General features: G+C 35.5%; 3 protein-coding genes and 1 long non-coding RNA gene across 6 annotated transcripts; 1 reads left to right on the top strand and 3 right to left on the bottom strand.

Annotated features, from left to right (window-relative positions):
* Nucleotides 1-8,218: 8,218 nt before the first annotated feature.
* On the bottom strand, nt 8,219-9,829 carry LOC110453654. The gene is made up of 3 exons (XR_002463301.1): nt 9,747-9,829; nt 9,040-9,174; nt 8,219-8,305 (listed from the first exon to the last, which is right to left on the bottom strand). It is a non-coding gene; the product is annotated as an uncharacterized LOC110453654 (long non-coding RNA).
* Nucleotides 9,830-37,586: 27,757 nt separating this feature from the next.
* On the bottom strand, nt 37,587-47,798 carry LOC110453651 (flavin-containing monooxygenase FMO GS-OX5-like). 3 transcript variants are annotated; one of them, XM_021502694.1, is made up of 6 exons: nt 47,759-47,798; nt 44,365-44,595; nt 43,793-43,931; nt 42,450-42,586; nt 41,086-41,263; nt 37,587-40,694 (listed from the first exon to the last, which is right to left on the bottom strand). In XM_021502694.1, the coding sequence occupies exons 2-6, from the start codon at nt 44,562-44,564 to the stop codon at nt 40,053-40,055; spliced, it is 1,296 nt and encodes a 431-aa protein (XP_021358369.1). In that variant the 5' UTR covers nt 44,565-44,595; nt 47,759-47,798; the 3' UTR covers nt 37,587-40,052. The 3 variants fall into 3 exon arrangements, with proteins under 3 accessions (XP_021358369.1, XP_021358366.1, XP_021358367.1); XM_021502691.1 differs by lacking the exon at nt 47,759-47,798 and adding an exon at nt 46,942-46,990; XM_021502692.1 differs by lacking the exon at nt 47,759-47,798 and adding an exon at nt 46,947-46,981.
* Nucleotides 47,799-49,966: 2,168 nt separating this feature from the next.
* Nucleotides 49,967-54,699, bottom strand: LOC110453653 (flavin-containing monooxygenase FMO GS-OX5-like). Its single transcript, XM_021502695.1, has 5 exons — nt 54,472-54,699; nt 53,553-53,691; nt 52,363-52,499; nt 51,301-51,478; nt 49,967-50,894 (listed from the first exon to the last, which is right to left on the bottom strand). Exons 1-5 carry the CDS (start codon nt 54,669-54,671, stop codon nt 50,256-50,258), a joined length of 1,293 nt encoding a protein of 430 aa, XP_021358370.1. The 5' UTR covers nt 54,672-54,699; the 3' UTR covers nt 49,967-50,255.
* A 1,620-nt stretch (nt 54,700-56,319) lies between these two features.
* LOC110453642 (proteasome assembly chaperone 2-like) lies at nt 56,320-69,463 on the top strand. Its single transcript, XM_021502681.1, has 7 exons — nt 56,320-56,492; nt 58,637-58,808; nt 59,734-59,792; nt 60,802-60,920; nt 62,446-62,637; nt 63,545-63,662; nt 68,491-69,463. Exons 1-7 carry the CDS (start codon nt 56,430-56,432, stop codon nt 68,599-68,601), a joined length of 834 nt encoding a protein of 277 aa, XP_021358356.1. The 5' UTR covers nt 56,320-56,429; the 3' UTR covers nt 68,602-69,463.
* Nucleotides 69,464-72,089: the final 2,626 nt, after the last annotated feature.

Below are 72,089 nucleotides of genomic sequence, written 5' to 3'. Positions count from 1 at the left end.
TGGGACGCCCTTAAACGCCATGTTCTTGACTATGACGTCATACATAGGTATAACTACCTTGAGTACAATTTCATAGAATTCTAATTATGTAGACGGGTTTTTTTTCTCTCAAATTAATCGTTATATTTCATTTCATCCTCTGTACGTCTTACTTCAGCAATTAGCATTGATAAACAACTTGAGACTGATGACGTACACATTGTCTGTGTACCATTTAACTAACAAAGGTATCACCAATGACAGGACCTCCAAACCTCAAACGTGGTTTTCTGGTCAATAGTTTATTACACTGAATTTCGTTTGTTTGCTAACGGACACAATTATTTCGAGTGGACGAATGATGAATGATGAATTTATACCAGATTTCGATTGCTTTCGATACTGTATTTTGTTATAAATCTATATTTAAATTTTGTCAAGAAACACGATTACTTATCTAAGACCGCCCATTAGTAACCTGACAACCAACTTTGTTGACATCAGTAACGTGCACGTGAGTTTGTGTTCTGTTAGACGTATTAGAAATATTTCTGATGGAAAGTTACCTATCGGGCCGGCTTAGATACTTAAGTTATTCGTGACAACTGCCAGGCGCCTTCCGTTTGATGACTCGCCGACAAGATGTAAGCAAGTACTTTGATATTCAAATAAATAATTCAAGTAGATATCTTCAAAATGTTTGAAAGTCTCTTAGACCAGAATATGCCATCCTGAACTATTCGTCATTGTGAACATCTATGTAGTCTTTAAAGTAGATCCACCCTCTTGTAACGTCACGTTCCGGAACACGACTGTTTTACCGCATCCGATTTGAATTGTATTGTGCTTGGTCATAATTATGGTGTTATTGAATGTATCATTCATTTATATACATATAATGATTAATAGGTTTGAGAACTTTTTTTTTTCTTTTTTTTTGTGTGTGGTTTTTTTGTGTGTTTGTTTGGTTTCCTTGTTTTTCAGAACATAACTCCACATTAACGTTCTGTTTAAATTGATGATGTGCATTATATATAAATTGGTTTAACAATAATTTCTTTACTTGTGTTAAATATATAAATAAGGTCGTTCTTCATCACAGTGACATCTTTGATGGTGTTAAGTTTACTGTATATATATCTGAGGGAAAAGTCAAACTTTAAACTGGTTATAACAAGGACATCTCTGCTGATGTAAAGAATATATCTAAGGGAAAACTCAAGCTTTAAACTTATAACATGGACATCTATCTTGGGTTTAAAGATATATTTAAGTGTAAACTCTAACTTTAAACTGATCAATACACTGATGTACCTACTCAGATTAAATATATATCTACAGTGTTCCCCAATATTAGATCGATTTCTACCAACTGGTGTTCATACAACTGTGACAAATAAGATCAATGTTTCATTCTAACAAATGATAAGTTCTTAAATGAAGTCAAATTAGAAACTAACTAAATTATAACGAATGACATACAGTAATTTGCCCAACTAAGAATACAAAAAAAGCAATTATGAGATTTATGTCGGATGATTTTATTTAAACTCAAATTCAGATTCAATTTTGTTATGAAACATGTCTTAATTCTGTTATGAAAGACCAATCTAACACATCCATTAGTAGCCCAGCAACCAACAGTGTTGACATCAGTAACGTGCACGTGAGCTTTTGTTCTGGTAACTTGACGATAATTACCTGTCAGGTTGTTCAGATAGTGTGTGTTGACAATCCCTTTCGTCAAGTGATATGTCTTTTAGAACATATTTGTATCGAGCAAAGAATGTTTCCCAGCATTCACCGCTAGTTCTCCATACATTATTGTATTGGGAGCGATGGCCGGCTACAACGTAAGGGAGATAACTACGATTGAAAACAAAAATATTATAAAAAAATAATAATGTTTTCTTGGATTTATGAGAATAACAAGTAGCATGTTCTGCATATGCATGCACATACAGGGATACGCCCAATTTGTATTTTCTAAACAGATTACCTTGTCTATTTAATGTTTATTTAATTTAAACTAATGTTCAGATGTACATTCTATATCATTTCCCTTTATTCCAACATATCATTAATGAATGGTTAAATGACTCTCAAAATTCTCGTAAGTGTGGAATAAATTAGTGAAGATAAAAGACGATATCTAGACGTCATTAAAGTTGAAGAATTGCTTCGATTAAAATGACGATTGCCGCATCAGCTTTTGCTTTTAACATTTCTTTTAATTACGTTAAAACAATTAATAAACATTTCTGATTTGCTCGTTTTATATTAAAGAAAATCAAAACGGCAAATGTTAAGTCCCAAACAGCTGTACACCCGGATACTTTCGACCGATTCGCTAGCTTTACGGTTATCGAAAATCAAATTCAAGCTGCGAGATGTTTAGTGTTACGAATAGACACTGAATTATCGATATCATAACTTGTATGCCACTTAAAACTAATGAAGTTTGGAGTAACCAGTGAGAACATAGTGTAGATATCAGTTCGTAATATAGAGCTGTTCCTCGAACATTGGGCAGTTAATATCATGACACTTGGTATAGTTCATGTAAATCTGTTTTTTTCCCCACAACATTTATAAACAAGTTACTTCAACTTGTATAAATCACTCTTGTTCACCCAGATGAAGAAGACATGGGCCTTTATATGGGACGAAACCGGAGAACCCACGTGGTCGGGCAGGTGAAATTCTATTAAAAATAAACCACTCTTTCACGACCATGTGCTGTATCGTGATCTACTTACATATTTACTATACCATGATTATTTCAAAAATCATCAGAATCGTAACAGTTTCAAACACAACGAAAAATATCAGATCCATTTGAATCAGGGCGTCTGACCATATCAGATTCTGAATATCATCTGCACGGAACATTCAGCTTCTTTTGTTATAATGTCTTCACCTGTTCCATTTAGCTGACAGTCGCTTACTTGTCGCACTTTCCCTTTAGACATACCTCTTATACGTGAAATGCATGCAGGTATTGGGCGATGCACTGGCCATACACCTAACCTAATCTTAATCGCACTTGTACATCATTGCAGGCCAACAAACTAAAACATAATCAGAGAGTGCAAAGTAACAAGTTCGTCATATGCAATAGGCAAGTGATTTGCTATAGTTCCCAACAATAACGAAAAACTCAAAAACCTAGTCATCGCGAATGAGAGTCTCTCTCCGGACGCACAAGGAATGAGGAATATAAAGGGTTCATGTTAGCCAGTAGAAAGACGATAGTATCATGTATAGATATAAACAATTATGAAACAATTGATCTCAACTTATATTCGTCACTCTTGTTGGCCCGGTTTTTAGCGCGTGGGTGGTCTTATTGTGGGAGGAAACGGGAGTAACCGGAGAAAACTCACATGGTCGGGCAGGTGACCCCAACCTATTCACGTCCGATCGGGGAATCGAACCCCGGCCGCCTTGGTCAAAGGCAAGTGCGCTATCCACTGCACCACCCGACCACCCGACCACCCTATTATCATGTAGTCCGTGGACCTTCTGGTAACCGTTATACTGCCGTTACAAATAGATACCTGATCTTAATAACCAAATATGTCAGAAGTGCTGATTGACCACTCGGAACTTTCACGATAAAAGTTCAGGTGTATTTTGTCATGGACAGGATTACTAATCTTCAAGATTGGAAGCCAAAATGTAGGGCCAGTATTGAATATGCATGTCTGTGTATCAAATGGGAATTTCCTGATCGATATATCACACAATATGGAGAAAAGTGATCATGGAGATCACTTCCAGTGTTCATAACTCGTATCTTAGTATCGCTGTTGTGTGATAACTCAACACTGTCCATGGAGTTGTACAGTCCATGATCGGGGAGCCATATATCTGATGAGTGCAACAGCGCCATATCTGTATTATTGTAACTATTGGGGTTCTATACCAGAGATTGATCGGTCAACACAAACGTAAAATACCCTTTTGTGTAAAACACTTGATCCTTTTCGGACGTGCGACAGAAGAAAAAAATGCTTAATGACCATTATGTAAATGGTATAGAATGGACTTGGAAATTTGTATTAATGTACAAAACCAATGTATTGATTTCTTTGTCATCCATTCTCACCTGTCTAATCAAAGTATATTGTCTCATAGGATTCAGATATGAAGCTTCTATAGAAGCGTGTGTCAATACAGATGCTAGTTCAATAGTACATACCGTTTTATCAATATTTGAGTTTTCTCATCTGGTATAAATATAAACGACCCAGTTTAATAGGTATCCTTTTATGTAAAGCTTTTACATCTCTCGATTACATAAAGGACAACTTGATGATGTTTCATCTACTATAAAATATAAAAATGGATATATTAGAATATGTCAATATAGAAAATACGAGTGGGACTGCTATTAGTTAAGCAAACATGAACTGATATCAAACAAGGAAAACTCCATGGTATACTTATAAATAGGTTTGAATTCGTCATTGTCTTCCTGCTAGCAGTGGTATCACATACGGCAGGGATCTTCAACAAGTAGACAACTTCTATGTCATCAACCAAGATGTCATCTAAGTCAAATTTCATGTTTTGGTGGATTATCCCGTTATTTATATCAGTTGTTTATTATTCAAACATGACGTTTGGGAGTGACACTATCGAAGCAGCTTTATTGAAGAACCTTTTTAGTGACCACAATATATACATCAGACCTGTCAAAGATTATAATTCATTAGTTTTTGTGAGTGTAACGTTTTGTCTTTCGTCATTCGAAATAGGAGAAGAAAATCAGGAAATGCGAACAAGGGGATGGTTTGTTTTTTCCTGGAAGAATGAACTTTTATCGTGGAATGTGAGTGAATATCCTATCTCAAACGTTGTAGTAAGTAAATCGATGATATGGCTGCCGGATTCGAATATGTTGAATTCGAAGGGAGACCGGAATATTATCAGGAAGAGTAGTGCAAGCGTTGCTGTACATTCAGACGGCACTACATGGTGGGTACCTGACGTAACCTTGACGACCTCCTGTAAAATTTCCGTCTCTAAATACCCATTTGACGAGCAAAATTGCACATTAAATATGATGACATGGGGTGCCAATAATCAGAAATATATAGCAAGCAACAAAGATATCTTCGTTGGTGAACTTGAAACGAACACAGAATGGGAATATCTGGAGTCGTCAGTCAATGTGGAATCCATCGGGCCCACCAATTTATCGTCTATTAAATTTAGACTGCATGTTAGAAGACGGCCATTTTATCAGATAGTTCATACATTCATACCAATCGTACTTTTGTCATACATGAACAGTTTTGTTTTCATCCTTCCTATCAATTCAGGAGAGAACACTTCCTTTGGGGTAGCAATATTCCTAGCATTTGCTGTCTTCATTGGACCAGTGAAGGATTCCCTTCCTGTAACCTCGACTGAAACTTGCTTATTCACGGTTTTCCTGATAGTCCAATTCTGCCTCGGTGGTTTTGAGACTTGTTTGTCTAATATCACTTTACGTCTGGCGTCCCGAAAAGGAAGAGTTAGTGTGAAAAGTTGGTGGCTAAAACTGCATCTATCTAGGAAAACAAGTGTCGCCATGAAAAACGATGAGCACGTGGATAAAAATTGTGGAAGTGACGACAAAACCATCGGTTCAAATATATCAACCGATGGCAAAGTTGACCTAGACTGGATGGCTCTGGGATCGCATATTAACATGATATTCTTTTGTTTATTTATTTTCATCAAAAGTGTATTTCTAGTTATGTTTTTGAGAACAGTTATGTCGTAAGGTTACGAAAACGATTAAAGCGTTGTTGACGGTAGAAATATTTTCGTAAACCTGTACCAATGATTAAATATTAGCGATACCATTTGAACTAATAGATGTAAGATTAAAAAAGTCCACAAAACAACTTGGACAGTTTTTCATATTTAGATTATACATTAGTTAATTATATGTGTTTATTGTATTATTTACTTAATTAATGTTATTCGATGTTGAAACATGTTCCTTAGAATGACACATTTGTTGATTTTTTTAGGATGCATTGCTGCAAGTATGTGTTAAACTACAACTTTATAATACACACGACGACTTCATGCTCACGATCATGTGTTCTGAATAGACACTGAATTATCGATACTTGTATGTCATTATAGATCAATAAAAGTTTGAGTCAACCAGTTATTGCATTGTTCGAAGTGTGCGTTTGTTGCTCGAACAGTGGGCAGTTAATAGCAAGCACCTTGTTGTAGTTCACAAAAGTCTGATTGTAAACTATTTATTTTACAACAATTATAAAACTGGTTATTTCAGCTTATATTCAAAAAAAATATAAATTAGCAAACAATTCAATTGCCTCATATGAGCCTGTTCTTAATATTGGGAGAGAATTGATCAAAAGTACATTTGGTTCATAGTTTTGTTAAACTGGGCGAATTCGTTTTGCCACAATTCAAATGTGCATTTCGTGTTAACTACATCAAATACAAATCTGTCTTGATGAACCTAGAAATAGAATGTTTATTTGTTTTTTCTTTGAGATCCTCCGCCTTCGTCTTTTGTGAATTGAGACTACGAATTAATGTACACAGACAACAAATAAAGGACAATGCACTAAGAGTTTTAAAAGTTAGCAAACATATATATCAATGTTCTTAAGATGATTTTTATATGTTACCTATTTACAAACTGAATAGGGACGATATAGTTGCAAGATAATTTAAAGAAAACATGTTTATAACAGCCCTCAACCCCAGCTTGAATGCACAATGATTTTACAATGTATTGTATGCAGATGATTTCTTTATCCTGGTAATTTTTGTGACGTCACTATGCTTGTTTATTGATGACGTCACTAAAATTGTTGACTATGGAAATATTGATGACGTCATGTAACCAACGGTGATAAATATACATCAATCCGCCTGAAGAAGCCCGAGAAGGCAGAAAGGCCTAGCGGAATATCTGACAAATATAAAATTTTAAATTTTCAGGAAATTTCGAGCACCTCTTATAAGTCTTAAAGTTACAGGAAATTTCGAGCACCTCTTGTAAATTTTGAATTTACAAATTACGTATGTTAATATGTTCGGATGAACTAAGTATTGTGCTTTGAAATTCATTTTTACCATCAGATGTTTTAACTTTTACTATTGAACAATGTATTCATTTGAGTATTTGTAACATGCTCCGTTTCTTTTTCCATATATTTCATTGACGCATTTGATGCAAATACATTCATGTAATCTTTCTAAGACGTTGCAATTTCTAGACGTCCGTATAATGTTTACTTTTTATGACGTCATTATTTTTGACGTCTTAAGTATGTGTAATCCATTTATGACGTCAAAAATAAATTTAAATCGCCTGAAGAGCCCGAAGATGGGCTGACATGCTTGTCGATTACACAAGTCTTCGTGTTTTGTTTTATTTAAATTTTTGCCNCCGTTTTTATCTGTTGCGCTAGGGAAGTCGAAGAAACTCTTGTCTATTATTATTATTATATATATATATGGGTCAAAGAAGTAATATAGACGGCAAAATCCCATATAACACTGGATCCTAATGGAGGTATGTCCGTAGGATACGAATTACTTAAAATAGTATATGGGGCAAGGAAGTAATTTCAACAGTGTGGACAAGTTAAGGTTGTCAAATTTTCGGAGCAATCCGCTCCTTTATCAAGACACAGTGAAACAGAACACTTACATTTACATATACATCAAATTACAAGAAGATGGAACTGATATACTATAATTGAAAATATAGCTAGTATATAAAACCAATAGTCCCCTCGGCTAAAGACAGCCGAAGGCAGCAACTAAGCTGAGAGCATCGCGGACAAGGAACGCTGATGTAGAGGACATATTCTTACGCCAGATGTACTATCACATAAAGTGAGTCAACGAGAGATAAGCACCAGAAAGATGGGACGAGATATCAAAAACGTGGAACATGTGCATGTGGGAATCTGGCCCGGTAAATATGAAATTACTTCTTTGTCCCATATATATATATATATAGCGATACATAGTTTTAAATATCCTTTCCCGGATGCTTCCATGAGGGAGAGTGTCTTAAACAATACATGTAGCCGAGATAAACGTATGGTTTATTCAAAAATCAATACACGTAGTTATGATTACAGTATGATGTTGTCTTGTTACTTGGTTTCTCAATGTTAATCGATAATAATAGTTGGTTTGTTAGTGGTTCCTTCGGCACTTGTAGCTGGAATGCCGAGACACAAAAGGTCCCCGTCCCTACAGAAACATTGTGCATGTTCCTCATCATGTTCCTCTCCATTTTTAAGACACTCTCCCTCATGGAAGCATGCTGGAAAGGACAGTGTGAAATAGGTTTAATCACATATTGTCAATGGTATTAATTTTCATCATATAGAAGGAACTACATTCAATGCCTCAAAACATTGAAATTTATTTTAAACATAAAAAAAACAAAAATATGCATAAGTGTAAACAAAGTTGTATTTTGAACTCAAGTTCTGATTCGAGAAAAGGAAATATTTATTAGGTGACAATTAAAGATTTGCAACGAAAAAAATATAAGGTTTTGCACACCAATGAGCATTGTTAAAAACATAAATCTTCATATCACAAAAATAAATAGCATAATTCTCAATGATATCACAGTTCATAGTCAAACTGCATCTTCGGAAAGCTTGTGTTGTAAGTTTGCCCGTTAGCAATCGACATTTATCACAGAAATCATATCTGGAGCATGCTTTTGAATAACAAATCAACTATGATACGTGGTTGGGGAAGATGGGGAATTACTATCAATGAAGGGAAAGACCACGATTTGACCATCGAAATCGTCCTGTTCACAGCTTAGTATCAAACCGTACAGAATTTACAAGCGGCCTTAACAATACCTTCCAGATACATTTATTTTATCGAACAACATTTTATGGGTATTTTATCATTTAATGTTGATTTGTTATTCTTTTTGTCAGTTAATAGCCAAAATAATGTTGTTGAAATATACTGATGACCTATCTATACATACAATCTAGATTAAAATAAGTTACGATTTAAGATTATAATTACCTCCTTTTGGAACCTGTACAGTCGGTCCTTTCGTCGTACATGTGTACTGCAAACAAGTCCTGTCCATACGGGAAAACTCCAACCAAGTGTCGCCCACCTCATGACAAGTCTTAGGGTTGTTTATTCCCGCACACCCTACAATGCGTGCATATCATATAGATCGTATATTGTGATATTGTATAACGACACCACTAACAGAAACCAACGTATCAATAGAAAAAATTATAAACGAATGCACAGACATCAAAATGTCCACATCAAAATGTCAACATCAAAATATGAAAAACGAAATATTATTAAAGAAAACAAAAGAAATAATAGGTATGCGTTAACGTGTCATGTAATCTCATAAACTAACAATACTAAATTCACTCTACCAGTTTATATAGTGGGTGAAAATGATATTGGTAAAGCTAAAGTACTAGTGCATAGTCAATTGAATTATTCCAAAAACCACAAATACAAGTAATTTCTCTTTTGGTAATTCACGCACCGAAATTCAGAATTAATATCACTTTTTATTATCAGTATTATTCATTTCTCTGCCAAACACCGGCTTATCCCTGGTATATCTTTTTCTTATCGTTCCAAAATGAAAAGATTGTTTCACTACAGCGTTACGCAGAAAAGGAATAACATTTTAAATTATTTTGAACCATAAAAATCCGCTTTATTTTATTGATACATGATCTTTTATACAAACTGACCTTGCTCGTCCTGAGTCTGTGTTCCGACAACGTTTCCACTGTCGTCCGTTGATAAAACACAGGTGAAATGACGACATGTCTCGATATCCCACCACTGTTTCTTAGGCTTCACACATAACCGTGAGCCAATCTTATTACATCCTTAAATGGACATACAATACGTAAATTAGAACAAACATTGCGTCAACACAAAACGACATAATCCAAACTCAAAGTCGATACGAAACATCAATTACAGGAACACCATCATTACAAAGGAGTTGGAAGTAGAAGCCCCAGAAGAGTAGGCGTTTCCTGTGCCACTTGAGGTACACGATATGATGTATCCTGTCAAATCTAGGAAAGTAGTATAACGTCCTCAGCTCCACAATCATGGATGACAACATCCTCGAAATCCAAGAGTTTTACTCTTGATCTTCTCTGCACTCCTGGAATATGTCATGACTAAATCGAAGGCATGCGTTTCGGGTATAAAAACCTGAACAATCGCTTGGCTGATATCTGCTTATTTTACCGTTACCTTGCCGCACGATTATAAAATCTTCATCAAACACATCATATAAGTCTCCTTATGATAAATATCGTAAACTTTCTTCAAGGAGAGATGGAAGCTTTCCACATAGAAACATTCTAAGGAATTCCAAGGAAGATTTTGGTCAACAGGACTATTCAGAAAACACTTTAATTAGAAAAGGCTATGGAGAAATGATTTAGCCTTGACATGTAAAACCTTAGGCAGTGGAGACTCTTTGTATTTGAGTTTGATCAAGTAAGCTGATGGTTATTATTATACATTAAGCAAATCACATGATATTAAACTGGATAAGTGACTATATTCTATATAGTATCAAGTATTGAATGATAAATGGCCATGTATCGCATCGTTCACAATACTTTTAGTCAGTAAACAAACTGCTCCGTGAACAATCAGGCTTACGAGTGAAATGTCAACATCGCTCACAGACATACATTTATAAAATGTTGAATGGGATCTGATAGTATTAAAAACGATGGAATCGACTACATGAGGACTCATAAGGGGAAAAGGTGTGAGAATACATATGTAGGATTAAGTTTAGACAGTATGAAGGTGACAATATCAACGAAAGTATTCAATCTTAGCTACAAAAAGACAATGATAGTAGTTATGATGTGATAGTTAAAGGCGGGGTCCAGCCATGGATAATTCAAGCATTACTTCCATGCTGTTTGCAGTGGTTAATGAAACATTGATTATAGAAATACAGAGAACACTTACAAAGGGGAATTTACCACCAGTATTGTATCCAAATTGGTTCATATGTCGATGCGTGTATACAAGATTAGCAGACTTCAGAGTGTTGGTTACGTTTGTGCCGTAATGTGTTACATAAATACACATCTTATTGCTTCATGCTCTATATAAGTTAATCAAATCGACAATATTTATCGGATTACATTAAAATATGTGTGACTATATGTTAACTTAGCAATGCGCTCACAAACAGAGTGTAATTATGTTAGATTATGCACTTTACTTTTTTTCTATTCTATTTTTTTCCGTTTGGTGTTAATATAGAAATTCAGTAGCTCGCTAATTGCAAAATTAATCAAGACTCATTTTTAAAATTGTGACTATTTCCGAAGATCAGTGGAAATTCGTTATTGAAAAACCCAACTTAACAATTTGACATTTTGTTGAGCATTCATTGGGTAATAATAAAAAAAACGTGTGTCTACATGGCTATGGGAATAAATAATTTCTCTCAGGACAAGCCTACCTACTTACAAACGGATATCTGATCCCAGTAATACGTGCTTACCTTATTTAAAAGTAACTGACCTCAGAAATACGACCACAGTGATACAGTTTTTACCTTACATACAGATATCTGACCCCAGTAATACAGTTTTTACCTTACATACCGATATCTGACCCAAGTAATACAGTTTTTACCTGACATACGGATATCTGACCCCAGTAATACAGATTTTACCTTAAATACGGATATCAGACACCAGTAATACAGTGCTTAACTTATATAGATTTATCTGACCTCAGAAATACGACCACAGTAATACGTAATACAGTTTTTTTACCGTACATACGAACATCTGACCCAAGTAATACAGTGATTACCTTGTATAGAAGTATCTGACCTCAGAAATACGACCACAGTAATACGTAATACAGTTTTTTACCTTACATACGGATATCTGACCCAAGTTATATACTGATTACCTTATATAGAAGTATCTGACCTCAGAAATACGACCGCAGTAATACAGTTTTTACCTTACATACGGATATCTGACCCCAGTAATACAGTTTTTATCTTACATACGGATATCTGACCCCAGTAATACAGTTTTTACCTTACATACGGATATCTGACCCCAGTAATACAGTTTTTACCTTACATACGGATATCTGACCCCAGTTATATACTGATTACCTTATATAGAAGTATCTGACCTCGGAAATACGACCACAGTGATCCGCAATACAGTTTTCACCTTACATACGGATATCTGACCCCAGTAATATAGTGATGACCTTGTATAGATGTATCTGACCCCAGCACTACGACTACAGTAATACAGTTTTTACCTTACATACGGATATCTGACCCCAGTAATACAGTTTTTACCTTACATACGGATATCTGACCCCAGTTATACAGTGCTTAACCCATAGAAATATGTCAGACCCTGAACTAAGTGCTATCTAACATGCAAATAACTTACTTCATTAACACAGTGCTAACCTTACATACGGATATCTGACCCTGAACTGTGTGCTATCAAACATACAGATAACTTACCTCATTAACACAGTGCTAACCTTACATACGGATATCTGACCCTAAGCTAAGTGCTATCTAACATACAAATGACAGTAACACAGTGCTAACCTTACATACGGATATCTGACCCTAAGCTAAGTGCTATCTAACATACAGATGACAGTTACACAGTGCTAATCTTACATACGGATATCTGTCTAGCAGTACCTTGCTTACCTGGACTTACTCACACGAATCCTATGGCTCCGTTTGGATCTTCTTTACATTGGTACAGCATACACGATGCAGTCTTTTTGGTACCCAACTTGTAGCATTTATTGTCACCCAGCCATTCGCACCCTACAAAAGGGAATACACAACTAAAGCTGAATATCTTGATATTCAATATACAACTAAATCTACAATATCTTATACTGCTATAGAAACCTGAAGCAGCGTCATTGTTTATACCAGAGAAACTTCCATACTATGTAGGTGTATTAAGCCATAATAGAGAATAGACAACTGAAGCTTCACTGTTGTAAAGCTTGATGTAACGTAATATTGTATGCGTAAATGAAGAATTATAAAGTGTATATTGAATGTTGATTGCATTATGAATACGAAGTTTCACAAGCTATTCACAACAATCAGCCTTTTCTGATAAAGTTCTTCAATTTACGTTTGTAGCTGGCCTATCAAGCTGTTAGAATTATACATTGATATGTAAATGTGCATGCATGCATATCATTTTTGGTTTCTTGTTCAATATTTTTGCAGTGATGTTATACTGATAGTTGTTTTTCAATTACTTAAATTCAATGTTATGGTATTTAACTTATAATTGTGGTGTCATTCATACTGGTTTGCACAAGTTGAGTCAAGATAAGTTTGTGTTTCTATTCCGGTTTCTTAATTATTCGAAAATATGCATGCATAATGATGCATTTGTATGTCTGTCTCAATGTATTTGTGTATGTATGTCTGTCTGTCGGTCTCTCTCAATGTATATATGTATGGGTGTACGAGTATATATGTAGATGTATTTATATTTTGTATTAGGTTATTGTGTATACTAGTACTCTAGAGTTATTTACCTAGCTTATCCTTGTTTGTAATATTATGTTGTATATGGAGTTTGTTAGGGTGTGAAAGAAGTATGTTTTGTGTTCTTGTCCTGTACTCTATTTGTATTTTTTTTAATTTCCCATCACCCTCTCTAGTTTTTTACTCAATACAAATAAATTGAACGGAGAAAGAATGACTGATGAATGTTGAATAAGAGTCCTCCTGCGATAGGACACCATATTGCTCAGCGGCTGACCCAGGGCTCCCCAACCCATTGCAGCCTCTGTCAAAATATGTGTATATGTGTATATATATCTGTGCTTGCAAGCAGTATATATATAAATATACATATTTATGGCTGGGATAATAAAAATATTGGGGAAAAAAATAAAATGAATATGTCGTTTTATCAACGTTTAAAATACCGTAGTCGCTTTAAGAGTGTGAACAGATTTTCTGAACGTATTGTTACATCATTTAATGTATTTAATATACACCAATGACATGTTTTCACGTTTTCTTACATCATTTAGGTCACATAATATAGATCAATGTTATGTTTTGTAACATTTTATCTCTTATAAAATATTGATAAATATAATGTATTGATATATATGGTAGCAGTTTTTATAGATAAATGTGACGTTTTGTTACATCAGTTAGCCTATATAATCGATATATGTAATGTTTTTCTCCCTTTTTAGCCTAGTATCACAAGTATTTGTGGAATTGACATTTGTGTATACGGTGATACTCAGTACGTGTGCATACCGTAAATACTTTTGACTTACCCTTCTTTGCGACCATGACCTTCGCTGTGTCCTGTTTTACTCTACACCGGTATTTGATGCAGCCAATCATCCATGTCTCCCTGTTCTTCATACATTCACCTTTCCACGGGCAATCTTCAAGGAGTGACATGAAACCAACGTAATGTATCGATCAATTGTATAATTGACAATGTCTTTTAGTTACAGTGACTTACTCTTGGTAAAACAAAAATACAAAAGAAAAAATGAAAAAACACCCTGCGGAAACTTAAAGTTTTACCTGTTATTAACTAAGTTTTATTGTTGTGGTAGTTGTGTATCCGATTTTGAGTTCGAGCACTTGTTGTCGTATGTTAAGGTTATTTGCTTTAACTTCATGCTGAATGTTTGTTTATATTTTGCTGTACAGTAACCAACAACCAACCTTCTGTTTATTAGTTATACAGTTCCTGATTACATCGACATCGACATATAACTCCTCTGCAGAATGTTTTTAGTCTAAAATTAATGATATTGTAATTACATGATTATTGGTATATTTTTATCAGTCTTTTTCTGATAACAATTATGTGACTTTAGTAATATTCATACAAATTTTGATTATAAGCATATTAACGATCAATTATAAGCTCAAGAGCATAGATATATGGTTACGAGAATATGTTATAGGTTAATGATTGTTTAAGTACGTGTATGTCATTATAGATAAATTATTATCAGTACATTATTACAGGTTTAAGATCTTTAGTTCGTGATTACTATTTAATGAATAAAAGTAGATGATTAGAGCTTGATGATTATTAGTTCGTGATTACGATTAAGTAACTATAAGTATGTGTTTATAAGGACTTGAATATGGGCAAATGATTGTAAACAAATCAATATAAGTGTATGTCTATAAATATAGTATTTCTAAATCCTGAATACGTATTGATTATATGTAGATTATCAAAAATATATGATTATAAGTATTTGGATATCAATATCTGGGAAATAAATTAGTGAAATGTTCCAGATTAGCAGACACCGATTTGATGAGGGTTTACCCTTACTTTACATGAACACGCATATTAAAATGATCAAATAATTGATTATTATATAAACAAAAATGTAATCTACTCCTCAGATAGGCGGTACAGATCGATATAGTCGGCAAACAATTCGAGGAAAGAAAAAACAAGTATTACCCAGTTTATAAAGAAGTTTGCTTTTTGTCATCCTTTTGTTCACCCTGCACTGAACGGATTGACACTCTCCGGAAGAGACCGTTTGTCCGTTCTTCAGACACGTATCCCGGAATGGACATCCTGTAATCGAAGTCAGTCATAAGTAGATATGAAGATGGCTCGCGTACCCGAACTTCATAATTCTTAAAGATATTCAAAAAGGGTATTTCGCAACCATTCTTGTAATTTTATTTTATTTTAATCGCTTAATGCGAGGAAAAAATCAAACGTTAGTGAGTGTTTTGAATATATAATCATCTGAAATCCGTACGAAAGAATATACTATACAAAGCAGCTTTTACTATTTTCCATTTTCTCTCACGGAAACACCTGGCCGTGGCACATTTATACGTTACAGTTTCCCCGTGATGGTAGTACGATCCCTCATGTTCACACATTGGTGGGTCTGTAAAGTCAATCAGAATTGCAGTTAAATAGTCTTTTTGATCGTAATGCCAAGTCATGCATGATTTGAGTTTGGTTTTAACTTGTTTAACGTCCTATTAACAGCTAAGATCGTTTAAGGACGTTACAATACGTAAAGGTTTGGTTTGAGTTTGGTTTTATCTTGTTTGGTTTAAATATATTGTTAGTGCCTTGAAAATGACAAAAAAAGGATTGGGAACAACTTAAATACATTTTATATACATCTTAGCTGTCTTAACATGTACATTTCATTTTATTTTATTTTATTTTAATTTAAGTTGAATTAACAAAATAGGTTGTTGACGACTGTTTCTCTGTACCCCGACCTACTCATAGAGAATTAACCGAGGTTTTCACACAGATAAAGAAAAAATATTCTTCGAACATGATGTAATAGTTGTAATTAAGATTACAAGAAGCGGTTTTGCGCGTTCCCAGAGCAAGACACTGAAATACGGATCAATAACAAGCATAACACATAAACAACTTTCAGCATACATGGAAATATCGCCAACACAGTCAAATTATTACCCAGGTTTTCGGGATTGGATGGAGTTTACTCTGTTCTCCGATTAATGTTGAATAATGGTTTAGTTTATATTTCAATAGTAACACTGGTCAGTATATGTATATTCAACGAATATTCTGAAATTCTGCGAAACCATGTAAATGTAACAGAGGTCATTTGAAATATGATATGCATCGGTTCCTCAACTAGTGATTCCAATTTCAAAAGACATACATACATGTTATAAGACTTTGTATCAGTGATAGTTGCACTGTTGTGGTATTACTCCTTAACGTATACTGTACGTCACTTTAAAATTACTTACTGCAGGCAAACTATATAATGATATTTGAAAATATTAAAATTCACATGAAGATAATGATAATAGGTATCTTAATAATAAAGTATAAACATTCTTGAGTGTCAAAATGTATGTAGTATATAGAATATTTCTATGTCGTGAAATAGGTGACTAGCAATGTATATATCATGTCCACCCTAAAATAACATGTGTTGTTTACCTACAGACAAGCTGTATCTTCTTTACCTTTTTCATATTCCAATTCAGTTTATATACAATTCCATCCTATTGTTTAAAAATCCGATTACTTATTGTAATTCTGTCCGCCTTTATTTCTATGTTAACACGTGTGCGCTGGACATTCGAATGAGTGCTGGGACAGATGTTCAGCCTAAAAGCGGCGATAAATAATTATAGGTTATATTCATTGAACGTCACCAAACATTTTATTTACCCAAAGGCAGGTTTTAATCAGGTCGGTGATACGTCCATTGACGCAATGACCGAAACTTCCTTGTAACCAGCATAGCCACGGCTTTCTATCTGAGATTGGCCAGGGAATTCCTTTTGCGATTCATAATGTAACAAATAGGCGATGAATTTCCTTTGTAATTCATGGTTAATTAATTTGAAAGGGAATTCTTTTTGACATTCGTGGTAAAGAAATTGGTCAGGGAGTTTGTTTTGAGATTCATAGTTAATAAATTGCCCAGGGAGTTCGTTTTGAGATGCATGGTAAATAAATTGCCTAGAGAGTTTGTTTTGAGATTCATAGTTAATAAATTGCCCAGGGAGTTCGTTTTGAGATGCATGGTAAATAAATTGCCTAGAGAGTTCGTTTTGAGATTCATAGTTAATAAATTGCCCAGGGAGTTCGTTTTGAGATGCATGGTAAATAAATTGCCTAGAGAGTTCGTTTTGAGATTCATGGTAAATAAATTGCCCTAGGAGTTCGTTGTAATATTCATGGTAAATAAATTGCCCACAGAGTTCGTTTTGAGATGCATGGTAAATAAATTGCCCAGATAGTTCGTTTTGAGATTCATGGTATATAAATTGCCCACAGAGATCGTTTTGAGATTCATGTTAAATAAATTGCCAAGAGAGTTCGTTTTGAGATTCATGGTAAATAATTTGGCCAGTGAGTTCGTTTTGAGATGCATGGTAAATAAATTGCCCAGAGAGTTCGTTTTGAGATTCATGATAAATAGTTTGGCCAGTGAGCTCGTTTTGAGATTCACAAATAATACAATTAGGATATAAAATTTTGGAGGAATGTGCAGGAGCTGCCTGGTCAGGCGCTAACTACTAGTCCTCTGCCACCTGGATAATATCTCCCTTTGTGTGTATGCCTGCGTGTGTGCTGTAGATGTATTGTGTTCTGTTTGTAGTGGGACCGTGCTTCCAACGGCATCTTTTATAGTGCCACCTCACTTGAATGCTTCATCACAGATACCGTAAGATCACCCAAGACCATTTTATACTTCACCTGGGTTGTTGGAGTTGTGTGGGCAGGAGCGAACATCTTTAATGGTAACACATGCGTGCGTAAACAGAGTTGCTTCCCCTTTCTACGCCTTGCCTTTACATGTTTTTGTCCAGACGTAGACGTCCAGTGGGGAAACAGGAAGTCTATCCTTGAAGCAAAGACAATTATGTATGTTTTATTATTTATTTATTTAGGTAAAAACTAATATACATTCTGAGAGAAAAAAATCTATCACATAAATTTTGATACTAGCAGGCATGAAACGTCGTTCAGAAATTATTATACTATGACGTCACAAGGCCGTCACACTCCATTGGCCTTCATCGGTTATTTCCGGAAGGATGAATAATAACCGGAAAATCTTGGAACTGATAGCCGTTGCATTTATCTCTTTGTCGGTGCTTCATGACTTTTTAATTTCAGTTTTTGCCACAGGCACAAAAAGTAAAAACGCGGATGTTTCTGAAGATCCTTTTTGTCATGAACCATGTTCTGTTAAAATTTATACCGGGAGATATTTTCAAAAAGAGACGCATTAAACCAATAGGTCAATGTGTACATTCATTTTTCATCCTCTAAAATTTCATCAGCTTTTGATTTCGATTTGATGTGTATATGAACGAAATAATTATCATTTTTGAAAGCCTGGTTATAGTCTTTACATAATTTTTGCATGCACCACCACTCATAAAAGAAACAATGGATAACTCATTTATGTCGAAATCAACAATAATTGTCCAGACAACGAACCCGAGTCCAACGCCAATTTTCAGCAACGTATCACTTTTTCACAACACATGCCGATTAATAACTAGTTACAGACAGAAACTGTTTAATTTTATTTGGCCTCATTACCTGTCAAACCTCAGTGACAGTTACAAAACTTGAAATTCAATCCGGTGTTTCAGGATGGAACAGGAATTCAGACTATATTTCGATGTTACATCAAAGTATTACAATGTTTTCTTTTTTCAATTTCATTTTTTTAACTAAAATCTCTATACATTTACTTTTATAGACTAATCGTCAAATATGTAATATGCGCTTTTTTCTATAGCAATTACAAAACAGTTTTCCCCAACTTATTTCAATCATTATTTTTGTGACCTGACGGAAGCACGCAGATGATTTAATTCTTAATGTGGGAGGAAGCCGGAGTATCCGGAGAAAACCCGTGTGGTAGGGCAGGTAACCGGGATTGAATCCGGCCATCTTAGTGAAGACGAGCGCGCTATCCACTGCGCTACCCGACCCATCATATACGTTACGCACAACAACAAATATCTACTTTAGCCTTGAAAATCGCGTCATTGATGCAAAAATTATATTGCGAATACATTTTTACCAATCATCAACGATACAAAAAATCTACATACGGGAAACCGGGGCAAGTCCGGCCACCCCTGATATTTTTGTTTTTGAGCTAATATTTACAACTTTAAAGATCTTAGCAGATTAGTTGGCTTGGCAATCACACGAAAAAATGGCGAGGAAAACTCTAATTAAAATTGCTATTTGGTTACGGTCAAATGTGTAACACACTGACAGCTTCAAATGATATACATAAAAGCCAAGCCAAGCACTCACGACCATATTGCTGTACGATACAAATTTATTGAAATATCAATTTGGGCCCGGACCAATGATGCCGTGGCAAGTTCGGCTCATGTAACAAATAAAAAGTCGTAAAATTGGCGGAAAAACCTGACGTTGCATGCTTTATTCCGTCTTTGCGTTTTGCAGAGTTATCTTCTCTTGTGAGCAGGTATTGATTGTTACGTCATTGGTTTGTGTGAGAAAATTACGTCGTTTTCTCAAATATTGATGACATTACTCTCACAAACAAATGACGTAACAATCAATCCCTGCTCAAAAGAGCAGATAACTCTGCAATACGCAAAGACGAAATATAAGCTAAAGGTCTTCAATGAGAACGATTCAATGAAACTTAAATTGTTATATTCGTGAATCAGCGGAGTTTCATAAGCATTGTATATAGACAGTAAATATCAAAACCTTATGAAACATATTTCTTCTATACAGGCATTTGATGACTCATTTAAATATTGACCAAAACGATGTTGCATATCTCAGTTTTATATTTATTTGTAAGTTTTATAATAGCCTCAAATGATAATTTGATTATCGGAATAATGTGTACGTCATCAGGTTTTTTGGGGGAAATTCTATAACATACTTTTGCAGGATCTTTTAAAGAAATTTCCAAACCATATCTGTATCATTTGGTTTTGCACATCACATGCATATCGATAAATAATGATACAAAAAGCAGGAAAATTAAGAACTGCGCACGTTTTAAATAGAATGGGACGCGCTAAAACAACGCCATGTTCTTGACTATGACGTCATACATAGGTATAACTACCTTGAGTACAATTTCATAGAATTCTAATTCTGTAGACGTTTTTTTTTCTCTCAAATTAATCGTTATATTTCATTTCATCCTCTGTACGTCTTACTTCAGCAATTAATATTGATAAACATTGATGACGTCCACATTGTCTGTGTACCATTTAACTATCAAAGGTATCATCAATGACAGGACCTCCAAACCTCAAACGTGGTTTTCTGGTCAATAGTTTATTACACCAAATTTCTTTTGTTTGCTGACGATCACAATAATTTTCGAGTGGACGAATTGTGAACAAATGAAGCAGTTCTTTTATACTTCAAGTCTTTTGAATTTATACCAGATTTCGATTGCATTCAATACTGTATTTTGTTATAAATCTATATTTTGTCAAGAAACACGATTACTTATCTAAGACCGCCCATTAGTAACCTGGCAACCAACTTTGTTGACATCAGTACGTGCACGTGAGTTTATGTTCTGTTAGACGTATTGGAAATATTTCTGATGGAAAGTTACATGCACGTGAGCTTTTGTTCTCATAGCTTAACAATAAACGATAATTACCTGTCAGGTTGTTCAGATAGTGTGTGTTGACAATCCCTTTCGTCAAGTGATATGTCTTTTAGAACATATTTGTATCAAACAAAGAATGTTTCCCAGCATTGACCGCTAGTCCTCCATACATTACGATTGGAAACAAAAATATTATAAAAAAAAAAAAAAATGTTTTCTTGGATTTATGAGAATAACAAGTAGCATTTTCTGCATATACATGCACATACAGGGATACGCCCAATATGTAATTTCTAACCAGACTATCCTGTCTATTTAATGTTTATTAAACTTAAACTAATGTTCAGATGTACATTCTATAGCATTTCCCTTTATTCTAACATATCCTTAATGAATGGTTAAATGACTCTCAAAATTCTCGTAAGTGTGGAATAAATTAGGTCATTGGATAAAAGACGATATCTAGACGTCATTATGGTTGCAGAATTGCTTCGATTAAAATGACGATTTGCTTTTAACATTTCTTTTTATTACGTTAAAACAATTAATAAACTTTTCTGATTTGCTCGTTTTATATTATAGAAAATCAAAACGGTAAATGTTAAGTCCCAAACAGCTGCATCACTCGGATACTTTCGACCGATTCGCTAGCTTTACGGTAATCTTAAATCAGATTCAAGCTGCAAGATGTTTAGTGTTACGAATAAACACTGAATTATCGATATCATAACTTGTATGCCACTTAAAACTAATGAAGTTTGGAGTAACCAGTAAGAACATAGTGTAGGTATTAGTTCGTAATATACGTCTGTTCCTCGAACATTGGGCAGTTAATATCATGCCACTTGGTATAGTTCATGTAAATCTGGGGTTTTCCCCACAACATTTATAAACAAGTTACTTCAACTTGTATAAATCACTCTTGTTGACCCAGATGAAGAAGACAAGTCTGTTTGTATGGTGTAGGTGTGTGTGATGTGTACAAGTGTGTGTGAGGTGTATGTTTATCAGAATATATGGTGGGATGAGTATTTGTGTATGGTTGTCGATATCTATTTTTAAATATATAAGAACATATATATATTAATGGTAGCATGTGATTGATGTATTGATGATTATTGAGGATGCATCTGTTGACGATGATGATGATGATGATAGATTGATAGATTGATAGAATGATGATGATGATGATGATGATGATGATGATGAAGATGATGATAGATTGACGATGTTGATGATAATGATGCTAAGATGATGTTTCTGATGATGATGATAGATTGATAGACTGATTATGTTGTTGATGATGATGATGGTGATGAATTGTATGTATGTGGGTGAATGTGGTGTTTATGTATTTATGTAATAAAAATGTCTTTAAAAATAAACAAATTATAAAATAATAAAAAATAAAGAAGAAAAAAAAAAGAAGACATGGGCCTTTATATGGGTCCAAACCGGAGAACCCACGCGGTCGGGCAGCTGAAATTCTATTAAAAATAAACCTTTCTTACACGACCATGTGCTGTATCGTGATCTACTTTCATATTTACTATACTATGATTAATAAGGATATTTCCAATATCATCAGAATTGTAACAGTTTCAAACACATTATTCCTTTTGTATCTACATACAATCCACATATATTTGCTATGTACCCTATTGTAAAAATCAAAATCGATGACTTGCAGAGAACTAGCGTGCGTATGAAAAATGTTTTAGCTAAACATAGAATTATCAATAGTAAAAGACAACCCAAAAATCTCAAAAGGCTATTGAGTTTTTCCAAGTCTGAAACGAATCAAGCTGAACTTATTGTGTCTAAATGTAATTCGCCCAGATGTGGAACATGTAAAATAATTATTGAAGGTTCTACTTTTGTTTTCAAAAATGGATTTAAATTCACTGTACGTTCTAGTATGAATTGTAAGTCGAAGAATGTTATATATGCTATAGTGTGTGTTAAATGTTTGGAATTTTATATTGGCCAAACTTGGCGTGAACTACGTCAAAGAATGACTCTTCACAAGCAACAAACAATCCATGATGACCTTAGATTTTTACAAGTGAACAAACATCTTCATAACTGTGCTAACAATAACTTCAAAGTGTTCCCTATTTACCAAATGCATTCATTTGATGTGATAAAGAGGGAAGTTAAGGAGTCGGAGTTAATGAAACTGTTGAAACTCAGTCTGAATAGTTCACATTAAATTCAACGTGTCATGCTTTAAGCAATTGCTGTGCTTTAAATAGTATTGTTCATATTTTATTGTTGCCGTAAATGAAACAATTTGTATCTCCCGTATTTTTTATTGTTGGTAAGATCATAAAGTTATGCATTTGTCTAAGTAATGTAACGTGACAATTTAGCTTGTATTGTTGTTGACGTCATGGATTTATGTGTATGCCTTCTGTGACGTCATAATGACTTTGCATTATTGATGACGTCATACTTTCTTGTAAATGTCCATGTGAAGGAAGTAAATATAGAAAAAATAAGATTAACGACCCGGTCGTTAATCTTATTTTTTCTATATATATATACATATATATTTTAAAATGAAAAATTCTCAACAACGATATATTGCATATATATATATATATGTATAATAGTAGGACAGTATCGTGAGGAATTGTCCTTACATATGGATTCAGACAAAATGTTGCATTGATAATTTTGATGGCTTATTACAATTTATGCTTGATGAAAAGTTAGCCGCTATTATTTAGATTACAATTTGAAAATTCGCCATCATGGATGTTGATTTGACAGGGCAAAGTTTGAATTGAGTATTTTTCAAAGAAGATGTATTAGATATTAGAGTGATGTATCATTTATGTTTCAAATATATTTGCGCAACCTTCTGGCAAATTTCTAATGATAACAAGATGGAAAACAAAGGTCATGAAACTGACTCATCTGATTATATTTAAGTAATAAGTACGTATCTTAAGTTTTGACTAGTTTCTCAACACTTCCATTATAAAATATATTTATGCAAGAATGAATACGCATATCCGCTGATATAACTGTATGAATTATCGGACGTCATGATTATTTATCTGTCACCCAGATTGCATTCATATTGGCTGTAACTGCAATCTGACAGACGTGCAATCGTTATATTTACATCTTCATACGACCTGTCTTTTATAAATTAGTCGGAGGAGCTTAATTTATATTTCCTGCTGCCGCGAAACCTCACTGGTCCAATTCTTTGAACAGCCGCAGACAGCCATTATCGGACCGAAAGCTTTTCAAACAACGGTCGCCATTAAAAAATGCAACCAGGCGACAACTGTTAAATGCAGTTAAATGCAAAACATTCTAAAAACTAAGAACTTCTCTTCCTATTCGGGATGTCTTTTTGTCTGCAAAACCCGTCAAAATATTACTTGTATGAACCAAACGACAACAACAAGATGGCGGCTATCGTATCGGTGGGAGTGGTTGCTAACATTGACGTCACGGATTTTTCGAAACATTTTCTTCAGGTTGGTAAATATGGATAATGAGAAGTTCTTTTTACACAACCAATAAAATGTTCTATGTGACGTTTCGATGACTAGTAAGATATGTACACTGTCACCTTCATCAGACAAATGACCAATGAAGCGTATGCACACAAAGGTGATACGTTTCCAGCGTAGCCGAAATCGACATCGTTTTTATAGACAACTCGTGCACATTCTACAGCTTTGTGTGCATACACTTCGTTGGTCATTTGTCTGATGAAGGTGACAGTGTACATATCGTACTAGTCATCGAAACGTCACATACATTTTTTTTTTTTGGTTGTGTAAAAAGAACTTCTCATAATACTGACGTCACGGAATCCATGGTCATGTGACCAGATAATGCAGACTGTAGTTACTGTCCGGTAACTACAGGCTGACTTTCCATAGAGTTAATGGAAAATGGGAAGGGTATATGTAAATATATACCATACAATGTTTGTTTATAGACCAGAAGGCCTCAAGTGATAGAATAATTTGCATATAATGAAATTAAAGTAAATGCGAGTGATCAAGATTACATTCAATATTGAATACAAACATTCTAGACATTTCTTCTTTAATTTATCAATTAATGTATATTCTATATTCAATAACAATACATGAAGCCGAGATAAACGTATGGTTTATTCAATAATCAATACACGTAGTTATGATTGCAGTATAGTATCTTATCCTCTACATGTAGTCCAATAAATATTTATTATGTTTATGATGTTGTCTTGTTACTTGGTTTCTCAATGTTAATCGATAATAATAGTTGGTTTGTTAGTGGTTCCTTCGGCACCTGTAACTGGAATGCCGAGACACAAAAGGTCCCCGTCCCTACAGAAACATTGTGCCTCATCCTCATGTTCCTCTCCATTTTTAAGACACTCTCCCTCATGGAAGCATGCTGAAAAGGACAGTGTGAAACAGGTTTAATCACATATTGTCAATGGTATTAATTTTCATCATATAGAAGGAACTACATTCAATGCCTCAAAACATTGAAATTTATTTTGAACAGAAAAAGCAGAAATATGCATAAGTGTAAACAAAGTTGTATTTTGAACTCAAGGACTGATTCGAGAAAAGGAAATATTTATTAGGTGACAATAAAGGATGTTCAACGAAAAAAATATAAGGTTTTGCACACCAATGAGCATTGTTAAAAACATAAATCTTCATATCACAAAAAATAAATAGCATATTTCTCAATGACATCACAGTTCATTGTCAAACTGCATCTTCGGAAAGCTTGTGTTGTAAGTTTGCCCGTAAGCAATCGACATTTATCTCAGAACTCATATCTGGAGCATGCTTTTGAATAACAAATCAACTATGATAAGTAAACACAGTAGTTGGGGAAGATGGGGAATTACTATCAAGGAAGGGAAAGACCACGATTTGACGATCGAAATCGTCCTGCTCACAGCTTAGTATCAAACCGTACACAATTTACAAGCGGCCTTAACAATACCTTCCAGATACATTTACTTTATCGAACAACATTTTATGGATATTTCATCATTTAATGTTGATTTGTTATTCTTGTTGTCAGTAAATAGCCAAAATAATATTATTGCAATATGCTGATGACCTATCTATACATAATATCTATATTAAAATAAGTTACGATTTAAGTTTATAATTACCTCCTTTTGGAACCTGTACAGTTGATCCTGTCGTCGTACATGTGTACTGCAAACAAGTCCTGTCCTTACGGGAAAACTCCAACCAAGTGTCGCCTACCTCATGACAAGTCTTAGGGTTGTTTATTCCCGCACAACCTACAATGCGTGCAGATCATATAGATAATGTACTACGACCACACTAACAGAAAACACGTAACCAACGTACCAATAGAAAAAATATAAAAGAAAACACAGACATCAAAATGTCCACATCAAAATATGAAAAACGAAATATTATTAAAGAAAACAAAAGTAATAATCGGTATGCAATAAAGTGTCATGTAATTATCACATTTATACGAAATACACTTCCTTGTTTCTTGAAAATAACTAAATAAAAATACTAAACCCCAATCTACTAGTTAATAGAGTGGGTGAAAATGATATTGGGAAAGCTGAAATTCTAGTGCATAGTCAATTGAATTTTTCCAAAATACCAAAAAACAAGGAATTTCTGTTTTGGTAATTCAAGCACCAAAATTCAGAATTAAAATCACTTTTTATTATCAACATTATTCATTTCTCTGCCAAACACCGACTTATCCCTGATATATATTTTTCTTATCGTTCCAAAATGAAATACGGAATACCATTTTGCATTCTTTTTTAATCATAAAAATCCGCTTTGTTTTATTGATACATGATCTTTTATACAAACTGACCTTGCTCGTCCTGAGTCTTTGTTCCGACAACGTTTCCACTGTCGTCCATTGATACAACACAGGTGAAATGACGACACGTCTTGATATCCCACCACTGCTCCTTAGGCTTCGCACATCCCCGTGAGCCGATCTTCTCACATCCTTAAATGGACATACAATACGTAAATTAGTACAAACATTGCGTTAACACAAAACGACATAATCCGAACTAAAAGTCGATACGAAACATCAATTACAGGAACACCATCATTACAAAGAAGCCGGAAGTAGAAGCCCCAGAAGAGTAGGCGTTTCCTGTGCGACTTGAGGTACACGATATGATGTATCCTGTCAAATCTAGGAAAGTAGTATGATGTCCACAACTCAACAATCATGGATGACAACATCCTCGAAATCCAGGAGTTTTACTCTCGATCTTCTCTGCACTCCTGGAATATGTCATGACTAAATCGAAGGCATGCGTTTCGGGTATAAATACCTGAGCAATCGCTTGGCTGATATCTGCGAATTTTACCGTTACCTTGCCGCGCGATTCTAAAATCTTCATCAAAGACATTATATAAGTCTCCTTGTATCATCAGCTAGGTGCCTAATTATGAGCCTTCGATGTTGTCAGGACTTACTCTCGGGTTATCGAGAACGGAACCACTGGATTTCGAGATAACATACTTAAAGGGTCATGATAAATATCGTAAACTTTCTTCAAGGAGAGATTAAAGCTTTCCACATAGAAACATTCTAAGGAATTCCAAGGAAGATTTTGGTCAACAGGACTATTCAGAAAACACTTTAATTAGAAAAGGCTATGGAGAAATGATTTAGCCTTGACATGTAAATCTTAAGCAGTGGAGACTCTTTGTGTTTGAGTTTGATCAAGTAAGCTGATGGTTATTATCATACATTAAGCAAATCACATGGTATTAAACTGGAGAAGACACTATATTATATATAGTATCAAGTATTGAATGATAAATGGCCATGTATCGCATGGTTCACAATACTTTTAGTCAGTAAATAAACTGCTCCGTCAACAATCAGGCTTACGAGTGAAATGTAAACATCGCTCATACACATACATTTATAAAGTATTGAATGGGATCTGAAAGTATTAAAAACGATGGAATCGACTATATGAGGACTCATAAGGGAAAAGGTATTAGGATACATATGTAGGATTAAGTTAAGACAGTATGAAGGTGACAATATTAATGAAAGTATTCAATCTTAGCTACAAAATGACAATGAAACGGTAATTATGATGTGATAGTTAAAGGCGGGTTCCAGCCATGGATATTTCAAGCATTATTTCCATGCTGTTTGCAGTGGTTAATGAAACATTGATTATAGAAATACAGAGAACACTTACAAAGGGGAATTTACCACCAGTATTGCATCCAAATTGGTTCATATGTCGATACGTGAATACAAGATTAGCAGACTTCAGAGTGTTGGTTACGTTTGTGCCGTAATGTGTTACATAAATACACATTTAATTGCTTCATGCTCTATATAAGTTAATCAAATCGCGATATTTATCGGATTACATTAAAATGTGTGTGACTATATGTTAACTTAACAACGCGCTTACAAACAGTGTGTAATTATGTTAGATTATGCACTTTACTTTTTTTCTATTCTATTTTTTTCAATTTGGTGTTAATATAGAAATTCAGTACCTCGCTAATTGTAAAATTAATCAAGACTCATTTTTAAAATTGTGAATATTTCCGAAGATCAGTGGAAATTGTTATTGAAAAACCAAGCTTAACAATATGACATTTTGTTGATTATTCATTCAGTAATAATAAAAAAAAGTGTGTCTACATGGCTATGGGAATAAATAATTTCTCTTAGGACAAGACTACCTACTGACAAACGGATATCTGACCCCAGTAATACAGTGCTTACCTTATATAGAAGTATCTGACCTCAGAAATACAACCACAGTAATACGTAATACAGTGTTTTACCTTACATACGGATATCTGACCCCAATAATATAGTGATTACCTTATATAGAATTATCTGACCTCAGAAATACAACCACAGTAATACGTAATACAGTGTTTTACCTTACATACGGATATCTGACCCCAATAATATAGTGATTACCTTATATAGAATTATCTGACCTCAGAAATACAACCACAGTAATACGTAATACCGTTTTTTACCCTATATACGGATATCTGACCCCAGTTATACAGTGCTTACCTTATATAGAAGTATATGACCTCAGAAATACGACCACAGTAATACGTAATACAGTGTTTTACCTTACATACGGATATCTGACCCCAGTAATATAGTGATTACCTTATATAGAAGTATCTGACCTCAGAAATACAACCACAGTAATACGTAATACAGTGTTTTACCTTACATACGGATATCTGACCCCAATAATATACTGACTACCTTATATAGAAGTATCTGACCTAAGAAATACAACCACAGTAATACAGTGTTTTACCTTACATACGGATATCAGACTCCAGTAATACAGTGCTTACCTTATATAGAAGTATCTGACCTCAGAAATACAACCACAGTAATACGTAATACAGTGTTTTACCTTACATACGGATATCTAACCCCAGTAATATTGTGATTACCTTATATAGAATTATCTGACCTCAGAAATACGACTACAGTAATACGTAGTACATTTTTTTTACCATACATACGGATATCTAACCCCAGTAATATAGTGATGACCTTATATAGAATTATCTGACCCCACCACTACGACTACAGTAATACAGTTTTTACCTTACATACGGATATCTGACCCCAATAATATACTGACTTCCTTATATAGAAGTATCTGACCTAAGAAATACAACCACAGTAATACAGTGTTTTACCTTACATACGGATATCAGACCCCAGTAATACAGTGCTTACCTTATATAGAAGTATCTGACCTAAGAAATACAACCACAGTAATACAGTATTTTACCTTACATACGGATATCAGACTCCAGTAATACAGTGCTTACCTTATATAGAAATATCTGACCTCAGAAATACAACCACAGTAATACGTAATACAGTGTTTTACCTTACATACGGATATCTGACCCAAGTAATATAGTGATTACCTTATATAGAATTATCTGACCTCAGAAATACGACTACAGTAATACGTAGTACATTTTTTTTACCTTACATACGGATATCTAACCCCAGTAATATAGTGATTACCTTATATAGAATTATCTGACCTCAGAAATACGACCACAGTAATACGTTATACAGTTTTTACCCTACATACGGATATCTAACTCCAGTAATATAGCGATTACCTTATATAGAATTATCTGACCTCAGAAATACGACAACAGTAATACGTAATACAGTTTTTTACCTTACATACGGATATCAGACCCCAGTAATACAGTGCTTACCTTATATAGAAGTATCTGACCTCAGAAATACGACCACAGTAATACGTAATACAGTGTTTTATCTTACATACGGATATCAGACCCCAGTAATACAGTGCTTACCTTATATAGAAGTATCTGACCTCATAAATACGACCACAGTAATACGTAATACAGTTTTTCACCTTACATACTGATATCTTACCGCAGTAATATAGTGATTACCTTAGTGATTACCTTATATAGAGATATTTGACCTCAAAAATACTATGCTAACTTTACATACTAGTCCAAGTACATGTGTCTTACCCCTGTGATTAACTGACATACATGTATCTGACACCTGTAATACAGTGCTTAACATATAGAGAGATATCTGACCCTGAACTAAGTGATACCAGAGACCTAAAGTTAATTTAGGTCTATGGTGATACATAACAAACAGATAACAGTAACACAGTGCTAACCTTACATACGGATATCAGACCCTGAACTAGGTGCTATCAAACAAACAGATAACTTACCTCATTAAGACAGTACTAACCTTGCATACGGATATCTGACCCTGAACTAGGTGCTATCAAACATACAGATAACTCACCTCATGAACACAGTGCTAACCATGCATACGGATATCTGACCCTGAACTAAGTGCTATCTAACATGCAGATAACTTACCTCATTAACACAGTGCTATTCTTACATACGGGTATCTGACCGTGAACTAAGTGCTATCTAACATACAGATGACAGTTACACAGTGCTAACCTTACATACGGATATCTGTCTAGCAGTACCTTGCTTACCTGGACTCACTAACACGAATCCTAAGGCTCCGTTGGAATCTTCTTTACATTGGTACTGCATACACGATGCAGTCTTTTTGGTACCCAACTTGTAGCATTTATTGTCACCCAGCCATTCGCACCCTACAAAAGGGAATACACAACTAAAGCTGAATATCTTGATATTCAATATACACCTAAATCAACAATATCATATACTGCTGAATACAACTATTATAGAAACCTGAAGCAGCGTCATTGTTTATACCACAGAAACTACAATACTATGTTGGCGTTTAAAGCCAAAATAGCGAATAGGCAACTGAAGCTTCAATGTTGTAAAGCAAAACGTTACCTTAATATTGTATGAGAAAATGAAGATTTAGAAAGTGTATATTGAATGTTGATTGCATTATGGATACGACGTTTCACAAGCCATCCACAACAATCATCCTTTTCTGATAAAGTTCTTCAATCAATTTACGTTTGTAGCTGGCCTATCAAACTGTTAGAATTATACATTGATATATAAATGTGCATGCATGCATATCATTTTTGGTTTCTTGTTCCAAGATTTTTAGAGTGATGTTATACTGAAAGCTGTTTTTCAATTAATTAAATCCAATATTATGATATTAAACTTATAATTAAGGTGTCATTCAGACTGGTTTGCACAAGTTGAGTCAAGATAAGTTTGTGTTTCTATTCCGGTTTCTTAACATTTCGAAAATATGCATGCATAATGATGCGTTTGTCTGTCTGTCTCAATGTATTTATGTATGTCTCAATGTATCCTGTCTCAGTGTATGTATGTATGTCTGTCGGTCGGTCTCTCTCAATGTATATATGTACGGGTGTACGAGTATATATGTAGATGTATTTATATTTTGTATTAGTTTATTGTGTATACTAGTACTCTAGAGTTTATTTACCTAGCTTATCCTTGTTTGTAATATTATGTTGTATATGGAGTGTGTTAGGGTGTGAAAGAAGTATGTTTTGTGTTCTTGTCCTGTACTTTATTTGCAAATATTTCATTTCCCATCTTCCTCCGTAAATTTTTACTCAATACAAATACACTGAATGACTGATGAATGTTGAATGAGAGCCATCCTGCGAGAGGAAACCATATTGTTCAGGGGCTGACCCCAGGGCTCCCCAAACCTGGCAGCCCCTATCAAAATATTTATATATATGTATATATACCTATGCTTGCAAGCAGTATATATAAATAAACATTCATGGCTGGGATAATAAAATATTTGTGAGAGAAAAAAATGAAAAAATATGAATATGACGTTTTATCAACGTTTACAATAACGTAGTCGCTTTAGGAGTGTGAACAGATTTTCTGAAAGTGTTGTTACATCATATAATGTATTTTATATACACCAATGACATGTTTTCATGTTTTCTTACATCATATAGGTCACATAATATAGATCAATGTTTAGTTTTGTAACATTTTATCTCTTATAAAATATTGATAAATATAATGTATTGATATATATGGTAGCAGATTTCATAGCGTAATTGACCTTTGTGTATACGGTGATTCTCAGTACGTGTACATACCGTAATAATATTGACTTACCCTTCTTTGCGACCATGACCTTCGCTGTGTCCTGTTTTACTCTACACTGGTATTTGATGCAGCTAACCATCCATGTCTCCCTGTTCTTCATACATTCACCTTTCCACGGGCAATCTTCAAGGAGTGACATGAAACCAACGTAATGTATCGATCAATTGTATAATTGGCAATGTCTTTTATTTACAGTGACGTACTCTTGGGGGAGGGGGGGGGGGGGGGGGGGGGGGGGGGGGGAATACAAAAAAAAATGGAAAAACACCCTGCGGAAACTTAAAGTTTTACCTGTTGTTAACTAAGTTTTATTGTTGTGGTAGTGTGTATCCGATTTTGAGTTCGAGCACTTGTTGTCGTATGTTAAGGTTATTTGCTTTAACTTCATGCTGAATGTTTGTTTATATTTTGCTGTACAGTATCCAAGAATCAACCTTCTGTTTATTAGTTATACAGTTCCTGATTACATCGACATCAACATATAACTCCTCTGCAGAATGTTTTCAGTCTAAAATTAATAATATTGTAGTTACATGATTATTGGTATATTTTCATCAGTCTTTTTCTGATAACAATCATGTGACTTTAGTAATATTCTTATAAATTTTGATTATAAGTATATTAACGATTAATTATAAGCTCAAGATCCTAGATATATTATTATGAGAATTAGTTATAGGTTAATGATTGTTTAAGTCGGTGTATGTTATTACAGATAAATTATTATAAGTACATTATTACAGGTTTAAAATCTTTAGTTCGTGATTACTATTTAATGAATAAAAGTATATGATTAGAGCTTGATGATTATTAGTTCGTGATTATTATTAAATAACTATAAGTGTCTGTTTATAAGGACTTAAATATGGGCAAACGATTGTAAACGAATCAATATAAGTGTATGTCTATAAATATAGTATTTCTAAATCCTGAATACGTATTAATTATATGTAGATTATCAAAAATATATGATTATAAGTATTGGGATATCAATATCTGGGAAATAAATGAGTGAAATGTTCCAGATTAGCAGACACCGATTTGATGAGGGTTTACCCTTACTTTACATGAACACGCATATTAAAATGATCAAATAATTGATTATTAAATAAACAAAAATGTAATCTACTCCTCAGATAGGCGGTACAGATCGATATAATCGGCAAACAATTCGAGGAAAGAAAAAACAAATATTACCCAGTTTATAAAGAAGTTTGCTTCTTGTCATCCTTTTGTTCACCCTGCACTGAACGGATTGACACTCTCCGGAAGAGACCGTTTGTCCGTTCTCCAGACACGTATCCCGGAATGGACATCCTGTAATCGAAGTATAAGTAGATATGAAGATGGCTCTCGTACCCGAACTTCATTATTCTTAAAGATATTCAGTAAAGGTATTTCGCAACGTTCTTGTGATTTGATTTGATTTCAATCGCTTAATGCGAGGAAAAATTCAAACGTTAGTGAGTGTTTTAAATGATATAATCATCTGAAATCCGTACGAAAGAATATACTATACAAACCAGCTTTTACTATTTTCCATTTCCTCCCACGGAAACACATGGCCGTGACACATTTATACGTAACAGTTTCTCCGTGATGGTAGTACGATTCCTGATGTTCACACATTGGTGGGGCTGTAAAGTCAATCAGAATTGCAGTTAGATAGTCTTTTTGCTCGTAATGCCAAGTCATACAGAGTACAATGCGTAAAGGTTTGGTTTTAGTTTGGTTTTATCTTGTTTAACGTCCTATTAACAGCTAAGATTACAATACGTAAAGATATATGGATACCAAGTTAAGGACGTTACTATACGTAAAGATATATGGATACCAGCCGGTAATGGTTTTGCGCGTTCCTAGAGCAAGACACTGAAATACGGATCAATAACAAGCATAACACATAAACAACTTTCAGCATACATGGAAATATCGCCAACACAGTCAAATTATAACCCAGGTTTTCGGGATTGGATGGAGGTTACTCTGTTTTCCGATTAATATTGAATGATGGTTTGGTTTATATTTCAATAGTAACACTGGTCAGTATATGTATATTCAACGAATATTCCAAAATTCTGCGAACCATGTAATTTATTTATTTCAGTGCTAGCCCTCGAATCAGGGACCTTTGGTTTAGTAGTCCTATGCACTACCGAATTAGCTAAAAAGAACTTCTCCAAAGCCGTGTCGGTAGAAAGTGGCTAGTGTATATATATTACCATGGTTACATAGTTGCACAGCATTGATAAAATTCTTGTCACCTGTCTTTACATCCAGAAAAAAAATCACATTTAACTGATACCACAGTAAAAGCACTGCATGGAACAATACATTGTACGAAACAAATGAAATTGTGAATGAAACCGTCCTTCACAAATAATTAAAACTAAGTAATAAAGGTTATAAAGCTACTTACTGCGACCATCTGACGTGGGCACCAGACACATAAGAGCGACAAAGGGTAAAACTGTGTACCACTCCATGATCGAAAGGGTTGAACTAAACGAAAACATTGTTAATTGATATTAATGGTAACAAATAAAGAACCATCAGGCAACATGTAAAAGAAATAAGGACGACTTTGCTCGGCCAGACATTATGATCTCCCTTGAAGACTACAGTAAATCATATCTGCAATAACCTTCTTCTTTTTTTAAAGAATATGAAAAATATGATATACATCGGTTCCTCAACTCGTGATTCCAATTTCAAAAGACATACATACATGTTATAAGACTTTGTATCAGTGATAGTTGCACTGTTGTGGTATTACTCGTTAACGTATACTGTAAGTCACTTTAAAATTACTTACTACAGGCAAACTATATAATGATATATGAAAATATTAAAATTCACATAAAGATAATGATAATAGGTATCTTAATAATAAAGTATTAACATTCTCGAGATATCAAAATGTATGTAGTATATAGAATATTTCTATGTCGTGAAATAGGTGACGAACAATGTATATATCATGTCCACCCTAAAATAACACGTGTTGTTTACTTACAGACAAACTGTATCTTCTTTACCTTTCTCATATTCCTCTTCAGTTTATATACTATTCCATCCTATTGTTTAAACATCCGATTATTATTGTAAGTCTGTCCGCCTTTCTTTCTATGGTAACACGTGTGCGCTGGACATTCAAATGGGTGCTGAGACAGATGTTCAGCCTAAAAGCGGCGATAAAAAATTACAGATTACATTCATTGATCGTCACCAAACGTTTTATTCATCCTAGGGCACGTTTTAATCAGGTCGGTGATACGTCCATTGACGCAATGACTGAAACTTCCTTGTTACCAGCATAGCCACGGCTTTCTATCTGAGATTCAATGTAAACAACTTTGAAATGATATTCTTTTCGGGATTCACTGTAAACAACTTAGCCTTGAATATCTTTTGAGAGTAATGGTAAACCAAATGATCAGGGAATTCATTTTGGGATTCATGGTAAACAAATTGGACAGAGTTATTTGTTAGATATATGATAAACAAATTGGCCATGGAATTGGTTTTTGACATTCATGATAAACAAACTGGTAAGGGATTCCTTTTGACATTCATGGTAAACAAATTGGACACAGAATTCTTTTTGATATTCATGATAAACAAACTTGCAAAGGCTTTCCTTTTGTCATTCATGGTAACAAATTTGACAGAGAATTCTTTTTGACATTCATGGTTAACAAACTGGCCAGGGAATTCCTTTTGAGATTTATAATATAACAAATGGGCGATGAATTTCCTTTCAAATTCATGGTTAACAAATATGAAAAGGAGTTCATTTTGAGATGCAACTTAAATAATTTGGCCAGTGAGTTCGTTTTGAGATGCATGGGAAATAAATTGCCCATGGAGTTCTTTTTGAGATATTTGGTAAATAAATTGCCCAAAGAGTTCTTTTTGAGATTCATGGTAAATAAATTGCCCAGTGAGTTCGTTTTGAGACGCATGGTAAATAAATTGCCCACAGTGTTCGTTTTGACATTCATGGTAAACAAACTGGCCAGGGAATTCCTTTTGAGATTTATAATATAACAAATGGGCGATGAATTTCCTTTCAAATTCATGGTTAACAAATATGAAAGGGAGCTCATTTTGAGATGCATCGTAAATAATTTGGCCAGTGAGTTCGTTTTGAGATGCATGGTAAATAAATTGCCCAGGGAGTTCTTTTTGAGATATTTGGTAAATAAATTGCCCAGAGAGTTCTTTTTGAGATTCATGGTAAAAACAATGCCCAGTGAGTTCGTTTTGAGATGCATGGTAAATAAATTGCCTACAGTGTTCGTTTTGAGATTCATGGTAAACAAATTGCCCACAGTGTTCGTTTTGAGATTCATGGTAAACAAATTACCCACAGTGTTCGTTTTGATATTCATGGTAAATAAATTGCACAGAGAGTTCGTTTTGAGATTCATGGTAAATAAATTGCCCAGAGATTTCATTTTGAGATTCATGGTAAATAATTTGGCCAGTAAGTTCGTTTTGAGATGCATGGTAAATAATTTGGCCAGGGAGTGTGTTTTGAGATTCAGGGTAAATAAATTGCCCAGAGAGTTCGTTTTGAGTTTCATGGTAAATAAATTGCCCAGAGGGTTCGTTTTGAGATACATGGTAAATAAAGTGCCCAGAGAGTTCGTTTTGAGATGTATGGTAAGTAATTTGGCCAGAGAGTTCGTTTTGAGATTCATGGTAAATAATTTGGCCAAAGAGTTCGTTTTGAGATTCATTGTAAATTAATTGCCCAGAGAGTTCGTTTTGAGATTCATTGTAAATAATTTGGCCAGTGAATACTGTTTGAGATTTTTTAACCTTCACTGAGGAGTCGTTATTGTAAATGACAAAATCAAACAAAATACACATTTGTTCTTTTATGATTTCGTCATATATATTCATATTTTTATTTAATACCAAATCCTTCTTCACTTTTTCTGACCAGTGTTACAAGAACTAGTAATAGATCAAAGGCAACTAATTACATTTCTTTCTGACAATTGATTTCCAATTGTATTCCCTCAACTGGGTAATGTCTGTAGAGAATCGCCCAGAATATATGAAAAGAGGCTTATAGTTATGACCATGAATACATTTAAATGTATCATGTTGAAATTGATATTACTTTCTTATTTGAACCCTAAACCCAATAATTCACTGGCTGTTTTGAGCCGTTTCGTCTTATAGCATCAAAATGACAAGATCTTATACTTTATTTAAATGTGCGAAAAGAAGAGATAGACAAATTTAACGCCAAAGTTTGAAAATTACTTTCTATCACTCTAAGTTGCGTGACCAAAACAATGTAGAATATAATTTCAATTCCTTTAAAAATTACCATGTTAATCTTGTGTAAGCTCATACAAACATATTGTATCTAACTAGGTAATACCAATAATAGTTAACTAGCATTTGTCGTGAGATACATGCAAAGAAATCAATATCCTAACTCCTTACGCCTTATCTTTTTATATTTGATACGTTGCTGCACATATGTAAATGGTACTGTGCGCGTGACTCAGATAAGATTGTCTGTTTGGTATATAAGTTAAAAATATCCCCAGTTTCATTATCATGCTAACAATAAGCTTTAAGGAGTGACAGGATCAGGTGGGCAGATCTTCGATGTACCAAGGTTAGAACAGGATTAGTTTGGCAGACTGCGGTTGTGTCAATGGACGGGCAGTATCAGGTCAACTAGTAAACATGTCTACATTGATTAATCAAAGTCTCCACTATTGATATATAGAAATGTTAACAACTTGACCACGTTTAAGTTTAAATAGGTAAACGTCACACATACAGGTGGTTGCGTCTTAAAATTTAGTAAAATATATCAAGTACGCCAGAAAATGAATCACACTGCATCATGCAGCAGTGTCGTCCTTCTTGGATTCGTCGATAGAATAGGTGTCAAATAGGCGGAAATCCAGTTTGTCTTACTTACTTACTGTTGAATTTGAGGCGAGTGTGCCTCCTTGAATTTATAAGTATAAAAAATAGGGGGTATTGGTTAATTTCAAATTAAAGATTCTACACTAATTTAGCGTGAAATGTATTTTCTTTTCACAAGAGTTCCGCGTTAAAAGCGTATGGTGATTTTATTAATCTTATTGGTAACATATGTGAAAGGTCAATAAAAAAAAATACAACATCAACACACGGAAAAAGTTTGGCATCAAACGAAGTGACATGAAACAGAATGCATCATGAAAATTTCGAATATGTACAAAACCTGGTAGTGTGGATGGTTGATAGTTTATGATTGCTTTTGTAATGCTAATTATCAGTTAATGATATTAAATAACAAAGGAGATAATGTGAAAGTTTATATAAATCAATAAGTGAGGTTGATGTCTGTGTGACACACACGAGACAATATAAGTTGACGACAAAGCCACAACACTTCCAGGAATTTGACAGACTAACCTTTCTCTTAAACATGAAACAGCTAAAACGGGCGACTCTTACCCTTGGTTACAAACTAAGGCCTGCATTCTGTCACTGAAGAGGAGAATACGTGTTTGTTTATCGTAAGAATATACATCAAAAGATTAAACAGGTTTTCTTGTCTCGTCCACAAGGTGACGCACACTGAGCCTTCGATTTTGTGATGACAGGATAATAATGTATATTGACATTGTTATATTTGATTCTTTTGTGGAGACGCTTGGAGAAGTTTCATTCTTGTGCTGACGTGGATATAAGCTTAATCCTTGCGTTTACGCCGATATATTTAATGACTAGTAGTTTTAAACATAATTTATATATATATATACATTCAGCAATGCAACAAATGTTAACAATTTTAAACATAACCGTTAAAACATCTTACGTTTTTCTTGTGTAAAAATGTTTTCTGTACCGTACATTTAAAGATATTAAAAATGACCTATCGTCAATATAAATAATCTTTTTGTGACCAGACACCAATATAAAGTATGGATAACGCCATGTCGCTCAGTAAACCTCAACATGTACACTTGCCACTAACAAATTAACAAAACTAATGATTCTACTGTAAATTAATTGCTATATCAAATATATTAACCTGTTAATCAAGCTAACATCATTACTTGCACAAATAATGGACCGTGAGGAATCTGGATAGATAGACCAAAACAAATCAATCTAGTCCCCCAAAGTACTGACTGGTTAATGGGACAATAGGATTATCAGTAGCTTGATTAATAAGGCTTCACTGTAAATCATGACTGAGACAATAAATGATATCAGTTCGTATCACGTTGTTGGATTGTCCCCATTAATAGTTATATAAGTGTTTGGTCCTGTCAGCTTATAGTTTACAGATTTGTAGTGTACGATATCCTTAACACGCGTTATATGTACTGTATCATATAGTTCCTCAACAACAGGAGGAATACGCTCAAATCCCGCAAGGTCTGCAATCTCATCATTATAGCGCCATTGCATGGTACCCATAGTATGGGCGTAGCGTTCTGGCATGCCCCTTTTCAGCCTACTGCTGAAGTCTTTAGCTGTATCTTCATCCATGTTCTCACGACTTGGTAGAGTCATAGTACCGTCTAGTGCAGCAATCACAAAGAGCACCTGATTGTGAAAGTTTGGAAACGGACAAATGGTTTTCAGAATTCCAATTAATGACAGAGATGGATATTCAGTGTGAATGAGGTGCTTGTAAAGGGGAACTATACGTTCATTTTCAGTTGTCAAGTGACACTCTGGAGACAGGAAAGGAAAACTGAATCTATAACCCGTACAGAACAGTAGAGCATCAACCGTCACTTCCTCGCCATTTTCAAACACCACAGTGTGTTCTGTGACATTCTTAACTCCAGGTTTTTGTTCTACGTTATCTGGCAGATACGTCTGTAGATTTGGCTTCCTGTGACACATGTAAACCTGAAACATAATATTCAATCAGTACGACATCAAAATGATATCAAACATATCAAAAACGGATCAAAAAAGCAAAGTCATTCAGTGAAAAAGGTTTGGACTTGATATCAAACCCTCGGCAAGCGTTTTGTTTTGACATTATAAAAATGACATGACTACGTTGATATTTCTCTGTTTTACCCTCAAGGTAGCGAAATATTTACTTCATCAATTATTCCTGGATGATGTACACAGGCAATTTCAACCCGTAGAATAGTAAGTATATCGGAATTCAGACAACACAAATCTGACTCTCCGGTTGTCATTATCATTAAGGGGTGATACATTCTATTACATTGTTTCTATGACGACATGTGATAAAAGAGATAAGAAATAAACATTGGTGAAACTCTACCTGTTTTGCAGCAGTTGACACGTCCACACTGATGTCCTGCCCGGATGCAGCAGCACCCAGACACACCACGCGCAGCCCCTCAAACTCGGCCGGGTAACGGTAGTTATGGCTGTGCCTTATTTGTCCTCGGAACACATCCAGTCCGGGAATGGTGGGTATAAATGGAACGGAATAATGTCTGCAATATAAGAGAATATTGAGAAATGTATCTGTATTTTAGCAAACTGTGATTTGTGAGTTACCTCCATTAACAATTTCATATTGAATATTTTTTTAAATTTAGAAATAATAAGCATGCGCATGTATTATACTGAAACATTATACTGAAACATAAAGTAGCATATCAAGGGCGAGAAAAAGCAGGAAAAATAATCAACGAACACCGCTTCCATAACAACACACGAACAGATGTTGATTATATTTAATTATCGTGTAAAATGTAATGAAAATGTATCCTCTTGTCTACCTCAATGCCTATACACCTATATTATGCCAGGTGATCTATATAATTCATTTTTTGAATTAGGCAATTATTTTGTGCGTGCAAATATTCGTACCATTGTCTTCATTTCAGAACAATTTCGCTTTCTTATCATTTTTTGACGCTGTGTGCGGTTGTCCTATTTTGGCTGTTTAATTTTGGAAAAGATTACATTGTAACTTATTATTCAATCGTAAGTTTACGAATCCTGATAAGAACAAAAGAAGACGCAGTGTGTCTGCTGCCTGCACGCGACCCTTCACCCTAAACAAGTTGAGTGACGTTTTCGTACGGCTGGTGAAAGCCAACAACTCAGCTCAATTCAACTTGTTTGAGACTATCGTCATCCCCACAAGCTTCACCTTTAGTAGACATTAGGTATGTTAGACAGACTGCAAACAAAAAGCGTCGTCACCATGCTTTATACAAGATATGTTTATTTCAATCAATCAAGAGCACCAATCTATCGACATCGGTCGTCAACACATGATAAAACAATAAGCATATTCCTTTGTTTATTATGATTTTCAAATTATTGTTCTTTTGTCCCCATTTATTTCCAGATTGACAGCTTCTTAATGCAAGACACAGAACATTTTAATCAAATACTCAAAACATCTTTCTATATTGAGATAACAAATCAAGTCCACCTGAAAATATTTGTATTGTGTATGATATTTAATCTATTTCTTGTTTCACTCTAAACATCCGTATACTGCAGTATATATTGAATCCATGCTAATCTATTATTGCTCGTGACTATTATTTCAGGCCGTGAATATGGCGAAAACAAATCACGGCCTGAAAACAACACCTTTGCAATAAAGGAGCACCATCCTTTCAGCATAAAAAAGAAAAAGAAGATAAGACAAGATCAACGTACCCATTACAAACCATGACAGCATCAAAGTTTTCTGTGACAGGAGTTACAACAGAGTCTGATAAAGCCTTGTACGTCACCTGCCATGTAACCTTATCGGGGTAGGTCAGGGGCTGAACCAAACTCACTGTAGTGGAGAACTGAAATAACACGTATGGGTTTTTATATTAATTAGTCAATAGTCATAACTCCTATCTTAAACTTGCTGGATAATGTCGCTATGCAGGACACACATAGACGTTAGACGTCGCGTTGCAAGAGCTTGCAGCTTCATTTCGAAGGGTAGAATTATAAGGGAAATGTACCTATAAAAACCTTTGGCACGTTCAAACTATATAACAGATAAATTAAGTATTTCATGTAAACTGCATCAGAATAAATTTCACCTAACATGTTACAGCCAACCTCGGGAACTGATAATTCCCAACCTTGGGACGTAAAATAACCACTAAAAGACGAAGAATGGTGCACTCTTACATAAATTGTGTATGTCGTGCAGAAAGCCAAAAACACTGAGCTTATGTTGCATCAGATAAATATTTCGTCCATAAGGGGAAAGTCAATATGTAAAGTGCTCCACAACGTATTTACAGCAAAAGCGGGAGGTGCTAATAAAAGTTTGAAGAAGTTTAAATGTTTTGATAATTGGAAATTACTTGGTTGGTTTCGCAATTCACATCACATAACACCACGATTAACATCGACTTTTAAACCTATTTTTGTTTTGGTTTACTTCATTGTAATTTTAATTGGTTTTACGCTATGTTATCAGTTAAGCATTCAAAGTAAAATACTCGAACAACTGTAGCAACATGGAAGACAACTTTGCAGATTCTGTCAGATACCCGATTTCTTAAGGGGAAAATGCGAGGGCATTAACTGTTTAGAAGATCTATCTTTATCGTTGTAGGTAATAACGATTTCTATACTGCATCAACTTTGCTTTTTCCAGATTAAAATACTTTACATAATATATACAGGTATAAAAACAAAGGTAACTACCCTACAAAGCGTAGTGTTTACATACCTCCACACAAAAGCGAGAGCTCCTGTAACATGACTTCGTACAGAATAGGGAGATTGGCGTAGTGAGATTACCCACCATATACAGGTATATGTAAATAATGTCTATTAGTGAAACAGCATGTGCCTAAGTTTAAACAGCTACATGTATTAGATAATCTTATAGTAGGACACAATATCTTCAATGGTTTTGAAGACATGATCTGTACAATTCACAATCCATTTGACCTTAACCACTTCTCCTTAACATGCCTGAGACCATGAACCTTCTTTCTTTACATTAAATCTATTAAATCAATTAAAACTTCCATAATTGTACAAACCTTGATATACTTCAATAAATCAAAGCGATCTGCATAACTTTCAAGGTATTCCAGCATGTCTTCGTGTCTCACAAAAGACGGAAGATCCTTACGGAAAGGAAAATCAGGGAAGGCCATCACTTCCTTGGGAAGGTTCGTCCTGTGACAGATAAACAGTAATGGGTATTGTAGATTGGATCAAGTCAACACTTTATCGAGTTGTAACAATTAAGACTGGCAATGCAATGCAATTAGCTACATTCTAGCTAACAGTTCAGACCAAACTATTTCAAGATCAGGAAAATGGCCTGGCTAAGATTTTGAAAATACAACATAATAAGTTTACTATATTTTATGAGTATACACTAATGATCAATTCTAGATTAAACAGGAGCTATAATTTGCTAACCAATGAGTTTAATCAAAACAAGGTATTTCTTTGAGACCCTGGATCGACATAAGTGAAGATTCTTGTATTGTCTCCTAAACATCAAACTCGACACCAATACTTCACTAATTCATAAGGTCCCAATAGGTTCACTGTACTTTCTCTGTAATTTACAAGAAATTGTTCCAAGATATTTTGTACTTACTTTAGGTTTTTGTACATACTGGAGTGTATAGCGAGGCCGTGGTCATCCACGCCAGTCTTATCATTGTAAATCCATGTTCCACCAAGACGACTGTTCTGTTCAAAGCAGACGGCCTGGAACTTGTGTTGTCTGGTGGTGAGGTGCCGCAGAGCACAGAGTCCTGCCGCTCCCGCTCCTATTACAGCCACGCGGATCGTCATCTCTACTACTGGCAGATCTCACAGTGGTTCCCTTTATACAGAAAATAAATTGAGAAATTCACAATATAAGTTGAAACAAATCCCAACCACATTACACGTAAAATTATTGAAAAGTTCCATAGACACGTGAAATATTGACAGACATGAAGTACAGCTAAACCCCAATGATATTTAACATCTTTCTAGAGAAACAAAATTTGGTGTTACAAATTAGTTTGGCGATGCATCAAGGGAGACGTACGGGGGAAAATGTTAAAAGATAAAGGAAATTGGAGTTTAAATTTTGTTCGCAGTTAGCGCAGTGGCAAATAACACAGCTGCAGGAAAATCCTGATTTCTGGAAGATTATAGGGGCACTTTCTCGTAATTTAGTGGCGTATTGCTGGTTTCGTTTTGGAAATTGACATTTTGCACGTAACAATGGTACGAGTCGCACCGTCATAAAATCATCAGTCATACTTCACAGTCTATATGACTGAAAAATAGAGATAGATAACGGGATTGTTTCCGTCATAGGCTCCGCGTTTACCTCATGCTCTCTGTTAATCTTCATGAGGCTGAATCCAGACATGTTGTGTGAAGCCATGGTGTCTTAGTGGTAGGTTTTGATCATCTGCATTGTGCTAAAATACATTTCCGCTGGTGCGGTTGAAAAGGCACACCAAGAACACAAGAAAATATGCGTTATATTGAAGTTGCGTTTTTTTCTCTCTAAATACATTTAGACTTGCGTCTAGATCTGCAAAAACACCTTTACGGGATTCCCGACGGTATAGTCATTGTTTTCGTAGCAAAGTACTGTCGTTTGAACCGTTCCTATCCTGCAAGAGGTGATATTTCCAGTTCTGGATCAGGTGATCGACGAAAATGTAGAATATGTCTGTCCACTTTATAACAAGTAACTTCGCTCTGTTACGTTGTCTAGCTGCAGTTCGCGTGATGATAGCTCCATATCACCAGAAAGTCTTGTTTCTACAGAAAGGTCATTAAATCAATCACATACATCTATCACAGGGCCAACTCTCTTCGTTCCGTGTTGACTACAACAGCCCAGAATTCAGACGCAGACCTTACAAAGTCGGGCGTATTAAACGAGGGTTGAGACAGTCAGAACACGCCCAGAAGCACCAAAAGCCACAGCTGAAGTCAAGCCGTGTCTTGCCTTAGCTTTGTTTAGACCCTCTTGTTGAGATAGAGGTAACGGTTGTGAAGGGTAAAGATAACTCCTTATCAATCAAGTATACAGAGATGTGACAGCCCCTTAACGTAGGCTGAACTCCTTTTTTCTCGGGTTTAATATATAATCCTTCCGTAAAATTGTCTTAGGTCTCAAACCACGTTTTTACGCGAATAAGTAAGTCAGTTACACGGTGTAATTGTTAGTGTCTGTGGCCAACCAGATTATAACTAATGTTGCATATTTCATATTGAATTGGAATAAATCCTTAATAATGTAAACTTTCAGATGCGCCTGTCCGTATAGCTGACAATGGGTTATGTCAATGTTATTAGTTATCACGTGTTCACGCATGATCAGGTCATTATTAATTCCAAACTTTTGTTGTTGCTTACAATAACCCTATGATTTAAGTCTTCACTTATAGAAAAAAATCCCCGAGATGTTTAAGGTACTAGCCCGTGGTTCAGGTCAACCCTGTGCAGGGTGCAAGAATTTGTAACATGGAGTACATGAGCATGGGACTCAATTACGTCTATGGGGTTCGACAATCCGCAGGGACGAATATATTCTTCCTTTTTATGTTTTCTTTTTACCAATACCAAAATCAATTCCAAGCACACACAATGTTCGTAAGCCTAATGTCCACGACCGCTTTATACTCTCCATTCACCACTGCGGCCGGGGCGAAGGATACTTTACTTTTTATTTTATTTTATTGTAACAAAAGAAATTGTGAGCTAAAAATTAGGGCATATCGATTAGTATTATAAACAATATTTGATTAAAAGATATATTTATTTTTTTGAAGTAAAAAAAAAAAGAAAATCTGTCCTTATTGAGTGTCGAATCCCTCATTGTATCTACAGAGTGAGTATATATATACTAACACTACTTAGGGTCACGGTGACATTTTACCCAGTGTTAATTTACAAAACCTTCAGCATATAATGATTATTTCCTTCTCATCAGGATAGGCACAAGCATGCATTATGTTATAGATTCTCAAGACCCGGTGGTTAGACTCTACCGTGACCCAAATTATGACCAGTGAGTTCACAATACCTATTAATATATCACAGGTGAAACGTTATTGACAGACGAGGCTAGTAGATAAAATGACAAAGTGTGAATGACAGCGTTGTAAAAATGCAGTCAAGGGCAGAAACTTTGAATGATAATAATGAAAATAGAACTGACCTTACCCATAAATTACTTTTCCGGTATTGTGTAACAGGTTCAAATACTCGGTACCAGTAATATTTCTACTGAATCAAATACAATTAATATTATCGCTGCAAGAAATACGTTTGATATTTTGAATACATTTAATTTGATGCATAAACAAGAGAGCTAGGATTGAATTAGCAGACCATGTCTATTAAAGTCAAAGATTGGTCACTACATTTAACTAAATTCGGTTGACAAATTTGAAAAATTTCTTGTGTTCAGTAATATTTTCAATGGCGGCCTCCATGCCATAATGCGTTTGTGTACCTTGATAAAGATTGCAAGTTAATGACTTATAATGTTTATACAATCAAATCAAACGAAATATTTAGGAAATGAAAAGACTATATCTTCTACTTATCATCTTTGATAAATATGCGTTGGATTGTTCGCTCAATATCATACCGGTACACATACACTGAATTATTACGCTACGGTATAATTTTCGCACGAAACAGTAAAATTCACTTTAAATTGGCAATAACCATATGCTGGCAGGTGCCTATGAAATGTAGTAGCGTCGGCATGGTATCCTATAGTCCAAAAAAACCGAACTATCTTCTTTTAAATGTAACCAACCAATAAGACAGCCAAATAAATGTGCCGGTATTTTGGACTAGCACAGTAGCAGGTATACTTGTTCTATCGGTTTCGGGGCCCTTAAAAACAACTCCGCATTTCATTCTCATATCGGCTGGACCTGTTGTATTTAGTGAGAACACATATAGAAACGGAAAATTGACAAATGAAAACAGCATTTAAAGAATAATAACAAACAGTCGCTTACCTAATTCGAAACGGACAGATTGATTTCTGATCAAGCTGTAACTGTACATGTGATCAAGTGTTCCAAGAAAGACAACTCGAATACACGCATAATAATCGATTGAAATATATTGTAGCTTATATTTTATGTGTGTTATTAATTTACCTTTATTTGATTCATTCATTAGAATACAACAACAAAAACAAACAAAAATGCTTAAAAACATAGACAATAACACAGACTGGATGAGGAGTAAATCCTTAGTTTGTTGCTCATATTTAGCAAGATAAAACAATTTTACGGCACATATGTACATGTAACGTTATGCATGTTTCTAAATCGATTTTCAATTTATACTCATAGGAAAAATCGTTTCCGAACTAACTTAATAAACATTTTTGTGAGTGTACAGATGATGTGCCGAAATCTTAAAATGTCTTCGTGCAAGACGTTCACATGGTCAGGGACAGAATAACAGCTTCGAAACACATACTGCTCGAAAACCAATGCCGGGACAATATGTCAGTATATCCACTACTGGAAAAGATTCGAGAAATGTATGTATACAGGGCTTGTAATCGACACTATGTATGAAATCCTACAGAATCTGACCTTATATTTTAATGGATAGTTATAAGAGATACTGACAAAATTAAATGTATTTAATTACATATATAATGACATACATGTAGTTAGTAATTCAGATATCCTACACGAAACCAAGCAGAACAATTCTAAACAAATATTATTAAAAGCGACTATTTGTCAAAACTGCATTTCATGGTAGCATCGTGTATAAGAATTCTTTAGAGTTTGGTAACTGTTTAACTTTAGATGTACTCTTCTGTTGGCGATGTTCTGTAATTGGATGAGTGCTTCATTTATTACAGGCTTTTTATTTAGGTCCATACTAGTGTAATGATACAGCGTAGGGAGAGATTAGATCACCTCTTCCTACCTTCTCCATTCTCGTCTCTCAAATAATTTCATCATCTTTTTGATAATTACAAATGTCTCCATTGCTCGTTTTAAATGCCATACGCTGATGCATGTATAACATAGAAATCAAGTAACGACACTGAACTTGTTATACCTTCCTATTAAACCAAATGAGCCGAGGGTGCAGCCTAAACGATATGATCTGGGTCAATCAAGTCATGAAGTTTATCTGTACCGTTTTTGGTGATGCACATCAATCTTTACGGTAATATTTGGATAATTCCTGCAACACGAGGAATTTCTGAGAGGGTTATTGGGTTTCACAAGTTTTTTGGGGGAAAACCACTACCGCCTCATATCTTGAACAATTTTGAAGACAAATTTATATATCCTACGTTTTTAATAGGCGATGTTCAATTCCTTAAGTAAGCTTTTATCTTATATTTCAATGCACGCTGTCAAATCAAATAATAATGTCCCTTTCTGATCCTGTGGATACTTACAATCCTGCAAGTGGATTAATCCACGAACACAAAGACGATATAACGGACAGATATAATGTCTGAATAGTTCCACGAAAAGTAGAACATTGTATATATGTTCTGAGTATTCATCGTTTTATTAAATACAACAACATACCCTGCCTCCGGCACACATACACACGTGCAGGCAAATAAACAAGGAAGAAAATAAATCGATTGATTGATTGATTGATTCTCATGGGATGAAACACCTCGAAATGTCAAAGGGTGAAAACAGTTTGATAACATGACAAACCAGCAATGTAAGTGATTAATTTTTGTTTAACTGTTTGTTATTAAAACAAAGTACTGAGTAAGAAACATAATTGTTACCGTATACACAGTAAAGCTTTCACCTCGCGTATCCCAAGTCAAACGGATCAAGGTAGTGACAAAGATGGTTACAAGCAACGTGAGTATATCACAGAGTTACCTTTTTTCAAGAAGAAATCGATAATGGTTCATATAAGTTTATAGACTTACATATATTTCTAAAAGATATATTACATACTTCTATATTACAGCGTTTACAGCAAAAAAGGAAGAAATAATATCTTAACTGACAGCGGGGGACGTCCTAGAACCATTATATTATATATAGAATATATTTGAAAGTAATTTTAATTGCTTCTGCAAATGTTTTAATTATATATTTATATGTTTCAATTGTTTAATGTCAATATTATAAAGCTGCCACTGTAAATAGTATGTAAAATAATACAAGGACAAGAGGGGAAATAGATGAGAATAAAATGTGAGGTAAATTTTATTTTAAAGTGTTGGAAAATGATCGGTGTAAAAATCATCCCATCATTTTGAAGTCAAGTGACAAAATATATCATCAAACTGATACAACATTAAAGTTAGTGGATGCTGAAGATGGACTGAAATACTCAATCACTGGTGAATATCTGGTTTCCGTTTGTTAGATTTCAAATATTTTATACAGTTCAGAGCAATGTTTGTTAAAACACACCTGCTTAAAGACACACTTAAAATATCACCCCTTGAAAAAAGTAGGCCAAGTTGCCGTGAGCGAGACTTTTCTTAATAGCAGTTTATGTTGCTAGATTGTCATTACTAGTTACATAAGTGTTTGGCCCTGATATCTTATAGTTAAAAGACTTGAGGTTTACAAAATCCTTGTTCCTCATTTGCATTACAGTTTCATATAACTCTTTAAAGACAGGAGGAATTCGCTTAGATCCTACAAGGTCTGCGATCTCATCATAATAGCGCCACTGAAGGGGGCCCATAGTATGGGCGTAGCGTTCTGGCATGCCTCCTTTCAACCTATTGCTGAAGTCTTTAGCTGTATCTTCATCCATGTTTTTACGACTTGGTAGCGTTATAGTACCGTCTAGGGTAGCAATCACAAAGAGCACCTGATGGTGAAAGTTTAGAAACGGACAAATGATCTTTGTGATTCCAATTAATGACAGAGATGGATATTCAGTGTGAATGAGGTGCTTGTAAAGGGGAACTATACGTTCATTTTCAGTTGTCAAATGACACTCTGGAGACAGGAAAGGAAAACTGAATCTATAACCCGTACAGAACAGTAGAGCATCAACCGTCACTTCCTCACCATTTTCAAACACCACTGTGTGTTCTGTGACATTCTTAACTCCAGGTTTTTGTTCTACGTTATCAGGTAGACACGTCGGTAGGCTTGGCTTCCTGTGACACATGTAAACCTGAAACATAATTATATTAAATCGGTCTACAAAGGATTTAAACTGTTCGTTACTTGAAGTAAAAGAGTTTGACATGCAATGCAAATGTCAGACGATTGTTACAATATCATGCCCACGGAAACCATTGTTTTCGAACATTCAAAACCTCACTTCTAAGGTTGATTTCCTACCCATACCCTTAAGTTAGGGAAAGATAATGACAATCCACCCTCTATGGCGTAGAGAAGGAGATCTCAACCTTCGGATTAAGTAAGACCTGTGACCGAATTCAGTCAATGAAAATCGTAAGCGTTTCTTTGTCTGATTTTCCTACTTTTGCTGACTTTTCTCCTTCTTCTATAACTCAGAGTTATACTTTCCCTTTAATTATTTTACAGTGACGTACGTGATAAAGTAGAAACTCTACCTGTTTGGCAGTAGTTGATACGTCCACACTGATGCTAATCCCAGATGCGCCAGCACCCAAACACACCACAAGCTTCCCCTCAAACTCGGCCGGATAACGGTAGTTATGGCTGTGTATTGCTTTACCTTGGAACAGATCCAGTCCGGGAATGGCGGGTAAGATTGGAACAGCGAAATGACTACAACACGTAAGATATTGAAGTATTGTAAGGTTACTTGTTGAGCTATATTTTGATGAAACGTGGTTGTACTGATCAGCCTGTGCTAAGGAACAAATTTATAAACTCAAGAATGGACTGAACCCAACCACACACCTCCTATTGATGTGGAGCGGGAACATTAGGGATAACGAGATAGAAAACTTTCGAAAAACATCTCCTCTGAAACATACTGGTAGGTTTCACCAATATTCCATGAAATGCTCCTTAGCTTATGAGCACCAGCACTGCTATTCTAGAAGAGACTCACCCATGGGAACTCATGACGGGTCAATAAGTGTTAAAAAAACTGTCAAACGACATTTCATTTGAAAGATACAAGTGCATATAAAACAAATATTCATGAAATAGTTCTTAGACAATGAGAATTATAATTTAAGTTCAAGAAGAGGCTGAGGGTTCGGGTCAATGCTGGTAGCAGAGATATAAATTTATAACATCAGAAATATAAAATTTCACTCGGATGACCTTTAAGATCCATTGACCTCCTTTCTATTTTGTATTGTCTCATAATCAATAATAAGTTCAGGGCATTGCTCTTCCACATTTGGAAATTTCGAAAAGACCAGGAATACCTCAACGCGTACTCGTTTTTGACATCCTTTTATGAAGGGGCTACAAAGATGGTATAGTTAGTGAATGTGTCTAGTGACATTGGCCTAGTCCACTCTATCAAAACGATCTGTTGGAGTGTTAACAAATTCCCCGCTCTTATTAAGCGAGTTAAAAAAATATTTTTCATAGAAGCAATAAAGCTAAATCAAAACCTTCATTATACATGTATGTACATTCGATACTTTGAGGCGTTTGAACATGCAGTAAATAGTTAGACAAGACCAACGTACCCATTGCAAACCATGACAGCATCAAAGTTTTCTGTGACAGGAGTTACAACAGAGTCTGATAAAGCCTTGTACGTCACCTGCCACGTTACCTTGTCGGGGGAGGTCAGGGGCTCAACCCAAATCACTGTAGTGGAGAACTGAAATTACACATACTTATTGTGAATTCAATAAACATCTGTCTTCTTCCAGTAGTTATCACAAATCATTAAGGGATAAAAACTCTCACAGAAACAATTTTTCGTGAAAGAAAAATAACATGAAAAAAATAAGAAGTTTGTTACAAAAATTGAAAACATGTTTTATATGCGAAAAAACAGATTTGAATAGAAAATGTGTCAAATAGCCAACAGGATAATTACTTGAAATGTGGTATCTGTTAGTGGGTAAACTTGTTATTTTAAGCAACAACTTGTTGTAGATCCATGTAAACCATAATTAGGGTCGAAGACCTCGACTCTTTACATGAAACATGATGTGTGTCTTCGTTTTGACCTCTTCATGACCTTAAATGATACTTATAAGTTCTGGGCCCACTTGTATAAAGCATCTCAACTCTTGAGATTTTCTCAAGTCTAAGATTTCCCATAGACAATACATTGCTTGAGATTTTCCTTAACTTTGAGATGTTTTATACAAGTGGGTACTGTTGTCTTTAGACGTTTCGATATAATGGCTTAGACAACTAAAAACGTATTTGACTGTAGACCTCATATCCTCATTATGCTCATTACTATGCAACAAACTGCTTCAACAGAAGCATAATATATGAATTACAATGTTACATCTCACTACTACGGACATCGTATTGCTTGCATGGTACCCAGTAGCCCGAGCTTCATCTGACACTGACACAAGACGTAGACATTTTGACAGATAGATGTCTGGTGTGGGACCTATCTGTCAAAATGTCGAAGTCTGGTGGCAGGGCCAGAGGAAACTCGGGCTAGGTACCAACAGTAATACTGTACGGGTCCAAGGTCAGTGTAGTATGTTCATAGTGGTATTCGGATGCTTTCATGGCTGTTATTTTTTATAGGAAAGGAAAAGACTTTTTTATATTACGCATCATTCATATTTTCTTTGATTTTAATAGTATTTTAACTGTATTACCGATCTAAAAATTAATTGAAGATAAATTATGAGGGAGATCGTTCAACAAATAATGTCAATAAAGACTATAGTATACTAACCTTGATATACTTAAATAAATCAAACTGATCTGCATAGCTCTCTAGGTATTCCAACACGTCTCCATGTCTCACATAGGACGGAAGATCCCCTCGGAATGGGAAATCGGGGAAAGCCATCAACTCCTTAGGAAGGTTCGTCCTGTTGGACAAAGAATAGTCCATACGTTTTGTTCATAAATAAAATGTCTGCAAAATTACTGTTGAAAGATAATTAGTAATCTGTATTGGAGATTGGTTCGTCAGATCACACTTCGATGAACTGAAATAAAACCACCTAGGCAACATTGCAACTTAGCTGGCTGTCAATTGAGTGATTTTATAATAAATTTGTTCTTATTTGAAAAGGGATTATAAACGAATTATTTTCAGTAATAACTGATCATGCATTGGAGAGGCTTGTCAGAGCGATTTACGTTGACATTCAATGTCAAAGCATCATTTAGTTCGGCCAAAATATATCTCTATATCCTGGCCCGGGATCATGAAACAATCATAGACTTCAGTTTTTGCTAAGCCAAAAACGTGTGAAGTCACTTTTCAAGACGTTCTGTGTAATTGGTTAATTAAGCCAAAACTTCAGAAAACTTTAGATTTATGGTCCTTTCACGATCTCTGGTCCAGAGTAATGCAGAGTTTAGGTAGTACAGTATACTTACTACATTTATATTCTTATTATGTAATCTTGCTTATGTAGAAGTCATATCTTGTTAACCAAATTATTTCAAACCAATATCCATATTTCTTGAAGGTATTGGATCAACGTAATCCTAAGTAAAGATGGCTGAAGTATTGTCTCATACACTTGATATTCTATAACTTCGTACGGAACTAATTTTATGATCCCCCAAGGTTCAGTGTATTTTATAGTACGTTCTCTGGATTATATCTTACACATTGTTCCCAGTAATTTTGTACTTACGTGAGGTTTTTATACATACTGGAGTGTATGGGGAGACCGTGGTCATCCACGCCAGTCTTATCAGTGTAAATCCATGTTCCACCAAGACGACTGTTCTGTTCAAAGCAGACGGCCCGGAACTTGTATTGTCTGGTGGTGAGGTGCCGCAGAGCACAGAGTCCTGCCGCTCCCGCTCCTATCACAGCCACGCGGATCGTCATCTCTACTACTGGCAGATCTCACAGTGGTTCCCTCTATACAGAAAATAAATTGAGAAATTCACTTGACACAAGAAAAGTTGAAAAGAATCCGTGCAAAACCTTGGTTAAATACTACAACATTATAAAAAGGTTGACTTGACGGATAATATATTGACCAAATTTCCAATGGCCTCGTAGGTGTCATTTATAGTCAAAATACACCAAATGATTAGCACTTATTAAAAAAAAAATATATATATTTTGATTCAGTTTTTCAAAGCACATACACATGACAATTTTTTTGGAGACTATAATATACTTCACAGTACACTCATCCTAAACATTCCATACACATTTCATGTTAACCATACTCATTTCATCCACCCAGTTTTCTAAGTGTTGGGTCTGTAGAGAATATTAATCTGACTTACTGATCGTTGATTAGCACTTAATTACTTATAATAGCTAAAGCCATCACTTTAACACAGCATCTCCTTAGTTGCATCTATTTGCTATTATTGCACGAGGGGTAACGTACAGAAGCAGTATTCATTAATACCAATCTGATTAAAATCATCTGTTACATGGCTGTTCAGGCGGAGCCATGTAACAATACCACAACAACATCAATGTACAACATTTTTATAGCGCCCTATATAATTTGCAAAATTACTCTATACTTAGGCGCTTTATAAATAAAACATGAAAAAATAGTATTCCTACAGTGACAGTTATGAATATAGTAAGGCATACAAATATGGACAGATATGATACCAGAATAATGCTATAGACAGTAGACATACATCAGCTGGAAAGTCGATCTTACTGTGGGTGTTAAGAGTCACACATTCATAATCATAACGTTACACGTTTATTGACATATTTGGCCGCGCATACTTGTTCACTATAATATACGTATGGTGATGTTATGGTCAAGTGTTTTTTCACTTTGAGTGACAATTTTAGATATACTGTGTATAAAGGCATTAAATATGTGTACACAAAATCTGTACTGGGCCCACCAAAGACTCACCCTGTCCCTTAGCCCGCTTCATTAACTTCATACAAGTATCTCTGCTTACGGATGACAGACGATCCACAACAGACGAAAGGTACATAACACATACTTGGGTGATTTGGGTGACTGGATAAAGTTATTTTTAAACATTGAATGTTAGAGATGAATCTCTAACATACAAATCACCCAAGTATGTGTTATGTACCTTTCGTCTGTTGTGGATCTTTTTTCTTTTTTAATGAAAACTTATTTACACCTTTTGAAATTTATTAGGGGGGTTTAACTTCTTGTCATCATATCTAGACTAGGTAAATGTATGTTTCTATTTGTTCATACATGACCAAATATGTAGTCAGCAACGTTTCATAAACTCAATCACTAGAACTATTTCATTTCGTTTTTAATGGTGAAACTATGAACAAATTAGTGACCTTACCTGAGATCGGTTCGCTTACTTGGTAAAAGTAACATCATTGAGAGTATTGCAACAGCCGTTGATTTCATCTATTATAAATTTATATATATTTGATTTAAATTTATTTCATTTAGAGGAACTTCATTAAAAACATTGTATCTTAACAAGTCTTTTTACATGATTGTTTTAAATGATAAAATGTAAGTGAATTCGGATGACAACAGATATTCATTCTCGTGCCAAGTAATACAACAATGGCGGCCTCCATGTGTAATTTGGGTGCATGACAATGCGTTTGTTTACAAAGCGTTTATATCGATTAAAAGTGCATGCTATTGACTGAGCCATGTTTATTCAATCTGATCCAAAAAGGAAATTAAGAGAATGGCAAGACTACACCCTGATTATGGTAATATTGTCTATTGTTTACAAATGATTTGCTGCTTTATTTAACGTCGCATATACATGTAACATAATAACATCAGCACTGTAGTGCTATTCTTGCGACAAAACATATATAAAATTTAACAAGGATCACAGTACTTATGAATAAATATAAAAACAGGACAACAATTCAAATTAGATATGCTAAAATTATACAGTAGAGCATATGATATCACACTTGGAATTCACACGTGTTACGAAAGACAAGTTAAGACACTATACTATCATAGTGTAATGTAATAAACATATATGCTAATGTAGCAAAGTGTAAAAATGTACAGGATATACACTAATATAGTGTGAATTAAAAAGAGACAATGAAGTCATAAATAGAACCAGAGCTATAATTATGATATTGTAAAAAAGTAATAATCTTTTAAATAATGGAGCTCAAATCTAAAATAAATAATAAAGAAATAAACTTAGTCATTAGGCCTATCATGTATTACATGATGTTACATAAAATTGATGTGTTGCAATGGTAAACGGTTATAACAGATGGTCAATTTGTCTATGCTGGCGACCAGCTTATGTGTAATGGAATGGCTATTGTCAGGAGAAGGCATTCATAAGTTTTGCCTGTTACCTTATTCCTTTGTACAAACATAATGTATGTTACTCGGATTTGAGTTGTGGGACTAGTAAATCTTTGGGAAAGAAAAGACTTTTTGTGATCTGGTTTGAATTAAGGATCTCTCGACCAAGGAGACTCAATTTTGTAGAACGCTAGCATGTGGTACAAGGACAAGGCCCATTAGGGGATATTAGGTGTTGAAACTTTAAAATGACTACGTCTTCAGTAAAGACGAAGGGATTATAACTTGATTTGGTATAAAAACAAAATCAAGAAAACTCAAAGCTAAGTATATGAAGGTATTTTAGCAGCAGAGGAGTGAGTCAAATAGAAGTAACAAGGGGAATCTTTAAAAGACTACTTCTAAGGTATGTGACCTGATTTGCTATAGAGGGTACCGTGTAAAGGGAACTCAGTTTGTAAATGAAGTGTTTTATGATCCCTTTTCCACCTTTAGGGCAGAGGGGAGAGAGGTTCAATGTGGGATATGGTGGTAAAGCTTAAGTATGGTGATTCTTGAAGGATTTTTAACAAATGATATCACTCAATTAATAGTGTACTGCAAATTGGTTACATGACAGGAGTACATGTTGAAAATTTTGAAAGAAAACTCTATAACTAAAAATGAAGGGATTTTAATCAATTTGGTATAGAGAATGATTTTTAAAGCTTACTTGCATTGGCTCAAGTGGGCTAGGTGGGCAGACTGTGCAGACTTATAAGAGAGATAGGGGGCCTTATAGTAGCTATAGAAATATTATGATAATATTCATAGTCAGCACATGATATGAAGCCTAATGTAGGCCAAATTTTATAAGAATTTGTTAAAATTAACTCATTCACCCCTGACATTTTGTAATGAACTATTCTAACCTTTGAATTGTAGTTCAAATGTGTATTCAGAGGTGAATGAGTTAAGACTGCTTAGCTTGTACAATACTTATTTTGCTTTCTTGATATGCATGCATCATATCATTGAATTCAATGTAAGTTACAATCATGTGAGACCTTGGTCTCTTGTTTATCATGTGATTCAGCGTGAACTCCTCATTACATCAGGTTCTGTTTTCTTGACATTTAAAATTTACAAATTCAGGCTTTAACCCTTTCACCACTGTAGACCATAATGGACCCCTCTATTTCAATGCATGGTAGAGTCTACTAAAGTTACATAGGGGTGAAAGGGTTAACCTGTGAAAACAATGGTAACTATATATTTTCACCAAGCCCTTGAGTTGGTGTGAGACAATAGTTGAAGAGTTGTCTTAACTTAGCTAACTTGGTTAGGATCATTGGTATGTACTTTCCCTATGTTACGTGTGCTGTTTATACTGACTAACTGTATATTCATAGGAAAACCATACTGCTTTTAATGTCATGTTTGCTATCATTTTGTCTGTGGCATGACATTAAAAGAAATGTACTGTGGTGCAATTGTAAATGTTTGAATTTTAATTTTGAAACCAAATTGATTTGGATCGGTAAATAAGAAATTAAATAAGAAAGAAAGAAAAGTTTTATTCTGTGTTTTGCAGCCAGCAGTGTCTGTGGGTAATGTTGGACAGCTAGCAGTAGATCTACTCATCTCCACACTATGGATGGAAAGGGTTGGTCACATCCACCACGAAAGCATCCTCCCTCTGGTCGGCAATGATCCATTCGCCCACGAAGACTTCAATGACTGCAAACTTGTAACAAGCTGTGATGGTTGGTTGATTTCAATTAGATACCTCCATTTATCATGTTTTCTGTCAAAAATACCAGTAAGCTCAGAGACTTTTATATCATAAGATTTATTTTATGTTATTTATAATATTAGCCGGAAGATTGGTTATCCAAATAAACCAGTTTATGGATGTTTATGGATTAAATTGTATAGTGATCAATAATAGAATTATCTTCTAATTGCGAACAATAGTGTTTATAATTCCATCCATAATTCACTGGATTAGAAAAAAAATCTTCCAGCAATCTTTCAAATCTACTTTTGATATAATTAAACGCTAGTAACAACTATCTGGTACTTACTTGTCCATGCTTCTTGTAACATAAATATTTCCTAGTCCATGCTTCTTGTAACATAAATTCTTGCTAGTCCAGGCTCCTTGTAACATAAATTTGTCCTAGTCCATGCTTCTTGTAACATAAATTCTTGCTAGTCCAGGCTCCTTGTAACATAAATATTTACTAGTCCATGCTCCTTGTAACATAAATTTGTCCTAGTCCATGTGCTCCTTGTAACATAAATTTGTCCTAGTCCATGCTCCTTGTAACATAAATATTTCCTAGTCCATGCTCCTTGTAACATAAATATTTACTAGTCCATGCTCCTTGTAACATCATTTTTTCCTAGTCCATGCTCCTTGTAACATAAATTTGTCCTAGTCCATGCTCCTTGTAACATAAATATTTCCTAGTCCATGCTTCTCGTAACATATTTTTTTCCTAGTCCATGCTCCTTGTAACATAAATATTTCCTAGTCCATGCTCCTTGTAACATAAATTTGTCATAGTCCATGCCCCTAGTAATTTAGCGAACATACAGTTAACAGACAGAACAAGGTATTATATTTGTGTTGCCAGCTGATGATTGATGGGTTATATCAAAGTTTGCCCTGTTTTTGTTTTTCAGTGTATGAGAGTATTGAACACAAAGTGGTGGTGATACAACAGAGGGCTCCATTTGTCCGGGTATGGTATTATAAGTACTGGTACCGATTTGCTTTTTTTTTGTCTATGCATGGAACTATTTTGGGTTATATATACAACTGTATATAAAGGATCTTAAGTGATTTTCCTCTCAGATGATATTGAATGAAAACAAATCTAGTTGTTTTTTTTCTGAAAAGAAAACTTCAGGACAAGCTTCATGAATCTTATATGAAATGGAAGCATAGTCTAAGATTTTTTTGATCCCATTAAGATTAGTGTATGTGAATGTTTGCTTAAACATGTCAAATGTCTTCATTGTGACAGCACAATGCCACAACAGTACCACGTGTCTGTTTGGCCTAATTCTGACAACAAAATTGATATTGTTAGAACTTGTTACATTAGATAATTTGTGGCATCACTTGACATGATAATATTACTGTCATGTACTTTTGCACATAATAAAGGTCAAGGTCATTGTTAAAGGCCAAAGGTCTGTACACATATACTTCTGAATAAATGATTTTTTAACTGTTACTTGCCACAGTAGTGACCATCTTGTTACAAATTTATTGAGGGAGATTAAATTTATGAAACAATAACTTTTTATTGTCATGCTGTAAATATACATGTTCAACATCAGAACAAGCAAATATCCCAGTTAAAAGGCTGGGGTCAATAAATTTGGTTTGTCGGGAAGCAAAAGTTAGTGTCTATTTGCCTGATGGACCAGTTGAAAAAGATAATTCTATTCAACATTACTGCCAAGAGTATATTGTTTTATTTCTTCCGAAATTAGTAATTAACATGCAATATAGCTTATGTTCTATTAAGACGCACTTAATACAGTGTATTATACAAACATTTTTCCAATTCTGTACTTTTCAAAACTACATCATTAGCTAACAGTTTCAGAACAAATGCTTGTTTATTTGAGAATTTTAAAATCCTTAACTCTCCGGAAAAAATGAAATGTTAAATAAATTATTATACATAGGGCCTATATGCACTTTAAAAGGTGTAATATGATTTTCTATTTATTACACAGGGGAAAATGGCTCTGTTTAGAAAGTGGTTGAAGGAATGGATAATTAATAAGTCCTTCAAAAAACTAGTTATCCTGACAAGCAGTCGCAGTGAGGAACGACTGGACATACAGATTCAGGGGTAAGTTTTATCTTAACAGTAAATATACAGCTTCAGGGGTAAGTTTTATCTTAACAGTAAACATACAGCTTCAGGGGTAGGTTTTATCTTAACAGTAAACTAACACCTGCATGGGTAAGTTTTATCTTAACAGAAAACATACAGCTTCAGGGGTAAGTTTTATCTCAACAGAAAACATACAGCTTCAGGGGTAGGTTTTATCTTAACAGTAAACATACAGCTTAAGGGGAAAGTTTTATCTTAACAGAAAACATACAGCTTCAGGGGTAGGTTTTATCTTAACAGTAGACATACAGCTTCAGGGGTAGGTTTTATCTTAACAGTAAACTAACACCTGCATTGGTAAGTTTTATCTTAACAGAAAACATACAGCTTCAGGGGTAGGTTTTATCTTAACAGTAGACATACAGCTTCAGGGGTAGGTTTTATCTTAACAGTAAACTAACAGCTTCATGGGTAAGTTTTATCTTAACAGAAAACATACAGCTTCAGGGACAGGTTTTATCTTAACAGTAGACATACAGCTTCAGGGGTAAGTTTTATCTTAACAACAAATATACAGCTTCAGGGGTAGGTTTTATCTTTACTGTAAACTGACAGCTTCATGGGTAGGTTTTATCTTAAAAGTAGATATACAGCTTCAGGGGTAGGTTTTATCGTAACAGTAAACTAACAGCTTCATGGGTAAGTTTTATCTTAACAATAGACATACAGCTTCAGGGGTAGGTTTTATCTTTACAGTTAACATACAGCTTCAGGGGTAAGTTTTATCTTTACAGTAAACATACAGCTTCAGGGACAGGTTTTATCTTTACAGTAAACTTACAGCTTCAGGGGAAAGTTTGATCTAACAATAAACATACAGCTTCAGGGATAAGTTTTATCTTTACAGTAAACTTACAGCTTCAGGGGAAAGTTTGATCTAACAATAAACATACAGCTTCAGGGATAAGTTTTATCTTTACAGTAAACTTACAGCTTCAGGGGAAAGTTTGATCTTAACAATAAACATACAGCTTCAGGGGTATGTTTATCTTAGTAGTAGACATACAGCTTCAGGGGTAAGTTTTATTTTAGCAGTAATCTAACAGCTTCATGGGTAGGTTTTATCTTAACAGAAAACATACAGCTTCAGGGGTAGGTTTTATCTTAACAGTCAATTTATATTAAACTTCCCCATCAATAATAGGAATCACATGCTGAGTGTACATTTCAGAGAGCAAAACAATTGTCTTTACCAACTGTTTCTTCCGTATACAATGTTCATATTTTGTCTGTAGCATGCTTGAGTTAGGGCTACACGGTTTGTTTAAATGAACGACTTTGACCCATGTATACTCAATGCTCAATATGTATAGGGAACAAACATGTATTGTATGATGGTGAAAGGACAACATAAAAAATTGTTATGAATATCTTTTATATAAAATAGTCTCAGTTATTTGTCATAATTACTTTGTAGTAGCTTTAGATGATAAACGTTAATTTTTCTTCTAAATTGATAACTTACTGAATCTGTTTAAAGAGATCAGCTTCGTTTCCTTGCTTCCCAATGTATGGAGGAGACCAAGACTTGCCAGATGTTACGGAGTGCTCCGCTGAATTGGTTGGATCTAGAACGTAGAAACACTCCAGAAGAGCTTCAGAATGGATCTGAAAAACCTAATTATATCTACGTACCAGGAGGGGGCATAGCCAAGTCATTACTGGAGGAATGGTAAGCCAGAGTTTTACAAAATTATCTAACAAGATGAAGAGGGGCATAGCCAAGTCTCTACTGGAGGAATGGTAAGCCAGAGTTAATACAAAATTATCTAACTAGATGAAGAGGGGCATAGCCAAGTCATTACTGGAGGAATGGTAAGCCAGAGTTAATACAAAATTATCTAACTAGATGAAGAAGGGCATAGCCAAGTCATTACTGCAGGAATGGTTAGCCAGAGTTAATACAAAATTATCTAACTAGATGAAAAGGGGCATAGCCAAGTCATTACTGAAGGAATGGTAAGCCAGAGTTAATGCAAAATTATCTAACTAGATGAAGAGGGGCATAGCCAAGTCATTACTGGAGGAATGGTAAGCCAGAGTTAATACAAAATTATCTAACTAGATGAAGAGGGGCAGGGCCAGTGGTTACTGGAGGAATGGTAAGCCAGAGTTAATACATTAGGCCTCTCTTACTTAACAAGATTACTGTGAACGGTACACTCATATGCCCACAATTGTTGAATGTGTGCACATCTCATAAGATATTTTGCGTAGGAATTAACTTGGAATGACAAGGACTTCTGATAGAATGACCCAAACAAGGACTTCTGATAGAATGACCCAAACAAGGACTTCTGATAGAATGACCCAAACAAGGACTTCTGATAGAATGACCCAAAAGTTATTAGTGTGTACCTCTTACCAATTATAGCAACTTAAAACAAATATAACAACTTTATGAGTTTTCTAAAAAAAATAAGTGAACATTTTTTGCAAGTAAGATGGAGACCATCAGTCAATCAGATTGAAAGAATCAACCTTGAATGACCTTCATCATTGATGTGTGTATAAAGAAAAAATGTGTGTATAAAAACACTTGACTACAAGTAAGTATTTTTTATACCTGTCTGTTACAGTGGGAAAGATATGCCAGTCGTAGTTCTGCTGATGTTCTGTTCAGAAGGAGACAATTCCCAGGACGCTATATTCCTGGCTTCTCGTCTAAATCAGTGGCTCGACCTGGTGGACATGAAGGTTAGTACTCACAAGGAGAAAACTGTATCGAGATTGACAATCATTACTCAAGGAAAACATCTATTACATGTCTGTCTATAAATAAAGGCAGTCTACAGCTGCTTCCTGTCTAAAAATACCACCTGTCTACAGATGCCTCCCATCTAAACATACCACCTGTCTATAGCTACCTCCCGTTTAAAACTACCACCTGTCTATAGCTGAGTCCTATTTAAAACTACCACCTGTCTACAGCTACCTCCCATCTGTCTACAGCTGCCTCCCATCTGTCTACAGCTACCTCCCATCTGTCTACAGCTGCCTCCCATCTGTCTACAGCTGCCTCCCATCTGTCTACAGCTACCTCCCATCTGTCTACAGCTGACTCCCATATGTCTACAACAGCATCCCATCTGTCTACAGCTTCCTCCCATCTAAAAATACCACCTGTCTTCAGCTGCCTCCCATCTAAAAATATCACCTGTCTACAGCTGCCTCCCATCTGTCTACAGCTACCTCCCATCTGTCTACAGCTGCCTCCCATCTAAAACTACCACCTGTCTACAGCTACCTCCCATTTGAAAATACCACCTGTCTTCAGTTGCTTCCCATATAAAAATACCACCAGTCTACAGCTGCCTCCCATCTAAAACTACCACCTATCTATAGCTACCTCCCGTTTAAAACTACCACCTGTTTACAGCTACCTCCCATCTAAAACTACCACCTGTCTACAGCTACCTCCAATTTAAAAATACCACCTGTCTACAGTTGCTTCCCATATAAAAATCCCACCTGTCTACAGCTGCCTCCCATCTAAAACTATCACCTGTCTACAGCTGCCTCCCATCTGTCTACAGCTACCTCCCATCTGGCTACAGCTGACTCCCATATGTCTACAACAGCATCCCATCTGTCTACAGCTGCCTCCCATCTGTCTACAGCTGACTCCCATATGTCTACAACAGCATCCCATCTGTCTACAGCTGCCTCCCATCTGTCTACAGCTACCTCCCATCTGGCTACAGCTGACTCCCATATGTCTACAACAGCATCCATCTGTCTACAGCTTCCTCCCATCTAAAAATACCCCCTGTCTTCAGCTGCCTCCCATCTAAAAATATCACCTGTCTACAGCTGCCTCCCATCTAAAAATACCACCTGTCTTCAGCTGCCTCCCATCCGTCTACAGCTGCCTCCCATCTGTCTACAGCTGCCTCCCATCTAAAACTACCACCTATCTATAGCTGCCTCCCATCTAAAACTACCACCTGTCTACAGCTACCTCCCATTTGAAAATACCACCTGTCTTCAGTTGCTTCCCATATAAAAATACCACCAGTCTACAGCTGCCTCCCATCTAAAACTACCACCTGTCTACAGCTACCTCCCATCTGTCTACAGCTTACTCCCATAGGTCTACAACAGCATCCCATCTGTCTACAGCTTCCTCCCATCTAAAAATACCACCTGTCTACAGCTGCCAACCATCTAAAACTACCACCTGTCTACAGCTACCTCCCATCTAAAACTACCACCTGTCTACAGCTACCTCCAATTTGAAAATACCACCTGTCTTCAGTTGCTTCCCATATAAAAATACCACCTGTCTACAGCTGCCTCCCATCTAAAACTACCACCTATCTATAGCTACCTCCCGTTTAAAACTACCACCTGTTTACAGCTACCTCCCTCCTAAAACTACCACCTGTCTACAGCTGCCTCCCATTTAAAACTACCATCTGTCTACAGCTGCCTCCCATCTAAAATTACCACCTGTCTATAGCTACCTCCCATCTAAAAATATCATCAGTCTATAGCTACCTCCCGTTTAAAACTACCACCTGTCTATAGCTAAGTCCTATTTAAAACTACCACCTGTCTACAGCTACCTCCCATCTGTCACAGCTGCCTCCCATCTGTCTACAGCTACCTCCCATCTGTCTACAGCTGCCTCCCATCTGTCTACAGCTACCTCCTATCTGTCTACAGCTGACTCCAATATGTCTACAACAGCATCCCATCTGTCTACAGCTGCCTCCCATCTGTCTACAGCTTCCTCCCTCCTAAAAATACCACCTGTCTTCAGCTGCCTCCCATCCGTCTACAGCTGCCTCCCATCTGTCTACAGCTACCTCCTATCTGTCTTTAGCTGACTCCAATATGTCTACAACAGCATCCCATCTGTCTACAGCTGCCTCCCATCTGTCTCCAGCTACCTCCCATCTTAAAATACCACCTGTCTAAAGCTGCCTCCCATCTGTCTACAGCTACCTCCCATCTAAAAATACCACCTGCCTCCCATCTAAAAATACCACCTGTCTATAGCTACCTCCCATCTAAAAATATCATCAGTCTATAGCTACCATCTGTCTACAGCTACCTCCCATCTGTCTACAGCTTCCTCCCATCTAAAAATCCCACCTGTCTACAGCTGCCAACCATCTAAAACTACCACCTGTCTACAGCTGCCTCCCATGTGTCTACAACTGCCTCCCATCTGTCTACAGCTACCTCCCATCTGTCTACAGCTGCCTCCCACCTGTCTACAGCTGCCTCCCATCTAAAACTACCACCTGTCTACAGCTGCCTCCCATTTAAAACTACCATCTGTCTATAGCTACCTGCCATTTAAAACTACCACCTGTCTACAGCTGCCTCTCCCTTCTGAAAATACCCCCTGTCTATAGCTACCTCCCGTTTAAAACTACCACCCATCTAAAGCTGCCTCCCATCTAAAAATACCACCTGTCTACAGCTGCCTCCCATCTAAAACTACCACCTGTCTACAGCTGCCTCCCATTTAAAACTACCATCTGTCTATAGCTACCTGCCATTTAAAACTACCACCTGTCTACAGCTGCCTCTCCCTTCTGAAAATACCCCCTGTCTATAGCTACCTCCCGTTTAAAACTACCACCTATCTAAAGCTGCCTCCCATCTAAAAATACCACCTGTCTACAGCTGCCTCCCATCTGTCTATAGCTACCTCCCATCTAAAAATACCACCTGTCTACAGCTGCCAACCATCTAAAACTACCACCTGTCTACAGCTACCTCCCATCTAAAAATATCATCAGACTATAGCTACCTCCCGTTTAAAACTACCACCTATCTAAAGCTGCCCCCCATCTAAAAATTCCACCTGTCTACAGCTGCCTCCCATCTGTAAACAGCTACCTCCCATCTAAAAATATCATCAGACTATAGCTACCTCCCGTTTAAAACTACCACCTATCTAAAGCTGCCCCCCATCTAAAAATTCCACCTGTCTACAGCTGCCTCCCATCTAAAACTACCACCTATCTATAGCTACCCCCCCGTTTAAAACTACCACCTGTTTACAGCTACCTCCCATCTAAAACTACCACCTGTCTACAGCTGCCTCCCATTTAAAACTACCATCTGTCTATAGCTACCTGCCATTTAAAACTACCACCTGTCTACAGCTGCCTCCCTTCTGAAAATACCCCCTGTCTATAGCTACCTCCCATTTAAAACTACTATCTGTCTACAGCTGCCTCCCATCTAAAATTACCACCTGTCTATAGCTACCTCCCATCTAAAAATATCATCAGTCTATAGCTACCTCCCGTTTAATACTACCACCTATCTATAGCTGCCTCCCATCTGAAAATACCAACTGTCTACAGCTACCTCCCATCTAAAAATACCACCTGCCTCCCATCTAAAAATACCACCTGTCTATAGCTACCTCCCATCTAAAAATATCATCAGTCTATAGCTACCTCCCGTTTAAAACTACCACCTATCTATAGCTGCCTCCCATCTAAAAATACCAACTGTCTACAGCTACCTCCCATCTAAAAATACCACTTGCCTCCCATCTAAAACTATCACTTGTCTACTGCTACCTCCAATCTAAAACTATCACCTGTGTATAGCTACCTACCAGACATATCTGTAGTTATACCCCCGCAACGAAGTTAGGGGGTTCTACTAGAATTAACCTGTCTGTCTGTCTGTCTGTCTGTCTGTCTGTCGCCCGCAGTAACTTGTCCGGAAAACTCCTCCTTAATTAACAGGTGGATTTCGTTTAAACTTTGCATGAATGATCAGTAGTTGTGCACCGGCAATTTAATTTGGGATTTCGACCCTTTTTGATGGAGTTATGCCCCCTTTGCCAAATACTTGTCCGGAAAACTCCTCCTTAATTAAAATTAACAAATGGATTTCATGAAAACTTTGCATGAATGATCAGTAGTTGTGCACCGGCAATTTAATTTGGGATTACGACCCTTTTTGATGGAGTTGTGCCCCTTTGTGTGAAAAACCTGTCTGTTCCACTCCTTCTTTACTAACAGGTGGATTTCATTGAAACTTTGCATAAATGATCGGTATCTTATGTAGTTGTGCACCAGCATTTTAATTTGAGATTTCAACCTTTTTTGATGGAGGTATGCCCCTTTGTGTGGAATACTTGTTACTGATGGGAGACTATGGATTGCTTTGCAATGCTTTGCCTTAGTAAGCCTTTAACTTACAGTTCTGGTGTATATAGCAGCGGGGGTATAAGTTAGCCTTTGGCTTACAGTTCTAGTTTTCACCCGTCTATAGCTACCTCCCATCTAAAACTATCGCCTGTCTATAGCTACCACCTACCTGTTACATACAGTTAAACAGAATGTAAATACACTTATTGAACATTCTTGTTTTTCATATTATTCCCTGGGCAAAAAATAATCTCATAAACTTAAAAATTGTACAATGAATTTTGGCTATAGCGCATTATTTCTTAGACTGAGACTATATATGTCGATACTTATCCAGTGTTGAAAAATCTCATTTAAACTTTTGAGTAATAGAGTAATCATTTGTTATATTTCAGCCAAAGAAAAGAGAAGATGGACAAATCATTAAACCACTGCCAGGATGGAAGATTCCATTGTCATGGCGACACTTATTTGGTGCTCGGGTGGATCAGACGTTGTTTCATTGATATGACTGGTTAAGGGGCTGATAAAAGGGCTGACTTGCTGCATCAAATTTCTGTTATCACCTAGCTACAAGTCATATTGCCATAAGTGGACTTTTTTCTATTTAGACCAAGTCACACATGTGAAAAAACTGGTGTTTTGTCTAAATCTGTTTTTATATACATTTGTACCTCCAAATGTACTGTGGTGAAGAACTAATGTTTGGGAGGTGCTGAATTCAAGACAGATTCCCATTGTTAATAAGCATTACACTATGTAATGAGTTTTTGAAATAGTAATTTACATGCAATAAAACATTTTTACAAGAAAAATCTGATGAAAGAAAAGAAACCGAAAGGTTAAGTTGATATTCTTTAGTTTGAATATAACCTTGTTTTATATTATTCCTGGGCCCACTATTCATACATTATTAAACATTTTTTGAGACCCCCAACACCTTTATACTGTTTCAATTATAAATAGCAGAGTAACAGTTATGAAACTTTGTTCAACATACTGCTGGCAGTTCTGTCTATTCAGTAGTACTATTTTAATGGCAATAGTCTGAGTAACATTGTGCCCTGTTAGAAATAGACCATTGTTTGTTTTTTGATGAATTCCAGTTCCAGTAGTTTTCATATCTATTGCTCATATTTTGTAGCTGGATAAAATATTAAAACTGGTAATGATCAAGAAGCAAGGATCATCCTTTATGGATCAATAGAACAAATAGAAAATCATAGCAGACTGATTGACCGATGGAATCCATGTTCTTTCTGGTCTGTAGTAAATATCAGATGAAATATTAGTTTGGAGACATGCATGCGTTTGAATGTGAAAATGTGCACTAAATGTAAGTTTGCAATAAATCTTTTTAAAAGTTAATGATTTTCTTCAACTTGTGTGTTTAAATCTACTAGTCTGCCATTGGGATATTTTACAGGAAATAAGAATGTCATGGATTGAGATATATCACTAGAACCCTAAACCACATCCTCGATACTCCAGGGGTAACTCTCACTTTTGATCTTGGCACCCTGGAATATGTCATAGGAAAACTGAAGGCTCAGTGTGTGCTTCCTTGTTGAAGTGACAAGCAGACTAGTTTGATCCTTCGATATACATCAAAAGAATCTCGCGGTCGCGTAATGGTAAAAATTGACTGGTTTTGAAGTTGGGTGTCGCTCCTTTGTAATCTTCAAAGGACATGTATCAGCCTAGTCTGCCTTCAATTTTGCTATGACGTATTTTAGGGCAACACATTGCCGATTTTATCGTGAAAGTAATAAAAAAAACAACGTGAATGCGCCAGCCACCGTCATCAAAAATAATCCGGAAAATTCCCAAGTCCCGAAAACGTTTGAATAAAGATAAAGAAATTGATATACAGGCAAGCATTAAAACTATTATGACTTATAAAAAAAGTTATTAGTCTCATGTACAAATATTATTCAGTGACAAAAAACAATAAAACCACCTTATTCAATATCTAGCATACAGATTTAAGACTAAAAAGTATTTGAAACTAGCACCTCTGATTCTAAACAAGACAAATGAAGAAATTTTAGCACACCGACTCCTTTGGGCTCCACACTACAGCCCTTCGGGGTAGGGCTGGCTCAAAATTTTCAAAGTATCAAACTGTCAACTCAGGGTTAGAATTCCAATTAAGTTATTAAAATGTTATATTCAAAGTATCATTTGCCATTATAAAACATAATAAATTTTGCCCCCCCCCCTCCTCTCCTTCCCAGGGGGTAAACGTGAGACACTAGGGTCATAAACCTTAAGACCCTTCCATCTATGCTATGAAGAGTGTTTGATTCTACCATATCTGGGTCTTTGAGAAGATTTTTTTTTGAAATTTCAGTCAATTCAACCCTTTTTGGCCCCTCCCATCAGCCCCGGGGGGTCAGTCAGGGCTCATATGTGCATACCATCAAACTGCTACCCAATACTGATAATGATAACCCAAATTGAATTAATTGCAAAGGAAATTAAACAAATGTTGGTCCAAAATGTGATTTCCCTATATAAACTATAGTAAAGTTTACCCCCTCCCCAGGGGTAAACGTGAGACTCCAGGGTCATAAAATTCACAATTTTGGTAGAGCACCTTAAGACCCTTCCATCTATGAAGAGTGTTTGATTCTACCATATCTGGGTCTTGAGAAGAAGATTTTTGAAATTTCAGTCAATTCAACCCTTTTTGGCCCCTCCCATCAGCCCCGGGGGGTCAGTCAGGGCTCATATGTGCATACCATCAAACTGCTACCCAATACTGATAATGATAACCCAAATTGAATTAATTGCAAAGGAAATTAAACAAATGTTGGTCCAAAATGTGATTTCCCTATATAAACTATAGTAAAGTTTACCCCCTCCCCAGGGGTAAACGTGAGACTCCAGGGTCATAAAATTCACAATTTTGGTAGAGCACCTTAAGACCCTTCCATCTATGAAGAGTGTTTGATTCTACCATATCTGGGTCTTGAGAAGAAGATTTTTGAAATTTCAGTCAATTCAACCCTTTTTGGCCCCTCCCATCAGCCCCGGGGGGTCAGTCAGGGCTCATATGTGCATACTATCAAACTGCTACCCAATACTGATAATGATAACCCAAATTGAATTAATTGCAAAGGAAATTAAACAAATGTTAGTCCAAAATGCGATTTCCCTATATAAACTATTGTAAAGTTGACCCCTCCCCAGGGGGAAACGTGAGACCCCAGGGTCAAAAAATTCACAATTTTGGTAGAGCACCTTAAGACCCTTCCATCTATGAAGAGGGTTTGATTCTACCATATCTGGGTCTTGAGAAAAATATTTTTGAAATTATAGTCAATTTGACCCTATTTGGCCCCGCCCCTCAGGCCCCTGGGGGCCGGGGACCAAACCGGCAACTATTTTTGTTGACCTTTGGCCATGGAAGGTTTCTGCAAAATTTCATTTTAATTGGTTCAGGGGTTTTGGAGAAGAAGTTGAAAATGTTAATTGTTTACGGACGCACGACGGACGACGACGGACAAAAGGCGATTGCAATAGGTCACTTGAGACTTTGTCCTAGGTGACCTAAATAAAAAATACCTCCCTGTCGCATCTCTTTTGAAAAAAATTGGCCTGAGAACAAAGTAATAAAAAATTTTGGCCTTAGTGCTGTACTTAAATCAGTACATCAGAGATGGAGGCAAAGATGCTCAATTAAAAACACTACTTATATAAGTACATTTACAATATTTGGTTTGGACGATCATTGTTAAGATTTTAGGTATAAATAAAGATTCAGATAGAATTGTATGATGTAAAATGTTTATTTCCATTCATTTATCACAATAACATATTGTTGTCATTTTTTAAAAGTTGACACCCACGACAATCATCTGTTGTTCTCAGATAGTCAAAACCTTAAAATTAATTATGATCCCAGGAATAAAATCATGAACTTATAAAAGATGTTAAATCACACTTTGTGTGATAATAATGGATTTGGAGCATACATAAAGGGAGACAA

The sequence above is a fragment of the Mizuhopecten yessoensis genome, unplaced genomic scaffold (genome assembly GCF_002113885.1).
Source record: "Mizuhopecten yessoensis strain PY_sf001 unplaced genomic scaffold, ASM211388v2 scaffold7473, whole genome shotgun sequence".
In the NCBI taxonomy this organism is placed as follows: Eukaryota; Metazoa; Mollusca; class Bivalvia; order Pectinida; family Pectinidae; genus Mizuhopecten; species Mizuhopecten yessoensis.
Note: the sequence above shows the minus strand (reverse complement) of the source record. Positions and strands in the feature narration are given on the sequence as shown.

Bases quoted from the DNA above. Each gene is read 5' to 3' on its own strand.
- LOC110453651 (XM_021502694.1), bottom strand. From the start codon at position 44,564: ATGACGATCCGCGTGGCTGTAATAGGAGCGGGAGCGGCAGGACTCTGT. The intron at 42,587-43,792 runs GTTTGTACAATT...GTGTTATTTCAG, and splicing joins ATTTATTGAAGTATATCAAG to TTCTCCACTACAGTGAGTTT. The intron at 41,264-42,449 runs GTACGTTGATCT...CTTATATTGCAG, and splicing joins GCTGTCATGGTTTGTAATGG to ACATTATTCCGTTCCATTTA.
- LOC110453642 (XM_021502681.1), top strand. From the start codon at position 56,430: ATGTTTATTCAATCTGATCCAAAAAGGAAATTAAGAGAATGGCAAGAC. The intron at 56,493-58,636 runs GTAATATTGTCT...TGTGTTTTGCAG, and splicing joins AAGACTACACCCTGATTATG to CCAGCAGTGTCTGTGGGTAA. The intron at 58,809-59,733 runs GTTGGTTGATTT...TTTGTTTTTCAG, and splicing joins ACTTGTAACAAGCTGTGATG to TGTATGAGAGTATTGAACAC.
- LOC110453653 (XM_021502695.1), bottom strand. From the start codon at position 54,671: ATGACGATCCGCGTGGCTGTGATAGGAGCGGGAGCGGCAGGACTCTGT. The intron at 52,500-53,552 runs GTTAGTATACTA...GTGTAATTTCAG, and splicing joins ATTTATTTAAGTATATCAAG to TTCTCCACTACAGTGATTTG. The intron at 51,479-52,362 runs GTACGTTGGTCT...TACGTGTTGTAG, and splicing joins GCTGTCATGGTTTGCAATGG to TCATTTCGCTGTTCCAATCT.